This window comes from Eulemur rufifrons, chromosome 7, assembly GCF_041146395.1.
Source record: "Eulemur rufifrons isolate Redbay chromosome 7, OSU_ERuf_1, whole genome shotgun sequence".
Taxonomy (NCBI): domain Eukaryota; kingdom Metazoa; phylum Chordata; class Mammalia; order Primates; family Lemuridae; genus Eulemur; species Eulemur rufifrons.
In genome coordinates this window covers 117,228,523-117,300,611 of record NC_090989.1, presented here as the reverse complement: position 1 = coordinate 117,300,611, position 72,089 = coordinate 117,228,523, and the positions used below count along the sequence as shown (strand labels likewise).

General features: G+C 40.4%; 2 protein-coding genes across 5 annotated transcripts; one reads left to right on the top strand and one right to left on the bottom strand.

The window, feature by feature from the left end:
- The first annotated feature begins 21,552 nt into the window (after positions 1–21,552).
- MRPS22 (mitochondrial ribosomal protein S22) lies at positions 21,553–35,394 on the top strand. 3 transcript variants are annotated; one of them, XM_069475396.1, is made up of 8 exons: positions 21,553–21,755; positions 24,426–24,589; positions 25,680–25,844; positions 28,004–28,147; positions 28,562–28,645; positions 30,050–30,195; positions 33,612–33,720; positions 34,793–35,394. In XM_069475396.1, the coding sequence occupies exons 1-8, from the start codon at positions 21,584–21,586 to the stop codon at positions 34,886–34,888; spliced, it is 1,080 nt and encodes a 359-aa protein (XP_069331497.1). In that variant the 5' UTR covers positions 21,553–21,583; the 3' UTR covers positions 34,889–35,394. The 3 variants fall into 3 exon arrangements, with proteins under 3 accessions (XP_069331497.1, XP_069331496.1, XP_069331498.1); XM_069475395.1 differs by having other exon boundaries at positions 21,577–21,755; positions 24,423–24,589; XM_069475397.1 differs by lacking the exons at positions 33,612–33,720; positions 34,793–35,394 and adding an exon at positions 30,851–30,896 and having other exon boundaries at positions 21,584–21,755; positions 30,050–30,214.
- A 73-nt stretch (positions 35,395–35,467) lies between these two features.
- COPB2 (COPI coat complex subunit beta 2) lies at positions 35,468–65,409 on the bottom strand. Of its 2 annotated transcripts, none has more exons than XM_069475394.1 (22): positions 65,203–65,409; positions 60,066–60,203; positions 56,775–56,861; positions 56,445–56,571; positions 55,446–55,594; positions 52,623–52,769; positions 51,625–51,724; positions 50,813–50,955; positions 49,093–49,292; positions 47,740–47,850; positions 45,482–45,570; positions 45,290–45,396; positions 44,080–44,223; positions 43,346–43,476; positions 42,877–43,084; positions 39,546–39,656; positions 38,346–38,560; positions 36,829–36,921; positions 36,559–36,739; positions 36,299–36,367; positions 36,075–36,146; positions 35,468–35,831 (listed from the first exon to the last, which is right to left on the bottom strand). In XM_069475394.1, the coding sequence occupies exons 2-22, from the start codon at positions 60,117–60,119 to the stop codon at positions 35,736–35,738; spliced, it is 2,634 nt and encodes an 877-aa protein (XP_069331495.1). In that variant the 5' UTR covers positions 60,120–60,203; positions 65,203–65,409; the 3' UTR covers positions 35,468–35,735. The 2 variants fall into 2 exon arrangements, with proteins under 2 accessions (XP_069331495.1, XP_069331494.1); XM_069475393.1 differs by having other exon boundaries at positions 65,283–65,364.
- Between the last annotated feature and the right edge of the window lie 6,680 nt (positions 65,410–72,089).

Genomic DNA, 72,089 nt, shown 5'->3' with positions numbered 1-72,089 from the left:
GCTTGGGGTGCAGGGCTCCCCAGTGGGAGGCTGGCTCAGAGGAATTGCACATGTGGACATGGGCCTAGGAACCCCACTCAGCAGCTGCACACCCACAGGAAGGCTGAAAGGGGAGGAACGGAGCACACGGGGGAGTCCCCCACTGCTGCCCACCCGGGCCGGACCTGCCTGCGGAAGACTGGGAGGTTTGCAGGCGCAGGGAAAAGCAACCCACACTCCCCATCACAAGAGCTTCTCCCAACACCCTCGGAGACCGGGGTGTGGCCCCGTTCTCCAGGAATAGGTGACTCAAGGAGGGACTCAGGAGGAGGAATGGTGGCCTGCTCATGGTCACCACAGTAAAGAAACTAGTTTCAGAAGAAAACTGCACATAAATCCAGCCATGTTCCATCTGGGGTCTTGATGGAGTTGTCCTGGGAAGCCTTTGCCAGAGAAGAGGGTGCTGTGTGTGAAAGGAGGAGAGGGGCGTGGCTGTCCAGCTCCTTAGACTCTGCTTTTCGGGATCCCTGGTCAGAGCTCTTGGCTCAGGCTGGCAGGGGCGTCTCATGGGCTCAGAGCCCAGAGCCAGGACATCAGGTCACTCGGGCTGCCTTGCTGTCTTGTGTGGGCTGGAATGGGGGCCCAGCTCAGGAGCAGGTGCCCTGTCCCCCATGTACCCAGCTCAGCATCCCCACAGCCCTGGCTCTGTGTTTAGGACCCATGGTGGGCCCCTGGCACTCACCATGGGGCTGCCTGCCTAGCCCTCTGCCCCTGCCCAGTGCCCAACACAGCAGACTTGTCAGGCTCTGGCCTGGCCTCCAGGCTGGCACCTGCCATGTGCTTCCTCTTAACCCCCTGCTGGACGTTGGCCTCAGAGCTGTATGCTCCTGGATTCAAACCCTGTCGCTGACTAGCTGTGTTCTCTGGGCAGATGACTTTACCTGTGGTGCTGGTTATTAAGCCATTGTCTCTCGGCTCCAAACTAGCATCCCTCTGCGTTGCTCTGGGACTCCACACACCACGCTTATGTCTTGCCAGCAGCTGCCCGTTAGGCTCTGCCAAGAGGGGTACCAGAGGGAGCCTGCAAGGCTGGAGGAGGGAGAAGGGATCTGCCCCTTCATGTCTGCTTCCCGTTCCCGTCAGCGATGCCCAGCGATGGCCCTGTGATGGCCCTGCGCCCGAGCAGCCGATGCTAGTTCCGCTTGTCAATTTCCTCCCCACTGCCACAGCCAGCCCCATCGCATCCTCGCAGAGACCCCTCAGAAGTCTGGGTCTCAGCCCTGTAACCCCCTCCACCAAGTGTCCACGTCTCTGTTCCCCCAGCCCAAGGGTTATTACTGATGTTGAGCATGTTTTCATGTGCTTATCTGTCATTCCTATATTTTCCTTGAAGTATCCGCTCAAGTCACCTGCCCATTTCAAAAATTGGATGGGCTTTCTTTTCATTGAGTTGTGATTTCTGTATATAGTCTTGCTGTTACTACATCTGTGATGTCTCAGCATTCTCTTTTGCCTGGTTAATGGTGCATTATATGAAATTCACATTGTCAAAAAGACCTTTTTAGTACACCTGTCCATGCCTCAATTCCTCATTCGTCAAATGGGAACAGGTGGCCTTGAGGACTCAGCCAGGAGATGCCCATGAAGGCCATCGCGGCCCAAGGCTTGGCACAGAGGGAGGACTTGGTCTGGGTGGCTGAACACGCGGCAGCTTCAGTAGGGTCCCAGGCACGATTCCCCCAGAGCAGCCCCTTGTGTTTGCTTTCAGCCGAGGCAAGAAGCGAAGTGCTTTCCTCAGGCTCCTCTCAACTGAGACAGGGTGAGTTTTTCGGCCAGACTCTCCTTTGACAACTGATGGGATGAAGGACAACCTGGGCTGCCCTGGAGTGGGGCGGGGGTGCGGAGAAGTGGCCCTTCTTACACAGCCCAATAGTCACGTTGAAGAAGAGCCCTAATGAGAAATAAAAAATGTCTGATCTTCAAGATGCACTGTTAAGAAATGAAAAGGTGACCCATAAACTGGGAAAAAATAATAATAAGTGTACAAACAACTAAAACAAAGGCAAAAGATTTGAACAGATACTTCATAAAAAAAGATCCCTGAATATCCCCCAGGCACATGAAAAGATGCTGAATGTCATTAGTCACAGAGAAATTCAGATTAAACCTCAATGAGAGATTACCACCCCTCCCCCACTAGAATGGCTGAAGTTAAAAAGACTGAAGCTACCACATGTGATGAGGATGTGGGGCCACTGGAGCCCTCAGACCTTGATGGGGGGGTCACAGAAAATACGGCCACTTTAGAAAACTGTTTGGCAGTTTCTTACAAAGTAAGACATCCACTTACCATGTGACTCAGCGATCCCACTCACAGATACTTACCTGAGGGAAATGAAAACTTGTGTCTATGCAAAGTCTTGATGCAAATATTCACAGAAGCTTTATTCACAATAGCAAAAACCTAAAAACAACCCAAATATCCACTGACAGGTGAAGGAATATATAAATTGTGACATTTTAGTACAATGAAATACTAACTCAGCAATGAAATCAGTGAACCACTGGTATACACAGTAACATGGATGAATCTGGAAATCATGCAGAGTGACAGAAACCAGACATGAAAGAGTACGACTGTGTTATTTCATTTATGTGACTCTCTAGAGAAGAGAAATCGAATCTGTAATGATAGAAGTGGCTCCGTGGCTGCCTGGAGCCACAGGGGCAGCGGAGTTCTGACTGGGAAGGGGCCCAGGACACTTTAGAGTGACAGGAGTGTCCTACCCACTGACCGTGGAGAGCGTTCCACGGGTGTATACCTTTGCCAAGACTCACCAAGTGTACACTTAACATGCATGTGCTTTATTGTGTGTTGGTTACACCTCAATAAAGTTAATTCTAAAAATATCACTCAGACATGAGGCAGTCTTCACAAGACTGACATGTGAGGTGGGGACCCATCACCAGGAGAGCCCCCACGTAGAGCCCCCTTCAAACACTCCTGTGCCGGGTATTCTGTTGGCACCCCTCCTCCCTCCTTCCATCCTGTTCTGTGCCCAGGAATCTGCACAGAGTGGACTGCATGGACAGCCCCTTGCCCACTGTCTTCCTGTTGGATGGAACCACCATAGGTACCAGCAGGACACCAAGGGCGGGAAGGAAGTGAGTAGGAGTGTGCACTCCTCTAGCAGATTCTGCAGGGTTGCTGCAGGCTGCCCATATCCCGAGACTGAAAGTCACGGCTCGCTCCAGGCAGCCCTGTCCGGACCACTCTTCCCTTCTGGTTCCCGGTAGCCCTTCCATCTTCCTACCCTTCCAGAATCTGCACTGCCCCTGAGGTATTCCTACACCTTGCGCGTGCTGCTTGAATAGTGAATTGGCTAAACTTCCTTGAAATCATCCCATTTCAAGTGTGCTGTCTCTTATCTGCTGGGCCCCTGACTGATGTAGCACATGATGTTTTTGGTGAAACAAAACAGAGCTGAGACCCTGGCATGAAAATCGGGGTGCTTGCAGAGGTGCTGGAAGCAGAGCTGAGGGGCCCTGCATTTCCTGTTAATGTGCAAGCTCTCACTCCAAAGCCTGTAGCTCATGAAGAACCAGTTCTCTTTCAAAGCCTTAGCCGAGTCCTTCCCTTGGTTCCGTAAAGGGCCTAATAATTTAAAAATTTGTCAGTACCAAGGGCTATTAGAAGAGATACAGACTGAGAGGACACAAGAGGCCTGAACCCTTGCAGGCGACACAGCACGGTTAAGGGCCACAGTGGCTGCTGCCGGCTGTGCTTCCGGCTGCTGTGCTGCCTCCAACAGTGGCCACAGTCATGGCGACCATTTAGTAGCTGCTACTCTGCCTTAGATGCTATCTACGTTATTTCAGTTTTTCCTCATGCCAACACTATGACGTAGACATCAATTTTTACACACGATCAAGCTAAAGTTCAGCAAAATCAAGTAACTTGTGCAAGTCACACTGCTTATAAGTGGCAGGTCACGATTTGAACACCAGTCGGAGTTTGAATTCCAGTACACCTTGCTGGTGCCTTCCTTATTAATCTTGGGGTGAAAAAGCTCAGAGCTTGTCTGGGTGGTGCCCTCACAGGTAGAACCCAGGGCCTGAAAGTATGTACCTCCTGGAACCACCCAAAATGCCTCAATGAAGCCCGGGACCCCCAGGCCCTCCTGAGCAGGTTGGTGGTGGGAGGCAGCCAGCAAGCCATCTCTCCAGCTGGCCCCGTGTGGCCTCTGCCTTGCCCCACAGCGGAACAGAGCCCAGAGAACTCACTGGGCAGGTCACTCGTCCTTGGCATGGAGAGCCTTTCTGTGTTCTGGTTTCTTGGAAGGCTGTTGAGGTGTCAAGCTGTCCAGGTATCTGAAGCACCTTCTGAGAGGTGTCCCAGCAACAGCACTGGTCCTGGGCCCCCTTGCAGCTGGGTGCCAACACTGACCTCGTCTCATGGCCTCGTCTCATGGCCTCTCTGCTAAGCCTCCCAAACACCCAACTGCATTCTCTGTAATTCTTTTTGGAGCATATGAAATATTTATGTAGAATTTAAAGAACGTACATAAAATCACCACACTTGTACATTGCCAGGATCTTGGAAGCTGCATGAGAGCATCTCCCTTTCTCTCCTAGACCAGGGTGTCTAAAGATCAGCACTGTGACATTTGGCGAAGAATAATTCTTTGGTGTGTGTGGGGTGGGGGTTGGGGGAGGGCCGTTGCGTGCATTGTAGGGTGCTTGGCAGCAAGCCTGGCCGGCAGCAGCCAGTCCCTGCCATAGCACGCTTTCCCCACATCCCACTGCTCCCCCAGGCCGTCCCAGTCAAATGCATCTCCAGATATTGTCAAAAACTCTCTGGGGGACAAAAATAACTCTGCTTGAGAACTCCGTCCTAGAAGAAACCACTAGATAGGGGTAAACCACCATTCTGACTTGGCGATGGTCCTGGTTCTGATTTTTAGATTTGTAACCCTGACGTGTGCATCCCAAAACAGCATAGTTTTGTTTTGTATGTTCTAAAACTTCATACAAATGGAGTCCTACAGTATGTACTCTTTTGAGTCTGGCTTCATTTGCTCAACATGGTGTTTGTGAGATTCATCCTTATGATTGCATGCAGTTGCCTTGTGTTCATTTTCATTGCTGTGTAGTATTCTCTTGTGTTAACATGCCACTCTTTTTCATTCCCATTCTAGCACTGATGGCTCTTGGGGGGCTGTTTGCAGCTGGGGCTACTGTGAGTGAAACTGCCGGGAGGGTTCCAGTGTGTTCCAGTGCAGCTCTCCTGGTGCACATGTGGGTGTGTTTCTCCAGGGCACACACCTAGGAGTGGCATTTCTGGGTCACAGGGAACAGGCATCTCCAGTGATTTTTTTTTTTGAGTAGTTGTACTAAATGGGCCTGTTGCTGGCAGAATGTGACATTCTTGTTGTATCACACCTTTGCCAACATTTGAGATGGCCAACTTTTAAATTTTTGTCAATGATGCATGTGTACATTTTATATAACTCTTCACACCCGCTTTTGTCTGCTTACATTGGGAGCCTGCCCACCCGCCCCCCCCATGCTGTCCTGGGTGTCCCAAGCCTCCCTCTATCCCCACTCTTCCCACTGCATTGTGGCTGCCCTATCTCTGTCCTCCCTCTGTCCTGGAGGCCCCGCCGGAGCAAGGATGCAGCCTTCCCCTGCGTGCCATGAGCCCAGCAGAAGGCTGTGTGCTGGCCGGATGAATGAATGATTCTGGGAGGTGGCCCACCGGTGGGCTAGTCTCTCCTAGGAGGAGAGAGGACAAGAGGAGACATTGCACCCAGCAGGGCTAAGGGATGGGCCCAGGGCTCCTGGGGAGGCAGGGCAGAGGCTCCTGTTTCTTATCCTTTGTCCTTCCCCGTGGGACACCCAGCCCTGACTGTTCCTTGGCTGAGAGAACAAAAGCAAAAGACCCCAGAGTCCTCCCCTTTCTTGTTCTCCACCCATCTCCATCCCCAAATGCACTTCGTCCAAAAACCACTTGGGGCCTCAACAGGGAGGCAGCAGAGAGCCCACCTGGGGCCTTGGCCCTGCTCCCCTGAGGCAGCTGGATTTCCGGAAGGCCTCGGCTGAGGAGGGGAGGGAACTGGCTGGCGGTGTGAGCTCATCTCTTTCTCTGCTGCATTTTGGGAACAATGACAGTGACCGAATCCCCACCATCAGAGAGCATATCCAGCAAGGTTGGCCAGGAAGGCACATGGGCACCAAGGAGGCAGCAGCTGGCAAGGCCAGCAGCCGAGAGTGCCGAGAGCAGAGCAAACAGGTGAGGGGAGGCCACGGAGAGGGAGCCTTCCCCTCTGACAGAACACATGGTGACTGCCAGCAGGCCACCTGGCGTGGCCAAGGGCGGCAGGTGAGCCGGCGGCATTGGTAACCAGCAGGTGCTTACTCAGTGCTCACCACGTGCGGGCACATCATGTTGTTCTCCTCTCAAGAAAACCTTTTGAGTGAGGGCCAACACCATTCCATTGTGCAGATGAGGCCTCTGAGGCTCAGAGATGAGAAGCTGGCTTCCTGAGGTCCCCAGCTTCCGTGGCAGAGCGCCCCCTCCAGCCAGCGCTGGTGAGTGCACCCAGGAGCTTCCCGCTGCACCACACTGCCCTTGACGGCCACAGCAAAGCCCAGCTACACTGACAACTGTGTAGGGGAGGGCATGTGCCATGGACTCAATTGTGTGCCCTCCAAACTCATATGTTGAAGCCCCCCACCAGTGTAGCTGTTATTGGAGATGGAGTCTTTAGGAGGTAATTAAGGTTAAATGAAGTCATAGGGTGGGGCCCTAATCTGACAGGACTGTGGCCTTGTAAGGAGAGGAAGAGAGCAAGATCTCTGTGTCCCTGCCTGTGCACGGACGCTGGAAAGGCCCTGTGAGGGCACGGCGAGAAGGCGGCCGTCTGCGAGCGGGAAGAGAGCGCTCACCAGAACAGCCCACGCTGGCACCCTGATCTTGGGCTTCCAGCCTTCACCACTAGGAGAAAATAAATTACCATTGTTTAAACCACCCAGTCTAGGGCATGTTGTTGTGGCAGCCCCAGGTGACTAAGACCAGAGAGCAGGCAGAGCACAGTGCGACTTCAGCAGCCTCCAAGAACCCAAGAGGGTCTATCGAGGATGCTGGGGATGGCTGGGGGCGGGGGAACATGAGAGCCAGAGGGGATCAGGGGTTGGCGGAGCAGGGAGCCCTTTAGAAGTGAAGAGATTCCACTGAAGTGAGGGCAGAGATGGAATGGGAGGGGGCATTAGAGGGCTCAAAGTGAAAGACCAATGTGGTTGCTATAGTTACTGCCCACTACCTTTCCAGAATACCTCCCAACCAGTACTTTCAAAGCATTTACAGCCTTAAGCCCCATCACCCAGGTGACTCCTCGTAAAGTCTCCTGAAGAAGTAGGGTTGCCAGATGAAATATAGGATGCCCAGTTAAATACGAATTTCAGATAAACATGGAATAATATTTTTAGTATAAGTATGTTCCAAATATTGCATGCGATATACTTGCACCAAAAGATTATTTGTTGATTGTCAGAAATTCAAATTGATCTGGGCATCTTATATTTTTATTTGCTGAACTGGCCACCCTAAGGAGGAGGCGTGTGCGGCATCATCCTCATTTGACTGGGGAGATTGAGCGACTCCCCCAAGGGTGCTCAGCTAGTGTAGGGCACGGCTGGCACTGGGCCCCGGGCACCCCGGTTCCAGTCCTGGCCCTTTCCACTCCACACAGCTGCCACCTCTGAGAGCTAATTGCTAACCAGAGCGGTGACCTGACATCTGGGGCATGTGTCAAACCACAACAGAGCCTGTCTTCCCTTTCATCAGGCAGGGCCGGGGGAGCTGCCGGAGCCCCGAGAGGGAGGGAAAGCCCTCACTTCAAAGGCCTCCTCACGGAGAATTCCAGCCACGGCCCTCCAGGTTTGCTCTTGGCTTCATTTCTCAGACTCACTTGGCTTTGGGGACTGAGGTTTCACTTGAATGTAGTAAGAATATATTATTTCTTTTTTCCACTGTGGGGAAGGAAATACCACCTTAACTAAACGGTGCATTGCCCTTCCCCAAATTCTATACCATCTATTGGTTAATCCTCACACACCCCGGGAAATGCCTCCATGTTCCACTGTCCCCATATTGCAGATGGGAAAACTGAAGCACACAGTACTCCTGTGTCCGTGGGACAAACAAAGGGGCTGGCTTCTTAGCCTCTTTTCTGGCCCAAGGGTTTTGCCAGGCTACAATGGAGAGGGGATGAAATCGCTCATCCTGTGACGTTGCTCCTGGGTCCAGAACATAAACCTTACTGAGCCAGAGCCCAATAAACCAAGTTTCCCATTGCCCCAGACGCTGCCTTCTCCCTGCAGGGGATGGATCACAATGCAAGGCAATGAACTGAGGCTCCAGCTCTCCTCCAAAGAGGCAGTCCCCACAAATGTCTTTAGGCCAACTTCTCCCAATGTCTTACCCTTCTCCGTCCACAGATCTTCTGTTGCTCTGGTTCAGAGTTAACATTCAAGGGATGTTTCATCCAAAGCCACCAAAAAATGCATAGTGAATGCTGGCATTTCAGAAAGATTGTTAATCAGCCACAGGCAAAGAACGGAAAGCAATTTCACGTGCTTCCTTTACTCCCCGACAGAAGAGCCCACTGCCCAAGACCTCTGGCCAACAACCATAGTCTCTCAGCCACAGTCCCCAATATGGTGACAAGGCTGCCGTGCAGGGAGACCCCACAGCTGGTCCCACCACGCTGCACAGGAGGCCAGGCTGGCTGCAGCACACCCTGTCCTCCCAAGCATGTCTGGGTGTGTGCTGGAGGCAGGGGGCTACTGTGGGTCCCAGCTTCTCTCTTGAGACAGCTCAGACAGGTCTTGGGCTGGGAGGTGGGAGGTGAAGCCTTGGGGACACTTTGTGGTGCTGGTGCAGATGGGAACACGTGCGTGAACAGCACTGGACCATCCATCAAGTGCTGCCTCCTGCTGCAGGCAGCCTGGCCAGTCCTGTCCTCCAGAGACTAAAAGGACAAGCGAGCCTCAACCCTCCAGCCCATTTCAATGGTCAGGAAAAGTTAGGGGAGGAGAGGTGTTTCTGATTAAGCGCTTCACAGTTAAGAACAGGGTAAAATGCCCAATGATTACGAGAGCCTCCCAGCTGGCTTCCCGTCTCTCCCATTCTCTCTGCTGCTGGAGGCATCTTTCCAAGGGCTGCCCCTTCTTGGATTGAGGTGGGGGATCTATAGAAGTTCGCTGATGGCTGTGGAACTGGGTTCAGATTCAGTGTCTAGGCACTGAAGATGCCCTTGATCTGGCCCTGGCTTCACCTTCCAGCGATATGGGCCAGGCCCCATGCGGGCATGTTCCAGTGACCATGCTCCTGTGGATCTCACGCCTCCCCACTTAATCCTCACCAGCTGGCTCAAGGCCTGTGTCCCCCTCCACCCTCCTCTGATCTCCCTGGCACTTGCTGCCCACACCAGCCATTCTGTACGCGTCCCAAGGCTGTCCAAGTTTATTATCTTGTGATAACCACATCTCACAGGTGCCTAAAGCTTTCCAACAAACAAAGCACTTCCACCAGACATATCATTTATGCCCCATGGCAACCCTACAAAGTAGCCGTTACTCTCCCCAGTTTGCAGATGAGCCCCCAGAGAAGCAGCTACTGATTTTAAATCTCCGGTTTGTGGAGGCTGAGGCTGCCTTCCAGATCTGATGGGCTTTTGACGCCCACTCTCCTCCACCCCACGTTGCAAGATCTGCTGCAAAGGCCTGCGGGCACAGGTGGAGTTACCAAGTGCCAGATAGGAGGGAGATGTGGCCCTCCCGCCCTCCTAAATAGACGTTTGTAGAAAAAAGTTAAATCTCCCCAAAGACAGGGTTGCAGAGATTTAGCACCAAATTTCCAGAATTAAAAAGAAGAGTCTGCATGCCCGGATGTGGGCTTTTGGCCTTTAGGGGATAGTCACGGTCCTTGTAGCAAGGTCACTCTCCCAGAATGGGTGCTCCTGTCTGCTCCTGCCACCCCCTCCATCCTGGGAGACCCCAGGCCTCTGTGGCAGGAAGGAGGATGAGGAAGGGTGGAGGGTCTCTCTGTCCGCGGGGCCGCTGGAGAAGATAGTATGAGGCTGCGTGAAAAGGGAGAACGCGCGGTCTCTGCGTGAGTCCACAGATGAGCAGCACCGAGCTGCCCGGGCCAGGAAGGGCTCTCGGACGGCCGAGCCTCCCGGGAGGACGCGCCGCGCCAGCGTCGGCTCCGCACGGCGGTCCCACAGCGCCACCTAGCGCCCCCGGGAGAACGCGCGTCCCTCACTACGCGGAGGAGAACGCTGTCCAGGAGCCCAGAGCACTTCCCTAGGGTCCCCACCTGGGCCAGGCGCTTTCACGCCACCTTCTGTGCCACCTGGCCCGCGCCCGCCCTGTCCACGCTGCCCCTGCCCGTCACCTGCACCCTGCTCTTCCTCTCTGATCAAGTCATTTCGGGAGGCAAATGAAAAGGCCATAATGTAAAACAATAAAGTGCCTTACAAAGGCAATGTAAGTGCCACTCTCTGAGAACCTTCTCTGCACCCAACCCTGCTAATCACTTCGTGAGGATTATCACTAAGCCCCACAGCTATACTGAAAGGTGAGGATTATCAAACCTATTTTACAGAAGAAAAACTGACTTTCAGAGAAGTGGAGGAACGCATACAAGTTCATCCCGCTAGTACAAGACAGAGCTGTTATTCACTGTAATTTCAAAGCCTGGCGGGTCCCTGGCTCCCGCTGTGGAACCATTGCTATTATCATCGTTGTCTTCCTAGGGCTGCCTCCGCTGCGGGGAAGAACATAGGCCCTTCCGCCATACAGATGTCGGTTCAAACCACTGTGCTCGGCAGCAGCTGTTTGGGCCTGGACAGGCCGTGTGCCACCTCACAGCCTTACCTCACCCCCCTCCCTAGAAGTCCCCTCCCTTCCTTCCACAGTCCCAGTCCCTCTTGCTCCAGGGAGGCCTCCCCCGATGATGACCCAGCTCCCAGGGTGAGGAAACTTGCTGTCCTCTGATCTCCTACAGCCCTACTAGGGGCCCCAAACCGTCTGGCACCAGGCTGAGGTGGTATCATGTTGTGCCCACGCCTGTGTCAGCATCTGCTCCCCTCAGAAGGGCTGGAGCCTCCTCATGGTACACAGGCCTGGCACACCTGCGTTTTGGTGTGTAAACATACCTGCAAATTCTTTGACACTCCTCCCTTCAAAAAAATGGAGTCTAATTCACCTCTCTTTGACTACTGACCAGCCTTAGAGACTTCTACTAACGAATAAAGTGAGATGGAAGTGATGCTGTGCGATTTCCAAGACAGGTTAAGACAGGTGAAATGGCTTTGGCCTGGCTCTCTCTCCCAGGATGCTCACTTTTGGAATCCAGCCACCAGGATGTGAAGAAGTACAGGGCACGAAGAGAGGCCACATATAGGTACTCTGGCCGACAGCCCCTGCTGAGGTCCTGGCTGACAGCCAGCATCAACTGGCGGACATGTACCAAATGGGCCTGCCAGCGATCCCAGCCACAGCCTTTGAGCCACCCCAGCTGATGCAAGGGAGAGGGAAGACAAGCTATACCCACCAAGCCCTGTCCCAATTGCAGGTTCATGAGCAAAATAAATGTCACTAAGTTTTGAGGAGTTGGTTACATTACAATACATAACCAGAACATTCTGCTAACTTGCACAATTGTGAGCAGCCACTGAGTGTTGAGCACACACAAGGGGAAAGGACTATAGAGTTATCAGACTGTCTTACCAGAAAGCCAGGCAAAGGAAGAGAGAGAGAGAGAGAGAGAGAGAGAGAAGGGGGGGGGGAGAGAGAGAGAAAGAGAGAGAATAACACAAATGTGAGATAGAGCCATTGGAAATACAACAAAAAGTTGTATTGCTCTCACATGTCACTGATGTTCTAGATTTGTACCTGACATTTTAGGACTGTGTGCTCACTGACGTCCCCTGTCATCTCTCTGAGGGGCCAGTGTGCGTGCGTGTGTGTGTGGTGGGGGTGGGGTGTGGGACATCATCAGTTTATCCTTTCTCAACAGAGAATACTGCTGAGTAAGCAGCAGGCGACGATCCCAGCACCTGGTGGCCCCGGTACCTGGCGGTCCCCGGTACCTGGCCGCAGGGCTTCTTCTCCCACAGGATCGTTTCAGGTCACCTCTGTTTGCATAACCCCAAATCATGCAGTCAGCTCTCTCAAAATGGCCACTTCCCAAGTAAGTAAAGTAATGCTTACCATTTGCTGAATGCTATTATAAGCCACGCACTTTATTTGCATCATATCAATCCTCAGAGAGCCCTGCAAGGCAGGCAATATCACCTCCATTTTCTAGGCAGCGAAATTAAATTTGCAAATTAACACATGGCAAAGATTTGAACCTGCATTTGTGTAATATCCCAACCCCTGGTTTTGCCAGTAACTCCTCTCTGTCACCTTTCTGGGTACATGACAGACTCAGGTAAATTTCTGACGAACCCAACACAGGTACTTTACTTCGTTAACTGGTACATGCAGTTCTTACTGATAGAGACCTTATCAACAAAAAAATCTATTAAAAGTTCAATCCTTCTATAAATATTTGTTAAGACTTACTATATATATAAAAGACACTAACCTAATTTACTCATGTTTTTATAACAATGAAAAAAACAACGATAAAACATTGGTTTAAGTTTTCTGATCACATTCAGATTTTTTCTCTTCATTTAGCTTAAATAAGAATGGACATAATTACTGTCATCATCAGCATCATGTATTCCGCAAACACATGTTGAACTCACTCTCCTGTCACCTAGGGGCCCTGGGTGAACTGTGGGCTCTATCTGCCCCCAAGGTCACCTTCACTGCTGCTCTCCGGCTCTTAGCAGTGCTGGTTCTTCTCATCCTTGCCTGGAGGCCTGGGCCCTTCTCTCCTAATTCTGCTTATCATTATTCACTTATTTATTCATTTATTCAATGGATATTTATTGAGCTCCTACTATGTTTCAAACACTGTGGTGACTACAGAAGGCATAGTGCCAAAGGCCCTGCGCTTATGAAACCTGTAGCCAGGTTTATGGCAGTTTTATTCATAATTGTCAAATTATGACAATGATGACTAAGATGTCATTTAGTAGGTGAATGGATAAACAAACTGTGATACATCTAGACAATAGAATATAGATTCAGTGATGGAAAGAAATGAGCTATCAAGCCACAAAATACATGGAGGAATCTTAAATGCATATTTGCTAAGTGAAAGAGGCCAGTCTGAAAAGCCTGCACACTATATGCTTCCAACTACATGACATTCTGGAAAAGGCAAAACTTTAGAGACAGCAATAAGAGCAGTGGTTGTCAGGGATTCAAGGATGCAAAAAGGGATGAAATAGGTGAAGCACAGAGAATATTTAGGGCAGTGAGACTATTCTGAATGATACTCTAACGGTGGAAACATAACATAACATTATGTAGTTCTCAAAACCCATAGAACTGTGCAACACAAGGAGTGAACGCTAATGTAAACTATGGACATTAGTTTAAAATAATGTATTGATATTGGTTTACCAATTGTAACAAATGTACCACACTAATGCAAGATGTTAATAATAGGGGAAACTGTGTGTGTTGAGGGGAGAGGTGGTATATGGGAACTCTATTCTTTCTACTCAAGTTTTCTGTAAAACTAAGCCTTCTCTAAAAAATATATATTAAAAAATATGTTATATATAAATATGTGATATATTATTTTAAAATTTAAAAAGATAATTATTTAAACAAAATAGTAACAGTGCATTGCTGGCTTTATCATATATATAAAAGTAAAATGTATGATAAAATAACATAAGGGCTAAGAGAGGAAAGAGAAGTATACTATGGTAAGTTTCTTATATGTGAAGTGGTATAATATCACTTGGAGGTAGACTGTGCTATAGATGTGTCCTGTAAATTCTACAACAACCACTAAAATAAAAATATAATAAGCCAATGAAGGATACAAAATAGAATACAAAATAACTCAACTAATTCGGAAGATATCAGAAAAATAAAATAAGAACAGCTTGGACAAATAAAAACCAAATAGCGAGGTGATAGTTAAAAACCTTACACAAAGAAAACTTTAGACTAAGACAGCTTCACTGGTGAATTCCACCAAATATTTAAGAAAGAAACAATACCAGTTCTGCACAAACTCTTCCCCAAAATTAAAAGAACATGAAAGACTTCCCAATTCATTCTGAGGCCAGCATTACCCTGATACCAAAACCATACAAATATATTACAAGAAAAGATAACTACAGATTAATATCGTTTATAAACATAGAACAAAAAGTCTTAAAATATTTCATCAAGTCAATCCAACAATAAATAAAAAGTATGATACATTCTTACCAAGCAGGGTTCATGCCAGGAAGGTAGCATTTTTAACATACAAAACCCAATCAATTAAATTCACCATATTAGCAAATGATAAAAGTAAAACCCTGTGTTCACCTCAATAGATGCTGAAAAAGCATTTGATAAAAATCCAGCATTCTTTCTGATTAAAAAAAGAAATTCTCAGAAAAGTAGGTATAAAAGGGAATTTCTGCAACCTGACAGAGGATCTATGAAAAATCTATAGATAACATACTTAATGGGAAAGACTAGAATACTTTTCCTCTAAGATCAGGAACAAGACAAGGATACTGCTATTCCCACTGCTGTTTAACATTGTACTGGATGTTCTAGCCAGTGTAACCAGGTCCCTCACTCATCTCTCCCAAAAAAAGAAAAAGGAAAAACAAAAAAGGCTCCAGATTGAAAGGAAGAATTAAACTTCATTTATAGACGTCAAGATTCTCTACATAAAACGTCTGATGGAATCCACTCACAATGAACAATAGATCTAAACATAAAATGTAAAACTATGAACCTTATAGAAGAAAACATAAGAAAAAATCTTTGTGATGTTGGGTTAAATAAAGCACGACCCATAAATTGGATTCCATTAAAATTAAAAACTTCTCTTTAAAAGATGTTAAGAGAATACAAAAGTGAGCCACAAAATAGAATAAAATATTTGAAAACATATTTCAATATAGGACTTGTATCCAGAATATATAAGAATTCTGAAAATTTAATAATAAGAAAACAAATAAATCAATTTCTAAAGTAGGTAAAAGATTTGAATAGACACATCACTGAAAAACATAAATGAATGCCAAACTAGCATATGAAAAGATGCTCAACATCATTAGTCATTAGGCCAATGAAAATTAAAAGCCATAATGAGATACCACAACACACCTGTTAGAATGACTACAATTAAAAAGAATGATTTTATCGAGTATTGATAAAGATGCTGAGGAAGTAAAACTCTCATACACTGTTGATGGAGATATAAAATGGTACAATTACTTTGTAAAACTGTGGAAGTTTCTTTAAAAGTTAAATATACACCTACCATATGATTCAACCATCCATTCCTAGATATCTACCCAAGAGAAATGAAAACATATGTCCAAAGACTTGTACACAAGTGTTCATAGGAACTTTATTTGTAATAGCCAAATCCTGGAAACAACCCCAAAGTCCCTCAACAGATGAATAGATAAATTGTGGTAGATCAATGCAATAGAATATTACTCAGCAACAAAAAGGAGCAAACCATTGATGCATATGACACCATAGGTGGATCTTAAAATAATCATGCTAGGTGAAAGAAGCCAGGTAAAAAAGAATAAAAACTTGTGATTTTTTTATATGAAACTCTAGAAAATGCAAACTATAATGAAAGAAAGCAGTGACTGCCAGGGGATAGAGTTATGTGGGAAGAGCAAGAGGACGGGATTACCAAGAGGCATGAGAAAATTTCTGGGGTGATGGATATGTTCATTATTTTGACTGTGGCTATGGTTATATTGCATGTTCATATGTCAAGATATATAAAATTTTATGCTATTTGTGTGTGCAGTTTATCGTATGCCCATTACACTTGAATAAACCTGTTTGTTTACTTACGTGTTTATTTATTTAAAAAAACACTGGGAAATTGTTGAAGTCAGGAATATGTGTATTCTCTTCTCATATTTTCCACAGAGCCTATCTCAAGCCTGAGTATGCAGAAGATGGCCAAAAAAGGTTAGATTACTTTCATCCCTACAAGACATACCAGCATAGGAAGAAACTCATTGGGCAAGGATGTTTACTGGTGCCATTTAGCTGATGGGGAAATTGTGATTTTTCTGAAGTAGCCAAAGTCACAGAGAGTGAGGGGACTTGGTCTGGTCACTCATTTCTCTGGACTGCTAGGTCAAGACAATCCATTTCATTCTGAAATGTTTGCATCCCTGGACAGTTTCTAGAGGAGGTGGAATGAATGCCACCCAGCCAGGGAACAAAATGACATACGAATGATGATGATGGTAGTAATAGCAATACTATTTACCGCTCGATGGCCACTGACCGAGTGCCAGAGCCCTACATGCTTCTTGTCTGTTACCCTCTTCCCAGTCCTGTGTGGAAGCTCTTACCATCACGTCTGAATATCAACAGGCGGGAGTAACATGGCTTTGTATAGCTAATAAGTTGCAGAGCTAGAATTTGAACCCATTGTCTGTCTGATTCCAAAGCCTGTGCTCCTACCATTAAACTGCCTCCATTCCCAGGCCAAAATACCTGTGTGAATACATGTATGTCCACCTGAACACAAATATAAGACCACACAGACACACACACACACATGCTCAACCATACATACATAGATGCATGCACACACATGTCCCTTGAACATACGCATATGTGCATACACATTCACATGGCAGATACAGCTGAGCACATACATGTATACATGCACACAGGTGCACACTTAGGGCACCCTAAGAACATACCTTCTGCCCTTCCAGTTTTAGCTTCCCACAAGTAGCATCTTACTGCCAGCCTCTTTCAGCCCAGGCCCCAGAAATCTTCAGAACACTGAAGTCCTAAGTCTAAGGTGAAATTATGCTCAGGCCTCTGATGTGGTGACTTGCATGTGAGTCCGGGCAATCAGATACATCACATTTTCCCATGAAAGAAATTTCTGACGGGCTTATTAACCTTTGAAAATACAAGCTATCAGTCCGAAGGACTTCCTGAGTCCAGATCAAATTGAAAAATAACCTTGTGACAGACCACCCGGCTCTGAGCTGATGGGAATTACTTTCAACCCAGGCCAGCATGTCCCTCAGACAAAATGTTCCACATACCAAACCTGACAGCAGCCAGCTCTCGGGAGCAGGGGAGCCAAGTGTCATCTATTACAGAGCATATCCACGATGGCTGTGACATGGAGTGTTGCTCTGGGCCCAAGTCACTGTGGGGGCAGCTGGGGTGGCAGGAAGGAGCCCACCGCAGTGCCTTTGACATTTACGTCCCTGAGCTATAGGACAGGGGGTCTGCCTGTCATCACAGACAGATGTAGTTTGGCCTCTGGCAATCATTTTCTGTTTCGAGTGTTCAGTTTGGTGTAGAATTGTAGTTCAGTGGATGCTACCAGAAGAAAAGACAGTGTCATGTGGAAAATTGGAGATGAACTGATAACTCCAGGCTAAGAGGAACTGATTAATCCACCCCCACCATCTCCCCATCTCTTTTGGGACACATGCTGGCTCAGAAGACAGTCCATGTAATTTCTGGAAGTCTCAATGTGTTTTTCACCCCATGGAACACATGTGCAACAGAGTTTTTCCACTACAATAGCTGCCAGAGACCTCAGAGTTTAGCTTTGTCTCTGCATTGAATAAACTGGGTGGTCTTAGGCAAGACCCTTAACTCCAAAGCCTCAGCTTATGTATATAGAAGATGGGGATATTGGTGCCTGCACTGTCTGTCTCACCAATTTGCCATGAAGATCAAAAAGACTGATAAGAAGACAGTGCACTCTGAGTGAGAGGAAAGGGGGTCGTGCCATCACCATCCCCACTATATATGTTCAAGGTTTTCCTGCTCAGACGCAGCCTTGCACAGGCTTCCAGGCATGCTTTCAAATGTTTTCCCTCTTCCCCTGGAGTTATTAGAAATAGTTTCCTGGCTTGCCTTCTGCCCTGCTACTGACTGTCCCACCTCTCAGTGGGCAGCACCCCACCCATGTGCCCAGCCCCAGCAGACACTTCAAACTTCTCACTCCTGAAGCTCTCAACACAACCCTACCTCTTCTTGGCCAGTGACTTTGCTTTCCAATGCTCAGAAAAAGAGGAGCAGAGAGGAAGGAAGACACTCTGATTCCCTCCCCCAAATTTAGCCACATGCCCTCTTTAACTCCTTACCTTCTGGTACTAAGGCTCCTTCCCATCTACTGGCAATGTCTCTACTTAGGATTGTCATCCCCTGAAGCTTCCTCCATCTCAAATCATCGCTTGTCTCTTCTCATTGCTGGCTCTTTGCTTTTTCCCTTAAAACCAGTCTCTCCTCAGCACATAAATGGGAATTTTGGCCATGGAATTTGTGTTTCTGTAGGAACATGCGAAAGATTTGGACCCTGAACAGAGGGAAGGGGAAAAAAAAAATCTCTGAGTGAAGACAAAAATGAGGCAGATGTGGGTCTTTGGGGAGGCTTCTAGGATACAGTATTAGAGACCATGTAGAAGTTGCAAAGGTATTGCTGGAGACTGCAGGGGTTCTGGATTGTCTAGACTGTCACCTTTCTCTCTCCATACCTCTCCCTGACTTCTATCCCCAAACCTTATCTTGAATTCTAAAAGCTCAGGTAAAAACCCTAGTCTCTTTAGGAAAACAAAAGTTTAAACCCTGCTAAATCACTGACAGTTGAGTAATTGAGATATCACTATACTTTTGTTTTACAAATAGTAGGAAGCCATTCTTGCTCCGCAGAACTGGTAAAGGTATGACTTGATGAATCCTACCAGTAGCTGCAGCCAGATAGTCTTGGGCTGTCAGTCAGAGGGTCAGCTTTCCACATTCTCCATGGGGAAATAGGACCCCACCCAGGTCAATCAGCCTTTCTTACCAGGAACTTGGATTTGATAGAAAGCATGTATGGGAACCAAGTTATTATGACAGCATCCTCCTGGAGAGATTTCATGAGTTCTTGCCTCTGAAGCCCCTGGATCTGCCATCCTTAAAGTCCTTCCTAAGCTTTGACTGTTCAACTTTTCCTTTAACTCTGAGATATTTAACACCCTTCCAATCACTTCCATCTCTGTCTTACTCAGGAAAAATTTGTCTATTGCAACCAGAGAACCTCTGAATACCTTCCTCAGAAAGTAACTGAGCTTACATTCTGAGAAATACATCTAAAAAAAGAAAACATAACCAATTTATTGCCACACAACCTTCATACCCTTTATGAAACACCAGGAATCAGATCCTGAAAGTATTTTATTCTTAAAGTCTGCAAGATAAGTATTATCATTATACACATTTTGCAGGTGAGGTACTGAGGCTCTGAAAGATGTGGGCATCTGCCCAAGGTTATAGCTAGAACCAGGAATCTTTGTTACTCCAGGTCAGTAAAACTCACTGTAGACCAAGTAAAGGAGATTAGTGAAAGGAAAGCAGAAAGCTCTCTGGCCAAGACAGCACCTTTCTTCCTCTCTCTCTGCACAATATCCTATCCCTGTTTCTGAAGATCTGCTCCATTTTCCTGACTTTCTCTGCAGACTGGCTTTCTCTGCTCACTTATCAGTAAGCATTCTGATGCTACTTCCGCCCAAACTCTGAATAGTTATTTACTTCAAACTTTCACCATCAATTACAGTTTGTATAATATGTATCTAAGTTTGAATTATTGAGAGAAAATCTACTTGGTGCCTGTTCAGATGGGTGGGCTGAAAAAATGTCCCCCCACCTCTCCCCAACCCCGAAAGATAATTATATCCTAATCTCTGGAACCTGTGAATGTTACCTTATATGGAAACATAGTCTTTGCATATGTGATTAAATTAAAGATTTTAAGATAAGGAGATTACTTTGGATTATCAGAGTGGGCCCTAAATGCAATCACGTACATCCTTATAAGAGGGAGATAAACAGAGGGAGACTTGGCACAAACAAGAGAGAAGCTGATGTGAAGATGGAGGCAGAAACTGGAGTGATGTAGCCACAAGCCAAGGAATGCTTGTAGTTCCCAGAAGCTGGAAGAGTCAAGACACAGATTCTCCCCTAGAGCTAGAGCCTCTGAAGGGAGCAGGGCTCTGTTGATCCTTTGGTTTCAGCCCAGTAATACTGATTTCAGATTTTTGGCATGCAGAAATTGGGAGAGAATACATTTCTGTTATTTTAAGCCACCAAACTTGTGGTAGTTTGTTAGAGGAGCCACAAGAAACTACTACATCAACCAATGGATTCATTCCTCCTGAAATAAGTGTTCACCCATTGTCCAATCAGCTGTGTCTGGGGGGATGTTTTTAAAATACACAGCTGCTGAGGCCTGCTCTCTCAGCAGAGGCTGTGGGAAAGTAGTAGATGGTCAATTCTCAGGGAAAAGTCATGGCTAGGAGAAATCTGCCTGCATTCTGCTACCACTCCCTGACACTTGCTATCACATAGGTGTGAGAGGAAGTGTTGGGAAGAGCAGGGCAGCAGTCATACCCAAATAGGTGCCAGACCTAGGGCCCTCCCCTTCCCCTGTCAAAATCAGGAATGAGTTCATAAACAGCATTCTTAATGAGGAGTGGAGAAAAAAAGAGGTGAGGTTAGAAGGTGAGTCTATTGGTTCAGCTAATTAAAACAAGTGTTTACTGAACAACCTTCTTTTGCCAGGCCTTGCGATATGCTTAGCATAGGCACCAACCTGTATCTAGGGAAGGATAAGACCTGCACATCCTGGACAGCTGGGAAAGAACAAAAAGAATCATTTAGTCAATCATTTATTCATTTATTCAACAAATGTTTGCTGTGCACATAGATGTATGAGGCTAGGTGATATTGCAATAAAATCTGTAGAATCATTGTCTTCATGGGGTGAGAAAAATAAGTAAGCAGATGAATGAGCAAAATAATCACAAATTGTGAAAAGGGCTATAAAGGAAAGGAGCAAGTTATGAGACAGAATAAGATGGATGAATTGGTGGTGGGGGGGTGGTAGTGGTAATCAGGGCTTGAAATCAGGATTTAGATTTGGGGTGTGTGTGAGAAGTTTGGAAAGTTGAATAGGTAGGATTTAAACCTGGGGATGGGAGAAAAGTTTTGGGCATGAAGTAGAAATGTATTATTTAGAACCATACAAAAGAATAAAAGGCCCAGGTAAAATTGCATAGAGGTGTAAGTTTTAGCTTAGCATAGGGAGGGGAGACGAACATCTTCTACTTGTGAATAAGCGGTTGATCAGTGAAACCAGTTTGATGGTGAGTACATGTGGTGCTTATTTTTCCATTCTTGGGGTACTTCACTTAGTAGAATGGGTTCCAGCTCTATACAGGAAAATACAAGAGGTGCTACATCACCGTTGTTTCTTGTACATTCTTTATTATGTAAAGGCCCAGAAAGTTTCCGCCCTTCCCGCCCTCAATTAGACTACATTTCCCAGAATGCTGCACGAACTAGGCGTGAACAGGAAGTCGCTCCCAGCCGCTGCCGGCGCAAGTGGTCTCGGAAAAACATGGCGACCCTCAGAACGTCTGTGTTGTTGGGGAGCCTCCTGAGAGGCTCTCGGGGTTCGGAGCGGCTCTGTTTTCGGGTCCGAACCCAGCCCCGGCCCGATGCCCTGCTCCAGCCGCTCCCCCTGCTTTTCGAAGTGGGGCTGCCACGCTGCCAGTTCGGCTCCGAGGCGGGTAAGTGATCTGCGGGACGTTCGCTGGGGCGTTCTCCCGGGAGACTTAGAACCTGATTCTGGCTGATGAAAACCACGCGGCGGCCCCCGCGGCACTTCTCGCAGCGCGTTCTCAGACTTAGTCGGCTTCCTTCTGTACCTGTAGAGTTTGTCATCGCCTACATTTGTTCATTCATTCACTCACTAAGCCAGTAATGCCTGAGTCCCGCTCCTTGCAGAACACAGTGCAAAAGTTAGGGGGTATGGCAAACTGATACTGACACGGACCTTTTCCTCAGGGAACTCATGGCTCACTGGGGAATTGGCAGTGCAGTGTGACTCGGCTGAGATAGGAGACGCACGTAGCAGAGGCACTCAAACTGGGTTCCTGGAAAATATGACCAAAGCCAAGACCTGGTTAACCATGCTAAGGAGAAAGCAAGAAGCATTCCAAGCAGAGGGGACAGCATAAGCAATTGTCCAGAAATGAGACTGAACGCAGGTCTTTGGGGGTAGGATTTTGGTGGTAGGATTGATGAGGCCCGGCTCTGGTTTTGGATTTAGGTTTAAAAGGAAAAAATCAAGATTTTTTTAAGTTCCTGGCTTCAGTAGTTAAGTGGAGGGTCGTCCCATTTATACCAAGATGGAGGAGAATAATTATAGGAACTAGGTTTCAAAAAAACGGGGGTCGAGGGTGGCCTGCGGGAGGGTAGGAGTAGATGAGGTCTGGAGATGGGAAGGCAGGGAGAATTAAACCTATTTTGGACACATTAAATTTGACCTGCCTGAACAACAACATAGCGAGACTCTGTCTTTTAAAAAAAATTTTTTTTGAGGTTCCTTTGAGATCCAGGTATTCAGTATTCAGTTAGGTATAAATTGAAGAACATCGGAGTACAAATGCTAACTAAAGCTGGACGAATGGGTGAGATTGAAGAGAGAGTAGTGCTGAACACGTACTGTGTGCTGGACACTTTGAGGGACCCTGGGTGCCCGAGATAAGACAGGGTTCTGGTTTTCGAGAGCCCATCATCTAGTGGGGGACATAGTGATGTAAACAGGCCACCTTAACTTCTTTTCTAAATGATGTTGGAAGCCATTTGTGAATTTCAGGCTTGGGCGTGATCTTAATTACATTTTTAAAAGATTATGCTGCTTGCTTTGTGGAGAATGATCTGTAGTGGAGCCAAAATGGAGGCAGGGAGGCTAAGTCAAGAGATGAGGATGGTACTGACAGTGGGAAATGGAGGATTAAAGAGAGATTTATGAGGGCTATCGATCAGTATGTTCTATGTCACTCTTTTTGTTTTGTTTGGGGGCTTTTTTTTTGGTAAAATCGGATAATGGTTATTATTTACCTCATGGGGTTGTTGTAAGGATTAAATGTGAAGTATGTAAAATATTTAGCTCAATAAGTACTGGCACATGGTAAATATCTAATAAATATCAGCTGTTATCATTACTGTTGTTATTACTGCTGCTATTGGCTACATCTGGATAGTAAGAGAGAAGTTAGGAATGACTGTAAGTAAGGTTTTTGGCCTTAATGACCTACTTGGGTGGTGCTGAGATAGGGAACAGTAAGATAAGCAGGCTTGAGACAAGAGAAAGTTGGTTGGTTTTGATTTGGCAATGTTTAAGTGCATGTGAGATGTCTGTTAGGTAATTGGATGGAAGATGATCTTGGCCAGAGATTCAGATTTTAGAGTTTCCAGAATATAAATATGATTAAAGCCCTGGGAGGCTAGGAGAGATCATCCAGTGAGAATGTTTGAAAGGGAAAAGGACATCGTTCAGAATCCTGAGGGACACCGACAGTTAGTTACAGGACTGGCAGAGGAAAAGGTGACTGGGAACAGATAGCTGCTGCTTTTTCTTTCCTAATGGAAATGGAAATAGAAGTTAGTCAAAGGAATAGGCAAACTGTGTGAGGCAGACCTGAGATTTGAGTCTCTTCGTTATCTGTCTAAGCCTGTCTAAGCTTCTTCGTTATCATGTCCAGTAATCCAAGCCCTTCCTAGCTGCAATCCCTTAGCCTAGAATTTCCTTCTCTTTTTTCTCTGCCCTATGAGGCCCTTGGGAAGCTTTCTTGACCCTGTCATGCCCTTCTCTATTCCCAGGCTATGTTTAGTTCCTTCCTCTGCAATCACACAAGCCCCCATGCCTGCCTTGTATATAGCACTTTGAGGAGCCCCATGGTAGATTGGGAATGATCTAGACTCTAGAGCCAGATAAACCTTGGCTTAAATCGTAGCTCTATCACTTAATAGCTAGTTGTCTTTGAGTAGGCTTCAGCATCCTCATTTATAAAATTGGGATATCAACAGCTATTTTGTGGGTGGTTGTAAGCATTCCTGAAAATGTATGTTATGCTTGGCATATGGGAGACAACTCTGTAAACGTTAGCAACCATTATAATTATCATTATTATTACATTAATTACTTTTTCCTGTTGCTTCCTTCATTAGCCTGTCATGGCAGAGGCTGAGTCTTTATCCTCAGTGTAGTGAATGCTCAGTAAATTTTAAATGAAGGAATGAATGAATGGATCTCATAGGTGTTATTAATAGCATTATGCAGTGCTGAGGTAGACATTGTGCTAATGGTTCTTATTAAGTTACTTTTCTATTTAGGAGTCTTGTTGGCTTATCATTTTTGCCAGCTTCTTATTTACTAAAGTCTATTTTAGCAGAATCTAGTTACTCAGAAATCAAGAAACCTACATTTATGGATGAGGAAGTTCAAAGCATACTCATGAAGATGACAGGCTTAAACTTGCAGAAGACTTTTAAACCAGCTATACAAGAGCTGAAGCCACCAACCTATAAACTAATGACCCAGGCACAGCTGGAAGAGGTATGTGAATGCAGGCACATTGTTAGAATACCTTTCTTTAAGGGGTTAAATAAGATTTCCAGAGGGCCCTCCAGGTGCTTATAGCTGTTATTCCACAGTTACTAGTGAGGGAGAGTACCAGGCACAGAACTGAGAACAACGTTATAATAGGCAGGTATGGAGTGTGGCCAGAATTGAGCAGACTAGGGCAATATGATCAGATCTGGGTGTCCAGAGAGTCTTGTCTTTGCTCTCAAACCAGCCTGAGCATCCTTCCTTTTCCCTGCCTGCTCCAGCTTCCTTCCTGGAGAAACCTCTGCTGTGAGCTGCCTTGGGGCTGAAGCTTTGGTGAGATTATGTGATCCTGCTGAACAGCATCCTACTCCAGGCATCAGTGTCTTCCTGGAGCCATGGGTACTCAGTCCTTTGTGGAAAACACTTTGGTGTATGAATATAGGAAGCATTAATACTCTTCCTTCTGATTCAAAAGTAATTTTTAGTGATAGCCAAAAATTCAAATATCTAATAGTAGATCACATGAAGTGTGAAAGTCCCCTTTCCGCCTCTTAGAAGTAACCACGTTAACAATATGGCATGAAGCAGTATAGTTAGTAGTTAAGAGCATGAGCTCTAAAGTTGGGTTGCCTGGGTTCAAATCCCAGTGTTGCAACTTCTGAGCAATTTACTTAACATCTGGGTGCCTCTATTTTTGCTTCCATAAAATGGAGATGATAACAATAGCACCTAGCTCATAAGATGGTTTTGGGCATTAAATGAGCCAAATACATTCAGAGTATTTGAATCATAACTGGCACAGAGTAAGCACCCAATAAATGCAATCCTTTATCTCAGGCAGCTTTTGAAGCCTGGCTCTATCAGAACATTCCTTTGCAGTTTTGATAACAGTTGAGCCTGTAGCTCTCAGCCACACCACAGAGGCAAAGACTACGGCTTACAAGTCCAAGTTTGGCTTTTCACTCACTGATATGTGACTATAGCTTATTTTCTTTGCAGTTTTTAGCATTTTTTGATTAGTATCTGCTTTTGTCAGATGATCCTTTTGGTATGTAATCTTGTGGCTTTCCTCTAGGAATGTTTTTTATTTCATTAGGCTACAAGACAGGCAGTTGAAGCAGCTAAAGTACGATTAAAGATGCCACCTGTTTTGGAAGAACGAGCACCAATAAATGATGTGTTAGCTGAAGATAAGATTTTGGAAGGAACAGAAACAGCCAAGTATGTGTTTACTGATATATCATACAGCATACCACACCGGGTAAGTATATGTTTAATTGTAAAATGATCTTTGTTTGAAATACCATGTGGGGATGGGCTTGAGGGACTATGTGACCTGGCTGTCTCTGATGCTTCCAAACCAGAATTCGTCTGACTGGGTGAGATTCTTCTGGAAGATGTAGTATAAGAAGGATGAGAAATACAGACCACTCCCATATCATTATGGTACTGTTTCCCTACAGATTATAGACACAGTGTATTGCACATTGACTGCAAAGAGACAGAACAAGGGGTATAGAGACAGGCAGAAATCTACCCCCAAACCACAAATTGACAAAAATCTACAAGGCAGTGGGAAAAAGAGATTCTTTTTGCCTACGTTAGACCGATTTCCTTAGCTGAAGCCTTTTGAGATGATGGAGTGTTTCTGTCTGTAAATTCCTTGATGATGCCAAGAAACTCAGCCTTCCAAAGGATTTTCTTTCCACAATTTTCAGTAAGAATGACAGATGATTCCCAGATAATTTTTGGACATCACCACTTCATCTGTTGTAGTTGTTATTCTCTGGCTTTTCTTTCCTTGATTGCCAATAACACTCTGGTACTTAAAAAATATATCAGTTTGGTATTTGAGCCTTTGTAAGCAAAGAATAAAGAGAGAGTAATTTATAATTCAGCCCACAAAATACATTAGAATACTATAGAATGCTGAGTTTGGGAGAAGGGCCACCCCATATTACTCAGTCTTTTACACGTATATGGTTATGGTTGGAAGACAGGATTTGAGCTATGTCCATGTCTGTGTACCCGTCATCTGCATGCCTGACATAATGAATAAGGATCACAGCATTTTCATTAATTAGAATTTTTTTGTGTGCAGTGCTTTAATATAAGTTTGCAATGCTATGAAGGCTGGTTATGGGAGCATTTTATAACTTGAAAGGGAGAAAGGAACTTGGAATTCAGGTTTCTCCAATTACCAAAATCCTTCTGAGGAAAAATTGTGTTATTTTGGCTTGTTATTTTGGATCTGCTGGGGTTTTTTTTTTCTATTTGCAGTGCTTGATGAAAGTTTTAATTATACTATGCTCAGAACACATTTAGAGACTCATATACCTCTGAGAAGTTGAGAGTCAGTACCATCTTGTTAATTGATACATTATTAATTATCAGCAATGTGCAAAGCTTCATGTATGTCACTGCGAGTGTTGCAAAGAATTACAATGCAAGTTTTTTGCCCTTTTCCAATTATATGACAATATGTGAGAAGTGTCAAGAATTGTGCATGTGTTAAATTGCTAGTTGAATGGTATTAACAGTGGATGGAATTCAGAGATTTCCATGGCCTGGAATTTGGCAGTTGGAAGAGTGGAGAGACCAGAGGCAGGTGGACCAGTCTTGGTGTGGAATTAAGACTCTGCATTCTTGGGTTTGTTCCTTTTATCCCAAGTACTGTTTCTTTTTTTTTTTTTTTTTCCTGACACAGAGTCTTGTTCTGTCACCCTGTCTAGAGTGCAGTGACATCATCATAGCTCACTGCAACCTCACTCCTGGGCTCAAGAGATCTTTCTGCCTCAACCTCCTGAGTAGCTGGGACTAGACCTGTGCCACCATGCCTGGCTAATTTTTTCTATTTTTAGTACAGACAGGGTCCCTCTTGCTCAGGCTGATCTTGACCTCCTGACCTCAAGCAATCCTCCCGCCTCGGTCTCCCAGAGTGCTAGGATTTACAGGCCTGAGCCATCATGCCTGGCCTATCCTAAGGACTTTAAACATAGATTATAAAGTTGTAAAATCTGTTTAGGTGAGACTTTAGGATGAGGAAATGAAATAATTTGAAAAGGCCTTATAGTACTTCTTTCTTCTAAGATGGATTTAGATGAATCTCAGATCAGCTTTTTTTTTAGCTGAACCATTTAATAATGTCTTGAACTCACATTACCACCATAGTTGGTGCTTACTAAATACTTTTATTTTAGATTTCTGATTGTCAGATTCACAGCAGTGATTAGTGAAGGAAGTGTCAAACCTTGCCAAGTCTTTGAGGTTTAAAATTATCATTGAACTCACACGCATGATTGCATTTTATGTTTCCTAGTTGCAATTTATATTGTTGATTGCAAATTATTCTTATAATGGGACACAGGAACTAAAAATAATTCCTCACAAACTCATCCTTGATTATGTCTCCTATTTCAGGAGCGTTTTATTGTCGTCAGAGAACCAAGTGGCACATTACGCAAAGCATCTTGGGAAGAACGGGACCGAATGATACAAGTTTATTTCCCAAAAGAAGGTCGTAGAATTTTGCCACCAATAATTTTCAAGGAAGAAAATCTTAAGGTAAGGTGACTTGGGTTTTATATTTTAGAGTTAGTGGTGATTTCTTTGTTTTTTTTTTTTTCAGATCTTAACATTTTGGCCTATTTGTTTCAGATTTTTTTTTTTTTTTTATTTCATCTTATTGTTATGGGGTCTTTGTTGAACTAGTTGGTTCTGGTGCTACCCAGCATATGGCCTTGTTAAACACAGATAAACATTTCTAATGGTAACTTGACTAGGGTTTCTCTCTCTTATAATTGGCTTAGCTAGGATTTGAATCTGGGTATAACAATTACAAAGCCCATGTTATTTGTTTATGCTTCTTGATAGGCGCAGACGCGGCCTATATTTGGATGGGCAGGCCTATCATAGCATCAGGATGAGTGCTGAACTTTTGTATTCTAATCTGATTCCAACTTTGCTGTGTGGTTTTAGACTATGTATAGCCAGGACCGGCATGTTGATGTCCTCAATCTCTGTGTTGCCCAATTTGAGCCAGATTCCTCTGAGTATATCAAGGTACGTATATTTTATAGTTTCTAAAATATAGGCTTAAATATGATTATGAGTAAGATTTTTAATCTAACCTAACACAATGAGTTTGGTTGTAAGGTTTAATACACAGGAAACGGAAAGTCTGAAAATCTGTTGAGTATAGATGTGTGTCAGACATACATATTTTATCCTTGTATCAATCTTTGATTAAGGATGAGGAAATTTAAACTTGAAGTAGCTTGCTGAAAGTTGCATAACTAGTAAGTGGTAAGGTTAGAACCCAAACTTGTGACAAAGTTTATTCTCTTTTCAATTTACCATATAAAAACAAAGTTATTTACTAAAATTTGCCAAAATGCAATGTGTATATCATAATTTAGTAAGTATTCATTAGTACCTTCTATGTTTAAAGTATTACTGTGGATAGTATAGGTGATACCATGAACTAGGATAGGGTGTGTCAAAGCCAGCAGTCCAGATATGATTGTGGGGAAGGGTGCTTGGTAAATACACAGATAATTATCTCCTTAGGCTTAAAATGCTAGCCACTAAGAGAAGGTTGCAAAGTACTCTCAGGAAAGGCTTCATAGGGGTCTTAAAGAGAATTCTAGAAGGGCAGGGAACATTGTGGCAGGTGGAGTTGGATGAGGTGTTTCAGGTATAGAGAACAGTACGAGCAACAGGTAGGAAATAATAAAGTATGGTTGAGGAATGGCCAATCATCTGGTTTGCTTGTACATGCAGTGTGTATGTAGGGGAGTGGCTTGACATCAAGCTGGAAAGTGGATGGGGCCGTATCACCATGATCTCTGGTGCTAGGCTGAGGAATCTGGACTTTGGTCAGCAGGCCTGTGAAAGCCGTTTAGACAGAGGAATGCCCTTATCAGTCCTCATTTAGGAAGATCAATATGAAAGGAGAACTGAAGGAACATTACTTAATAAGATGGAATGAGTTAGCTGAGGGAATAGGGTAGTTGATGGGATCAGGGAAAGGGGAGTAGTGAAAATATATTCTTGATTTCTTTTCTCCCCTAGTGACCAAGAAATGGGTGATACACTATTTCCAGTGGTCTATTCATATGTAAGAGGTGCTTAATAAATAGTGCTTGGCTGCTGAAAAGTAATTGATATGGCCATAAACGTTTGGTAGAACTTGTTCTAGGCTGCTCCACTTCTACAGTGGAGAAGGTACAGATTTGCTGTCGTTTAGGGAAACTCTTCTTACTAGAACTCTCCATCCCACCTAAGGTGGGTTGTACAAGGAATGGTTTAAATCATACCTATTGGTTAATGATAAGGAGGCAGCTATATGTAGACTTGGTTTTACTTTCTTGGGCAGCACTCATGCTCTAGTCAGTGTGTATCGAGTACTGCTGCTCCCTTCTTTTTATTTTTACATTTCTGAAGACTTGTATTTTATGTGGATAGGTTCATCACCAGACCTACGAAGATATAGATAAACATGGGAAGTATGACCTTTTGCGTTCAACAAGACACTTTGGTGGGATGGCTTGGTATTTTGTGAATAAGAAAAAGATTGATGGTTTGCTGATTGATCAAATTCAGAGAGATTTGTAAGTATGATCTTATTAAGTAAAAGAACAATTCTTTTTTTTTTTTTTTTTTTTTTTTTTTTTTTTTTTTTAAAAACAATAGTTTCATATTTTTTTCCCCCACCCCCCCTTTCCCGAGTCAGCACCTTCAAGTGTTACCACTCCCCAAACGGTGCGCAATGCACTCATTGTGTAGGCATACCCCCATCCCCTCCCCCACCCCCCACCTCAGTCTGATGTCCAATTGGTGTCGTTCCCAGGTTTGTATTTAGGTGATGATCAAGGAAACCAATTTTCTGGTGAGTACATGTGATGCTTGTTTTTCCATTCTTGGGATACTTCACTTAATATAATGGGTTCCAACTCTCTCCAGGAGAACCATAGAGATGTTGTATCTTCATCATTCCTTATAGCTGAGTAGTATTCCATGGTATACATATACCACAGTTTACTAATCCAATCATGTATTGATGGGCATTTGGGTTGTTTCCACATCTTTGCTATTGTGAATTGTGCTGCTATAAACATTTGGGTACACGTGCCTTTGTTACAGAATGACCTTTTTTCCTTTGGGTATATGCCCAGTAATGGGATTGCTGGGTCAAATGGCAGGTCTACTTGAATCTGTTTAAGATACCTCCATAATGCTTTCCACAGAGGTTGCACTAGTTTGCAGTTAAAAGAACAATTCTTATTGCCCTTATGTTTCATCTGTATTTAAGCTATGATATTTTTCCAGTGTTGCCCAGTGAGAAACTGAAGCTTTCACTTACCTCAGTTTATGTTCTTCTAGCATAACCCAGTTTTCCCAATCTTTGCTTTTGTGTTGCATATACAAACGTAGATTCTTTGAAAGAGTAAGTGGCTTTGGATCTGTACCGTATACCCTGAATATTGACTTACCCAGGGCTTACCAGTGCTCCTGGGTGTCAGTGAACTTTCCAGATACACAAAGGGAAATTAAATAGGAAATGTAAAGAAGTAGACATAAGCTCTGGCGGGTGTTTATTTTCTGGCAGAACTATTTCTAGGGCTTTTCAGTAAAAGTCACTTACCTTATGAAAATACTTTTGCTTTTGATATCTCGTGCTTTTGTAAGATTTTTAAGGCATCAAAAAGTTTTTCAAAGTAGTGTGAAACAAAGAATGTTTGTTTTATTTTAGCATCAAGCTGGTGTACTCCCAGGCTTCTAGCTGAAAATAATTGTACTTTACAACTCCTGATAAAATGGAAGACCAGTTATTTTTGAGCATCTTTCTATCAGTTGGCTCAGGAAGGCCAAAATGACAAGGAATGGCTGTAGTAAAAAAATCAACTTTCCACAAAAGCTCTTGCAGAACTCTAAAGTCTGAACTACAGGAAGAGGGTTTAGTGATTATTGCCACTTTCAGACTGTTAGTTTTGACTCAGAGTATATCCTACATACATACATGTAACCTGAATCATACACACAAAGGTAAGGCATTGGGTACTGGAAGGGTCTACATGCATTGTCTTAAGAACTGCAGCCCACATTTGGAAACAGTATATCATTTCTCTTAGAAACAGCATTCCTAACGATAATTTCCAGGCCAGCCCGTTTCACCAGCATGTGTAGTGTAATCCAAATCAGAAGGCAGAAATAGACCTTCAAACCCCATATGAAGGGGGCCGGTGGTGATAGGAATGTCCAAATGACTTGCCTTTATGTGTATTATCTCCTATGAATGAATTTTCTACTTAAAAGAGTTTCTCAAATGCAATCATTCTGAAATTATTAAAACAACATGTTTTTGTAAAATATTAGAACAACACAGAAATGCTTAAGTTTGAAAATTAAAGTTCTTTATTGAGTTGTACTAATATAGGATATTATAGTATAACTTTATCTGCTGTGCCTGTGCAAAACCTCCCCTATGGTAATTCTGAACAGGACAGTGAGCTTCCTGCAAATCACAGGCTGGACAGTAGAGGGTGCATAACCTCACTGAATAGAGCGCAGGCCGGAATTCAGATTCTGCACGTTTATTTCTAACTTAAGTCCCACTGTTGGTTTTGTTTTGAAACCCTTTGAAAATCTTTTTGAAAATATAAATTTATTTGCTCTTAATTTCAAATATGGGCTGTGTATTAAGCTAAATTTAAATGGCTCTGTAGGACATTACACTTCAGCCTGAACCCAGTGAAGCCCTAAACATGATTCTAATAGATAGAAACCTAGTTAAGCTCTTTATAGGGCCACATGCCTAAGCTTGAAAGGGAATTATTTTTTATCTTTTATCTTTTATTGGGGAGGTACTTTGTTGCCACGTTTATTGGACTTTGTTAGATTAATAACAAGCACAATAGATTTGTAATGAACAGTTTTTATTTTCCCCCCCGAAAAGCTTTATCAGACAAGCAGCTCTGGTTTCTCAGCTTTCCCAAGATGGCCTTTAGGGTAGATGGCCCTTAGGATAGGACTAGAGCATTTCTCTCCGGTCACCATGGCTTGTGGAATTCTGTACATCCTCCCACTGCCACCCTGCTCGTCATTCCCGAGCTCAGGTAGTGGAAAAGCAGGGAAGGTTAAAGAGTGATAGCTGGGGGCAGGCACTGAAGTAGGGTATCCTCATCCCCCCCCACCCCAACTAGAAGCCAGCAGCTTACTAAGTAAGTATATATGGCAGAGCCTCACAATATGAGCAAATTTTGGAAGGGTTATTTTCATATTACTCTCCCCACCCCACCTTTGAGGTGGCAAATGCTAGTAGGAAGGTATCATTTGAGAAGAGAGTGATTGTTTGGTTTGGGGAAGGCAAGGAAGTTTTAATGTTGATAAAAATTGCCTGATGTGCATAATTTCAGATTTGTTTTACTAAGATGCTAATTTTTAACTGAGTGTTCTGTGAATAGTCAGATGGCCTGTAGTCTTTCCTTGGACTCCTAGGGGGCCTCTTGTAGAGACATTTATCTACTAATTTAGTCTTGATGAAAATTTGTTAGCAGATGTTAGTAAAGACAAGTAACTTTGAGATCCCTATGACCACCAACCTCCTGCTTATGGGGATGAAGTTGTATTTCTGTCCTCTGAGTTGGATTCGATTATTACATGCTGGTGAAGTGGGCTGGCCTGGAACTCATCTACCATTAGGAATGTTTCTATGAGAAATGGTGCTCCATTTCGGAAAAGAATACAGCCACATTGGGAATATAGTCACTTTCAGAAATTGGGCACTTTCTATAGTGACTCCTGCCCTACCTGCCTCAAAGAATCTGTGTGAGGCCTAAATTAGTCAATTTTCCTGAAAATGCTTTTGAAACTGTAAAACTGAAGGCTCCCCAACCACCCAACACCTGCACCTCCCAGCCTGAGGAAAGTCTGAAATGCAATTTAGTTTGAAGTTGGTGCACACTTTATAGGACTGTGATGTAAATGAAGAAAACCCCTGGATAACTTCAAGCCCTCTCATTCTCAGAATTGATGATGCCACCAGCTTGGTCCAGCTGTATCACCTACTCCATCCAGATGGCCAGTCAGCTCTAGAGGCCAAAGATCAGGCTGCTGAGGGAATAACTTTAATTAAGGTAAGGGTCTTTTTCCATATAGGCTGTTTTGTGGTGGTAAATGAGTTGGGAAAAATTCATAAGTGGGTCATATTTAATAACTAAATAGATTTGCGAATATGGAGCATTTGTGGTCTCAAAAACATCAGTGTGACTACTGACTACAGTCCCCATATTTCTTCAGCCTAGACGGCAGAAACAGATGGGACGGAGGTGGGAGAACAGTGCAGTAAAGTAGGGCAGGTGGTGAGCATGGTGGCAGCTGGAGTCCAGAGAAGTTTGGATAGTTAGGGCAGCAGCCATGTTCTTTGGAGCACTCTAAAGGCCAAGCTGTATCTGAGGTAATCAAGCCCCCAGCAGGACAGGGTGGAGGACTAAACAGCACATATCCTCAAGAGCAGCTTGGCACATTACATCAGGGGAAACAGGTGCCAGGAGAGGAGAGGATGGTGCTTGGATACTACAAAACTTAGTTGTATTCTCACTTTGGAATTGTACATCTCTTAAAACCATGGACTTAAGTGGATTGAACTGTAGCTGCTGAGAGTTGAGATGATTTTTTTCAGGAAGGGAAAGGGAGATGAGTTTATAATTTCACCTCCTCTAATGCTCAGAATAGACGTGGTTTTATGGAACCGGTTTCTATCCCAGTAATATTTTTTGCATGCTCCAAAACAAGGCTTACTGAAGATAAAAATGACCTGTGAATGATACACTGGGAAGAGGAAACTACAGTACTAATCCGTACTAATCCTAATCTTCTTTGATAAGCCAGATAAAGCAAAATGCCTTTGAAGAAAACATTCTTTAAAGTTAGTTTTCTAACACTTATCCTCTAGATTTCTGTCTAACCTAATGATTTTCATTTTGGTCTAGGCTAAAAGATGGCAGCCATATTATAATACTTTTGGTGTTTAGAATTAGTACTGCTTGAACTGTTAGGTACTGTTTTTCTATGTTTCGTTTTATAACCAGAAAAACAATTGTGGATTTAACTGGGACTCTTCTGTGCTACTGATGTCTTAAAATTGACAACTTTGTAAGTAGTGTATGTCCTATTGCTTTAAAACTTTTTTTTTTTTAATTTAAACAGGTCTTTGCAAAAACAGAAGCACAGAAGGGCGCATATATAGAATTAACACTGCAGACTTACCAAGAAGCATTCATTAGCCATTCTGCAGCTTCCTGAAATCATTTTAAAATACCTTTTACTGACTACGTTTCCCTTTGTTAATATTGAACTAAATGCTTAAAAATGTGAAGATCAAAAGGTACTGATTTGTAGTTATTTATACAAACAAAAACCTGTAACCCTATTCACTTTCCTAGGCTATAAGGGGATAAGTGAGAAATATATTTGAGTGCCTGGATATGAATTGTTTTAAAAAAGTCCTGTGCATTTCTGTTTCTCTCTGACCAAATAGGTTAACAGGTAATTTAGACAGAACTCCACTATTAATAAGGTTAGAGGAACAGAGTTCAGAAATGGGTAGCTTTTAGATAATGAACTCATGTTACCCAAGCTACGGACTGAGGGGGATGATGCAATGAGACCAAAAAAAAAAAAGTGGGAAGGGAGTTTAGAGAATCACAGCATGGATATTCAGTTATAAGAAAAATGTGATTGATATTTGAAAATGTAGATTTAGTTACGCAAAGAAAAGAGAATATGGGGCCAATCCCTAGATGAGGTGTAGTTTTGGCTCAGCTTTCTCAAACTAGAAGCCTGTTTTCATTATTCAGAAAGGAAACTGAAGTATCTTCATTGATTCAAAAGGTTTTATGCAATATAGTCTAATGACAATAGGAAAAAAGCCAAAGCCAAAACCCACATCCACATGTTTAACTACTTAACGAGGACATAGTGATTTAAATGCTGCATATAAACTCTTAAGGAGGGCAGTATGCTCCCAGTGGTCCACAGCATTTACATATAAAAATCTACAGAGTTTCTGCTAGTCCAAAGTACTGTGGTCAGGGTGGTAATCAATACCTATACATAATAATGATCTATTGAGTAAATGAAGACATTACGTTCAATCATCCAAAATATCTTCATCCAGATTGATATCTGTTGTGTCAATATCTTCTAATTCCAAATTATCCAAATCTACTTCTAGTTCAAGTAAACTCTGTAAACAAAAGGAAGAGGGTGATGAAGTCATATAGTATTGTGTGAAAGAAAAGTTATCTGTGGTTCATGATCCAAAGTGAGAACTAAAATTTTCTTACTAGTCAAAAGGGGACCGTTCTACTTCAATGCCCCTACTCTGAAACTGACTTACATGGCTTAAGCCACAGGCCTATATATCCTATAGATATTCACCGGGAAGAGGGTGGGGCAGGGGGAGGTTTGGGTATGATATCTGACCTACCTTTTCTTCTTTGTTGGCTGTGTGGGAGGCTACAATAACTGGAGTAGGAGAAGGTGGTTTCTCATCAAGTTCCTGAAAGCCAAAGTGGTGATACATATGAAAATAAAGGAATTTGCTCAGGAATTTAAACTTTTCCCCCCAGAGGATGATCAGGGTTATTCAAAGTAGGAGGTAGTACTTAAAGTCAATCTCAGCCAAATTATCACATGATGTACTCTACTGACCTGTTGAGCTGCAGATCTGTAGGGCTGAAAGCCTTTTGCCTCTTCCATAACATTTCTCTCTTCATTTGGCTATTAGAGAATAAAACAATGATAAAATGAGATACTTTGAAATCATAATTCACCTATGAACCTGGCCTAAAACCCAGATATTAGCTCTTACAACAATAAAGTATTTAATGCAGCTCAAAACCTAAAGGCATGAATGAATGTATTCCACCCTGTAGTCACACTAAATGAAGCTTGGCACCCCAGTCACTCACCGTGACAAGTGGATATTGTTTGGCTGGCCACAGATCAGCATGTGTTTCCTTCACCCATTCTTCAACAACAAAGGCTTCTTTTAATCCAGGGAAAAGATTTTCATACTCTGTCGGGTCAGCAAGGGATTCTGCTGCTTTCTGATTGACTTTTGACAGATTCTCTCTCCAGAGTTTCACTACCCTATTATAGATATCATGGAACCAATGAGAGACTAAGTAAGTGTGCTCTGATTTTATTTGAAACATTTCTTCCTAAAATTAAGTCTGTACCTTGAAACCTGACTGGGTAAGTAAGTTCGGGCCAGGAAGGCAGCTTCTGGCAGCCGTCCAGTTCTAATCAAGAGCTCCAAGCAAGCATCAAGCCTAAAGATTAAAAAGGAGAGTACAGTTACCAAGAATAAACACCATAATACTGGCACTTAACAACATAAACAAATGTGGATTTAGTGTTGCAAAGCCAAAATTTTCCCAACCCCTGACACATACATCTCACATCTGTCACTGAGCCGTTACTTACTTAATGGTTGTTAACAAAACCAACAGACTCCAAGGGCATGAGGATAAGAGCTTTCTGACCACTTTCAATCTACTTAGTTTTAAGAACTTGTAAGAAGAACCTAAAGGGGCTTTTCAAGGGCAGCTAAGGCAGGTTAGATTATGAAATTTTAAGGGCTTCAGCACATATCCAAACGGAAATTCAATTTCACAAGTGGGACTATGTAGGGCAGCGTCTCCAGCATAGGCTGGGCAGACAATCCAGTGGTGCTCAGCAGGAGAATACCAAAGTATCCATTTTTCTTCTTCAATTTTTAATTTGTTGTTTTCTGTGCAAGTTTTATATAGCAGATAATGTGTGTTTCAGAATTCAGATATTTTTCGATTTTACAAAGGTGATATAGCACAGATACTGTATGTTACCTAATATTCTCAGCATTAAACAAAAACCACAAATATTAATATTTCTGCAATAATACATGAATATTAAATGCGATTAAAAAAACCATGTTGCATACAAGCAACTAAAAATAGTATGTCAGAGTTCAGGTTTTGCCATCAAATTTGTTACAGAAAACTGGTTTCTGAATTATGGATAAGGAATAGTGGACCTATTACAGGTAGCTAAATTTATAAATATATTCACATGTATTGGGGTACACATTCAAAATTTTATGATGAAGTATGGGGTTTTTAAAAATAACTATGTAGGACAAGGTTAATAAATACTTTTGTATTTTATTTCATAAAACAGCCAACTAACATCCAAATGCTTTGGATTGTACTGTGAGACTTAAAAATGTGACATTTTTATGCTTTTTGGTGGGCTCAAATCTAAAAGTAGCTGGCATCCTTATCTTCCTTTCTATTTTTGCCATAAATAGATCAAAATTATCCAATTTGGGTAAAATCACTGCCTTTCAGGTACCAACTGGAGCAGCTCAATAGCCTCGTGCAGTCATAAAAGAAAATGCCTTGACCGTTAACTGGCGGGACTGTTGAAAAAGGGGTTTAACATTTCTCCCACTTGAGCTCCCTGAATAGCTCATTTACCTCAAATATTTACACCAAATATGCTAAGACAGACTTGCTGAAGGTGCCACCAAAGTAGCACTGTCCTTCTCTGATGGCCCCCACTATTCCACACCTTCAGCCATCCTTCAGTTCTCCCTCCAGGGTTCAGGAGGGTTGATTTTTCACATTCCTCTCCAAAAACCATCCTCAAAGTCAATGTAGAAATAACTGCTTTTAATCACTATACTCATCAAGGTCTTTTTGACTTTAATACTTACTTGCCCTGTAAAAAGTAGCTCATGAATGCCACATTATTTTTGCCATCTCTCTCCGCACCCTCTGCTAGCTTGTTCACCATACTAGCATTTCCAGAGGCAGTGGCCAAAAGCAGCAGACCCCCATAATCCTGTGCATGGTGCAGGCACTCCTGGGCTAGGCCAAACTGACATTTACTAATGGCAAGCTCAGCAAGTTGTTTCCACTTCTGTTCTGACTATAAAAAAGAATTTCTAAGTTAAGTCAAAATATATTTGGAAATAAACATTTAAATTTCCAACATCGTTATTCTGTTAACGTGAACATTATTGTGTTGACAACAGAAGATCTATGTATAGGGAGAGCCAGGCTTGTTAAGTTGGCTCTATCAATCAAAATAAGAATGACATTACAAAATGTATAATGAGGAAATGGAAATTATTCACATATACAAAATGAATTCAAACACAAATCAATTTTAATACATGAATAATTATCAACCCATTTTAGTTTTATTTTGTTAATTACATAGTGAAACTCAAAACCATCTAACTAGAGCTTCAAGGTAATTATAATTATTTTTAACAAGTGATTTAATACCAGTTCTTTGAAAGAATACAAAATTGTTTTTTATGTCCTTAAATATTTAACAATATTATCTCACTTGTAGCTTCTCAGAATAAAATAAAATGCTATATATTTTGATGATCTTAACATCACTAAAATTTATTTTGCACATCTGAAATTAGCTTACCAGTAAATGCTAGACTTAAACCACAATTGAGAGGCCTCAATATACAAAGATCTATAGAACTATCATTAAACTGTCTTTCAAAAATGTCAGAACCCCTCTTTAAAGCCAACAGCTTTCTTGCTAGTTTGGGATATTGGCAAATTACTGCTATATCTGAACTCTTAGAGTTCCCAGACTAGTTTACCAACTATTTTACATCTTTCCTTCTCTTGTAAAACTGATCTCACTTAAGATAGGAAAATGATTTTTCTTAAACAAATTAGAGTGCTCAGACTATCTCCAATATAATCCATGTAATTTATGCAAAGATTAACACAATGCACCTTTAAAAAAGACCAGAGACCATAACCTCACCAAAATGAGTCACTAATTTGCATTTGAGAAAGCTTTAATAACAACACATACTAAACACATAGAACTACCTACTGACCTTTCCATCAGTTGTGAAAAATCATGAATTAGTACATACCTCTGCTTCTACTGCTAATTGGTATGCAATCTTTAACTCTCCAAGTTGAAGAGCAAGCTCAAAACGATGCTCAGGATCTGTGGATACTGTAAGAGCTTGCTGCTTGAAGCCCTAAACAGATTAAGAGGAAAAAAAAAATATATATATATACACGTGTGTGTGTATGCATACAAAAATGTGTATATGTATTAATAGTATGTCTATACAGTGCACACACATCCACAGAGCAAATCCTCCACTTCCCTCTAAAACTAAAAATACTTTGCTGACATAGAAACCCTACTACTTAAACGAAAGTGACAGTTAACAAAATACTCTTTAATGAGAAAACAGAAAAAATTAAAGTCATTAAATTAAATGGTAAGAGCAAATCTGGCAGAAAAAATATTCAGTCACATAATGCTTATTGTTTTTTAGGGTAATGGAAACTGGCCAGTGCTAGATAAACTCAAGTAAAACAACTAGTAAAATTAGAAATGTAAACAGAAATGTCAAAAAGAAAGGGATTTTAGAAAGTTGATTGAATAAGAATCATTTCAAAAGAAGAAAATCAGGCAGAGGTGTAAACTTAACTGTTGGTAATCTACTCATCTGGGCTTTAGAGATCACCTCACTTTACAGATGAGGTTACTGGCAGTAAGTAAATGGGCATAAAAGGGGAAGTCAAATATAAAATTTTGCAATTTTCTATTAGCTGTAGGTCATTTGGCAAACATTTTGTATTCAGGTCCAGACACTGGTCAGTTGTCATTACCTATGCCTTTATTTTTGGTCTCATGACCAGTTTATTCATCAGCAAGTATTCTAACCTAAAGGACAAGATGTCTAAAATTTCCTTACCATGCTCCATTAAGCTAACAGGAATAAGCCTTTAAACCAACTATTATAATAACTAAAATTAGCTTCTCTCATAAGACAAACTACTGATGGAGTCTGCCCTATGGGCAAGTTTTTCAGCTGTAGGATTGTGGTGTGTTGGGTAAAAATCTCAGGGATAGTTTACCTCTCATCAGACTAAGGAAGAATGCTCAGTAATGATCAGGATGGAATAGCTGGATAGCTTTCAAGAGTTCTGTTTGGCTAGCTCTTCAAGATGGTTTTATCATTGTATGTGTGTGTGTTTTTTAAGCTAGTCAAGCATGGTTGTGGGGGGAGATAATGTTAAATCAGCTTAACAATAACCCACAACCTCCGACCAACTTATCACCGTGTGTGAAATGTATTAATGTACCAGATTCTAAATCTGAGTTACTCCTTTTTTTCCCCCACTGGCACTGGTGCAGACAACATAAAACCCAAGAGTGGAAGATGGAAGGTTTTTAGAACTAGACAAGTATAGGCAAGGGGCAAGCAGAGATGAAATGAGATGGGCTAAATATACACATGTTGGATTTCCCCTAGGTCCCCACTAAAATCACACTAAAGGGATTTTTTTTAAAGCCATGAACTCCCAAAAGACATACAGAAAGGGAGAAGAAACATTACTAACAAAATTTTGGAAGCTGGAAGGCAGGTAGAGGAGTATAAACACTCTGTTAAAACACTAGAGAAAAAATCCTAAATCCGGAGTGAGGACAACAAAGAAACAACCTGATCCATACCTCAGAACCCCAAAAGGTATCTAACAAAGGGTAGTACTAAAACAAACAAAAAAACTGCCCCACAAGCAATTAAATAACCCAGATCCACTCCTCTTTCTCCCACCCCATGACACACAAAGACAGGTTTATTTCTTGGAGAGGTAAACTAGAGTGTATCCAGTCTAGGAGATACTCAGCACACCTGGAGGGAAGAATATTGAGTATCAAAAGGAAAATAAGAGTTATGAAAATGGATATATAGACTAAATGAAATACTAAATAATCCAAGCTGTCTTCTACTCAGCCTCCAGAATGATGGTGATTGGGGAGCTTCTCTGTAAAATCTAAACAACCCAAAGGGAAAGACCTAAAGATACTTAAATGACAACTCCATCAGAGCTATATGTCAGCTAAAACAGTGCCTGGCACATTAAGTGATCATTAAATACATTTAATGAATGAAAAGTCATTAAATGCATTAGATGAAAATATTGATGTTGAGGATCCCTAATCAAAAGGCCCAACCACATCGTATTTTGTGACATCTGTGCCCCGCCCCCCCCAATTCAGATCTTTTAATTTGCTTCTTGGACCTCCACTCTTAAATAAGGGCCCAAGGATCATCAGATACAAATCTCTAATAGGAAAGACAGAGATCAAAACAAATCAATAAAAGCAACTTGAAGAACACATACCATATAAAAGAAAACTTTAAAAACTAAAAACAAAAACCAAAAAAAGAAACATATTATCAGATAAGAGAAACTTTCATCTATAAACAAGATGATCTAAAAAGTCAGAGAATAACAAAATAAGAAAACCAGTGCAGGAAGTTCAACATTTGAATAATGGTTCCAGAAAAAGAGAACATAGAATTCGAAGGAAGGAAATCACCACAGAATGATTCATGAGAATCTCTCAGAAAAGAAGGACATGAGTTTCCCATTTAAAAAGCTCAACTAATAATATCCACAGAATGAATGAAAATTGACCCCTATGCCAAAGCCCACCATCATTATAACATTTCAGAACAATAGGGACAAGATCCAAGAAGTTTCCACAGAGAAAAAACAGAATACCAAGAATTGGGAATAAAAATGGCAGTGGGGTAAAAGAAAGCTAAATCTTTCTTCAATAGAGTAGGAAGTCAGAAGAAATGCCTAAAGCTGAGAAACGAAGAAATGGCTATACTGCTTGCTATATATTGCACGTTATTACTTAGAGATGTGGAAATAAATACCAAAAGAGTTAGGTTAGATAAAATAATTAAAAGTATTTACCTCTAGGGAGTAGGAAGCAAGAAGGGAGGGCTGCTTTCTCCCTAAGCCTTACAGAACTCACTTTATGCTTTGTGCATACAAAACTTAGATTAAAAAACACTAAGAAAAAGGCATGTTGCTAATAATAAATTTTATCTGTTATTTTACCACAATTAAAAAAAAGGCAGATGAGATAGAGAGAAAAATGTAGTATAGGGGATGAAAATATTAAGACACTGGAAAAGAGGTGTATAGAAGAGGAAGACTGGTAAATCACCTCCAACATTTAAAGGGGTACTAAGAACATTGAGAAAGGAGAAGGAAGTGTATAAGGAGAGTGCACCATACGCTGTAACAAGTGCCTTAGTTACGGAGAAATTCCATTGCCATAGGAAATCAGTGGTGATTATGAAATTAAGTTTTTCAAATCCATATTAACATTCTTTCATATTGCTAGTTTTAAAAACAAAAAGAAAAGAAAAAACCTCTTACCTGCTTTTCCAAAAAGTGTGCAACTCTGGTCCTCTGTTCTTTTGGAATGGTAGGAAGGACCTTATCAGCCATGCTAAAGTCCCTTCTCATGACAGCTGTCTGGTATTCTAGGACTGAAACCAGCAAGGAGTAGCTAACAATGTTCAATTCTTTATCCCCAAGATAAAGCCTGTTGTCTTTAGGAATATAGCCCAGGAGATACATTGTCCTATAATAGAAACATAAACTAAATTAGAAGTAAGCTCAAATCTGAAGTTAAACACACACAGAGATACCACACCCCAACCTGCCTCTTGCTCTAAATCTTCCCATTTGATTGATGCAATTTTGGTTAACAATAGGCAACCTACTAAAACTATAACACTAAAAAAATCACCCAATTGTTGCTATTAATACAAGCCAGCAACAGATTCTGTTTAAAAAACACACTTTAAAAATTTAGGTCAAAAGCAAAATCATACTCAGCTACCTGTCCAAGTGGGCAATGGTGACTATTTCTCCTCCAACATAATAATTTAATCTGTTCACAGAACTTGTGTAAATGAAGCAATCGCCTACCCACAGCCCTGTTTTCACAATTTCCTGAATCTCACCAAGAACCTGCAGAAAGAAAATAAAGATTATTACCTTATCCAACATTAGAGATCTGTCAGTAACAAAAAAGGTGATAAGGTCGAGTAAGGAATGCAAAGTAAAATCCCATTTCAAGAAAGAAAAATCTTTCCTTAGAATTTCTCTCTTCTTTCTTCATTTAAGAACAGATTCCCAGGTTAGTATTTATAATGTGAAATCTCATTGTTGGGTCAAAAACCTCCTAATTCACATGAAACTGGAATATTAAGTATTTCATAAAATCTTCTAGGACATTTCCACAATGGATGATTTGTCTTTGCCATTTGGGAGCTCATTTAAATCTCCATGGCTTAATAGTTTTTGGACCAAAACAACTACAAATTTCCTTACTGAAAGATACCAAAGTAAGTCTAAAGATTCCCTAAAATCAAAGCACAAATTTCTTTTAAATATATTTACTTTCAGATTCTGATCTCTGAGCCAAGATTTTAATTTTCACATTTCACCAGAACCCCTTGAATGCTTAGCCTCCCCAAACCTAATTTATAATGAAATGTTAAAATCGGTAAAGTCTGTTACAAGAATATAAATCATTTCAAAACAAAGCTAAAGTTGTGCTGATGCAATTACCTCAAAGGCATCTTCAATGCCATCTTCAGTTACTCCCTCATGTGTTTCCTGTGCAGCCAAGACTTTTTCCGACAGATACTTAAGGATAAAAAATGATTCCTCGGTGGCAATACAAACTAGCTCTCCAGAGTCTGACCAGAAAATCTGCAACATGACAAAAACGCAGACAACTGATTTGGATTTCTGAGTGGACAGGACAAACTACATACACTTTGTTTCTTAAAAGATTTATCTTCATATATCAACATAATAAGTATGCACTTAACAATTTTATGTAGTATACTTATTTTTTTTATATATATATATATATATATATATATATATATATTTGGGAGGGCAGACAGGGCAGGGCTGTTCTATTTAGCCTAGTAACAGAAAGACCAAAGGGAGACAGGAAGGCGGTCTGTCAGGAAACATTGGATGTGCTATAATTTAGAGAAGCAGCAGCCTATTCCCCATTGCTCTAGAACATGTATCTCACCCTTTATTTTCATTATTACTCACCCTCCCCAGGAGCCTCTTTAGACGTGTTTTTCCTAATCACCTCTCCCAAAGAAATTTTAATACCACATATATACTGGATATCTGTTTATACATATGTGATACACATACATGTACATCTCTATGCTTCATACATAAACAGAGTAAGTTTTTTTCAACCCCCCTCAAGAACCAATTTTTGCTCCCTTGGGGACACTATTGCCCCCATTGAGAACGCATGCTCTAGAACCAGACCCCAGGGAGACTGGTTTGTTTTCAAAGACAATTTCTTGACAGTGAAAGCTGTCAAAGTAGCAGGCAGTTCTAAAGGTAGGATACGTCGTCACTGGAGACGGTCACCTGAAGTTTAGTCAGCCAGCATCAGGTAAAATAAGAAAAGGTTTTCTAAACTGTGTGGGAACTTCTCTAGCCTTTCCAAGTCAAGAATTCCCTGATTTCTTGTCTTCAGAGTATGCTTTTAAAAAATGTATTTAAAATATAAATAGCACTTGGACTTTGTACAACTTTTTATACTTCCAAAAATATCCCATGTCTATTGCCTCATTCAAATACCACAATCCTGATTGTCTGAGCAATCCTGAGGTAAATGGCACTGTGTCCAATACAGTGGAACAGGACGGCAGGGTAAAAGAACACTTCTTGGCCTTAGGGAGCCAGAACTCACCACAAAGATAAACATTCCAAAAACAACAATGGATGGAAAACTCACATGTTTGGGTTGAATTTCAATTCTGCGTATGAGTTCTGTGTTGTCCCAGTCATAGAAGGCTAGGCCATTTACAGATCTGACTCCCAATAAGAAGCCTCCGTAGATACCTGAAAAGAACACAGAATTTTTGCTTAGATGTTTTTGAGCCATTACAAAGCTTCTAAAAATGTATCCTATATAAATAACACTTACTTTCAGCTCCAAAATCTGGTTTAAATGATTTTTTTTCCTTAAAATTCTTAAATATCTTTACAACACTGTTGCTCTCTCTTATTGCATATCTGGGAGAAAAAAAGGAAGGCAAAAATAGCATATTATATACTAAACTATAATTCCACCATGTGTTAGAAATATCTTCAAATATTTTTGATTATGCAAAAATATAAAATGAATATTTGAAGAGTCACTGACGTATTTTTTCCCCTAAGGGATCAGTGAATTCCTTACAGTTGAACAGATAATATATGGGTTTCATAGTGTATATTACACAAATTACTAGGGCTTACTAACATTTTTGAAACTGACAATGACCCAAATGTCCGTCAACAGGTGGATGATTAAACAAATTGTGGTATATTCATACAATGGAATACTACTCAAAAGAACCAGTTACTGATCTAGACAACGTGGATAAACCTTGAAAACATGCTGAGCAAAAGCAGCTAGATACAAGAGTACATACCATATGATTTCATTTATATAAAACTCTAAAGACAACAGATCTAATCTATATAGTGACAAAAAGTAGATGAGCGCTTGCCTGGGACTGAGGAGTAGATGGGTATGGAGTGTGGACTGACTGTTAAGGGAAATAAGGGACTATTTTGGGGGATAGAAATGTTTCATAATTCAATTGTGTTCATGGTTATGGATTATATACATTGATTTGTCCAAATCCATCGAAATGTACATTATCCCCCCATCCCCATATCTGTGGGGGATATGTTCCAAGGCTCCCAGTGGATGCCTGAAACTTGGGATAGTACCAAACCCTATTTACACTATGTTTTTTCCTATTCAGTGAGAGGTGGGTAGCATACACAGCATGGATATACTAAACAAACGGATGATTCACATCCCAAGCAGGATGGCAGATTTCATCATGCTACTCAGAATGGCATGTAATGTAAAACTTATTATTTCTGGAAGTTTTCCATTTAATATTTTTGAATTGAGGTTGACCCCGGATAACTGAAACAGCAGAAAATGAAACAGCAGATAAAGGGGGACTACCGTACACTTCAAATGGTACATTCTGTTCTGCATAAATTATACCTCAATAAAAGTGATTTTAAAAAATGAAACCCGTGACAAGTGTTTTACTAGTCAGCCACGTTCAGCAACACCTTATAAAACTGCTTACATTCAGGCCTCTGCCCTGGAAAAAGGGCTGTCACTGGATATTTGAGATTGTGTGAGGAGGTGATGTGGTAAGTGCTTTGCTCAGGACAGGAGAGATGCTGAGCAGAGTCTTGGGTGGATAGAGCTGAGGAGGAGGAACTATAGAAACAGAGAGGTATGTTGAGAGAAGTGAGCCAGTCACAAACTATGGATGTTTAAGATGATAACAAAGTACTTTTTAGTATATAGAACTATGCATATATGAGTGTATTTAGGAAATTTATAAAAAGATCAAAATAATTCCTTATCTCAGTAAATTTTAATTATAAAATTTTTAAAAATGCATCTTATGCAGTGCTGAGGCTCAAGTTACCCCACTGTTGGGGGCAGGAGGCAACAAATGTGGGGAAAATAAAACAAAGAAAACTATGAAGATGTAATAGAGTTGTGTGGTCTGAAAACACCAAAGTCATAATGTTTATTACATGCACCAAACAGGAATATAAAAAGGAACCAGAGTCAATGACTATCTGGTAAAACAATTCAGAGTTAATTCGTTTTTCTTGATCTTAATGTGAACATTCTGAATTCAAACAGAAATTCATTTTGTTAGAAATGGGAGGTGGCTAACATCACAGAAAATGAGTTTTAAAAAAGATTCAGTAAACTTCTCATCAAAATGACATCAAACCACAACATCTCCCCTAATTAGCTCATAAAGAGGCAGCAGCACCTTAGGATACCATGTCACAGGGAAGGTCTGCCAAGGCCTGCCAAAGTACACTTGAGGGCCTACTTTGCCTTAAGCCCATAAGCACCAGATCCTGCCAAGCGCTCCATCAAGGAAATGGGTGCTGGGTCCCCACTTAAATGGGATTGTTACATCAGTTTGAGTGAGCCAGCTCAATACTTAACATAGAAAGGGCAAAGACAGCTCATGCTACACAGTTGCCTCTAACTCCAATCTTCCAACGGGCAGCTCTGGTGAGAACTGTTTTTTTAACACAGAAACATAGCTCACACCAACCCTTGAGAATCTCTTTTATAGAACAGTATAGAACACCCATCTGCAGTCAGGACAAGCTGGGTATCTTACAGACAAAACTTACTCTGAAGAATCGTGGGCCCACGCAAACTCTTGGGCAGACCCAAAGCTCTTGTTCCTTAATGCCATTGCTGTGTAGATGATATACTCCCCATCACCACACACCACCACAAACCTAGAAATTACAAAAGCCAAGGAGGGAAGTACAGAGGACCAAAGTTATTCATCTGTATGGTAAAATAATTCTAATAACAAGTGTTATTTTTAGTCAATTATTAATACAATTTTATATCTTTTAAAGTTATACATTTCTTTGAACACAGAGCTACACAAAAATATTCTAGCCAACAAATCCAAAAGCAAATTATAAATATGGCTTTATTGTTGAAAATGTTATGGCAATGGCCTTTTCTTATAAACAAAAGAGATTGGGGACAGGAAGGTGAGAATGGCTGGAGATACACAGGAGGAAGTTTCCAACTATTCAATTAGTATTTGTTGAGCACCAAGATGCCTAGCACTTTGCTCATGACATTTATACCATACGAAGGCATTATCTTATTATAAGACTATCTTCATTTTAAAACTGATTATTAAAATGAATAAAAATATCTCAATCTAGTTTTTTTTTTTTTTTTTGTTGAGACAGAGTCTCACTTTGTTGCCCAGGCTAGAGTGAGTGCCGTGGCGTCAGCTTAGCTCACAGCAACCTCAGACTCCTCGGCTTAAGCGATCCTACTGCCTCAGCCTCCCGAGTAGCTGGGACTACAGGCATGCGCCACTATGCCCGGCTAATTTTTTCTATATAGATTTTTAGTTGTCCATATAATGTCGTTCTATTTTTAGTAGAGACGGGGTCTCGCTCAGGCTGGTCTCGAACTCCTGACCTTGAGCAATCCACCCGCCTCGGCCTCCCAGAGTGCTAGGATTACAGGCGTGAGCCACCGCGCCTGGCCTCAATCTAGTTTTTAATGACTGTTAAATTTATCAAAATAAACAGGATATTTTAACATTCAAACAATGAGTAAAGATAGAATGTTGCATAGTCAAATAAAATTTTCCCAATAGACCTAACTCTCTTTAAGGTTATCATTTGTAACACCTGCTCCTTGCTCTCAAAGGAGCACACAAGAACACAAACCCAATGCATATGAAATAAAAGTAAACACAATACTATTTAACTGTTCAAAACTGTGTGGTAGACAACAGGGCCAGGAGGGCAAATGTGCTCCACCTTACATGCCAATTTGATCAACTGGCATGGCTGCCTGCCTGCAGCTGTGTTGAGGATTGTGAGGCTGAGGCAAGAGCTCAATGGGAATGATCAGAAACATCTACCATAGGGCAGGAATGGAATACACCATGGATATACAAACCCTGCTCACAGAAGGTCAGAGAGATTTTGGTGATGGCTTACCGCCCATTAGGATTGTGCTGAATAGTCTGAGGGTATATTTCACAACTGCCCATATCCTTTACTGCCAGTGGCAATCTTTCCCCATCTTTAATTTCAGCATCTCCCATTGCTTTTAGGTTGGCCTGCTGGACTTCTGAATGCTTGGCCCAAATTATCTTTCCATTGGCATCCATGGACATGGCAGGCTCCTCCCGACCAAGCTGAAACAATGACAAATGGCACTTAGCAATGAAAAGGAAACAAAACCACAACAAAATAGATATTCTTTTTTTACTTAACAGAGAGCTCTGTTCCCTTTTTTCTATTAGGTCATTAAATATGAAATGTCTATTTTGAATCAAAAGTTTAGTTTATCTCAAACAAGAAGCGGTACAATTAATCAAAGAATGTACCAAAAGTATCAACACAGTTTTGTCATCTTAACAGTAGCTTGTTTATGTCACAGCAAAGAAGCCTGGAGAACGAGTGACAATGAAATCGCTAAAGACATTTTCACAGCTTGTTGAGAATTGAATATTGTTTCTTGCAAGAAGTGGTCCAAAGCCTGGAAGAAGTGGCAGTCAGTTGGTGCAAGGTCTGGTGAACACAGTGGATGACAGAGAGTTTCCAAGTCCAACCTCTGTAGTTTGAGTAGCTTGTTTGTGGGCCACATGGTCGAGCATTGTCTTGCAAGAGGATTGGCCTGTCTCTATTGACCAATCTCAGCTGCTTAATAGCAAGCCTCCTCATCATTTTGTCCAACTGGTTATAGTACACATCTGCTGTAATTGATTGACCAGGTTTCATGAAGCTATAGTGGATGATAACAGTGCTGGACCACCAAACAGACGGCATTAGCTTTTTTGGATGAATATTCAGTTTTGGACTGTGTTTCAGCTCTTCATCTTTATCCAACCAAGTGTTTATCCAACAAAATGCAAGCAATTGTCAAAAAGAATCCATTTTTCATCACACATAACAACATGGTGTAGAAATAGTTCGCCTTTATGTCATGAGAGCAAAGAAAGGCAAGCTTCGAGACGATTTCTCTTCTGACACTCATTTAATTCATGTGGTATGCATCTACCCACCTTTTTTACCTTGCCCATTTGTTTCAAATGGTCCAATATTGTTGGGAATAATAACATCAAACCTTGCTGCTAATTCATGTATAGGTTGAGACGGATTCGCTTCCACTATAGTTTTCAGCTCATCATTATCCACCTTGGTCTCAGGTCACCCACGTGGTTCATTTTCAAGATTAAAATCCCCAGAACGGAACTTCTTAAACCACCGATGTATTGTGCATTCATTAGCCACATCCTTCCCAAACACTTCATTGATATTTTGAGCTGTCTGAACTGCATTGGTTCCACAACGCAACTCATATTTGAAAATAACTCGAATTTTTGACTTATCCATGGCTTCACAAAATTTGCTCTAAACAAAAAATTTGAAAGATAATCACAAGCCAAACCATGTGTTTGAAAGAATAAGGATGTACCTACACAAGAAATGTCAAAGTGAAATGCCAGAGATATCAACTGCCAAACTTAGTACTTAAGGAAATCGGACATTTCATACTTAATAACCTAATATTAGCTCTCCATTGTTTAATCTCTAGTGTTTAATGAAAGAAGTGCCAGTTTAATGAAACTGGTGACTTGGAAGATGACAGTGTTAAAATACAAGGTAAACTGCTTTGCCTATGTCCATCTACTTAGAGAGATAGTATAATTACCTTAACAATGATGCTCCCTTCGTCGTAGCCCAAAGCGACATTGTTGGACCCTCTTAGACTGGCCACACACCATACCCTTTCCATTCCATAATTTAATGTGCTCTCAAGCCGGTAGGTGCTTGAATGCCAAATACGCACTGTTCCTAAAAAGAACAATGTGAATATTCCCTTTTGATACAAACATCCAACAATAAACTGTGTCAGGTAAACGAACCACATGGAAGTCTTTCTATTGAAACAAAAAACACTTCCCGGCAGCTTAGCAACTGTTTTTGGTCTACAGTCTCTAAAAGCTTTTATAAAGCAATATAAACATAATAATAGAAAATGTATAAGAAACTAAAACTAAGATTGTGATTTTAAGTGTGAAATAACAACAGGATTTCCTGGGTACAGGGCTTCCCATGTGCCAGATGCTTTGTACCCATGATTTCTTTTCACCTTCTCACTGTAATGCTATAAAGTGAATATATATATTTCTATTTCATAATTTTCCCAAACCACACATTCATGAAGTGACAGAACCTGAATTTGAACCCAGGTTTGTTTGACTCTGAAACACATGCTTTTTCAGTTTTTCTCTAGTACATCTGGGTGTCCTCTTATTTAAGGATAGCATCAAAACACATTAGGATGTGATGATAATATTAATAATAACAATGCCCATTTACTCTTTTATAGCTTCAGCCTAGTACTCTAATAAAAATATCAAAATCTTTGGAAATCTTCAATTACAATGCAGAGACACTGCCTGGTTTAAATATCTCCTGAGTAATTACTAGCATAGGAATAAACACACACTTCTAACTTACCATCTTCTGAACCTGTGATGATAATTGGCAACTCAGGATGAAAACTGGCACAAGACACATTTTGGGCATGTCCCTCCAGGGTCTGCACACATGTTTTATTCTATAATTAAGACACAGAAAACATTATTTATTAGTGAAAAACCAGTAACCAACCCACCTTTAATTTTTTCAGTGCATAGATACATTATAAATGATAGTAGTTAAGACAACTTAAATAGTATCCAATAGAGAAATTTTTTGAAATAGAATAATCTTGTTATATATGTGAGTTTTCTCTAATTATTTCACAAAATAAACGTAAATGTAACCACCATATTAAAGAAAAAAAAAAAAAAAAACAAGTTTTCGTCTATTATTCCCCCAAATTCTTAGGATAATAAATTTTCCCCTTTATACTCATACCTATCATCTGTGGACTAAGTAGATAGTGCTGTTTTAGCTTTTAATATTTTTATTCTGTATTTAAGTAAAAATTTGAAAAAGTTTGAGGGTAAAACTGGTTTTCTAGGCTTCATTTTATTAACTGCTTAAAGAAACTTTTTATGTGAGAAACACAAACAAAGAAATTTAAGAAAATCTTGGCGATAAGAAGCATGGTAACAAGAGTTCATAACTAGGTTTGCAAGAGTTTTATGTGGCAAAATGGTTGTACCATAGCTATATCATGATATTGTTTACTGATCTGCTAGTTTTCAAATATAAATAGAAGTATGCCAATGAGGATACTGGATGATGTATAATTTAACATTAAAATGTTAATATTTCTAATTTCTATTATTAAATGAAAAATAAACATGCTGGCATTTTATTTTTAAAATCTTGATATGCATGTGTTCATTTTTATGGATAATTCTAGGAGCACAGTTTAACTACAAATCCTTAAGACTTTAATTGTTATGCTATGAACAGAGTTCAACAACCCAAGTTTTAACTGTCCTGTAAGAAAAAGAAAGAAACCTGTCTAACATATGGCGGGTAAGGTTATGAAAAAACTGTACCTGATAATCCCATATTTTAACAAGACGGTCATCTGCACCTGAAATGAGGTATGGTTTGTCGCCACCACTGTAGTAATCAATGCAATTCACCCCTTTTTCGTGTCCTTCCAGAGTGAAGTTTGGTGAAGAAGAGCCCAACTGCCACACCTTCAGAGAATAGCAACTGCTAGTCAATACAGGGCCTTGCTTTTTAGAAGGAAGATCCACCACACTTCTGACATATTACATAAAATGCCAAAGCCCAGGAAAGAAAAGCTAAGAAATATTCATTTTTTTCACCTGTTTTTGTTCTTTCTTACTTTACTTGAATTTCCAGGGGGCAGAATCACTCTATTGTTCTCTGAAAATGCCAATTTCTAGGCTTCATCCCTAGAGATTGTGATTCAGTTGATCTACAGTGAAGTTCAGGAATCTTAGATGTCTAAGACTTTGAAAAATCCTACTTTGAGGGTAAGAAATGATTTTATGAGAGATTTAATATAGAACTAATGAAAGTGGATTTAGTAAGATATATTAAAAGAAAGTTACTACTTAATTAAAAAATTTAGGCCGGGCGCGGTGGCTCACGCCTGTAATCCTAGCACTCTGGGAGGCCGAGGCGGGTGGATCGCTCGAGGTCAGGAGTTCAAGACCAGCCTGAGCAAGAGTGAGACCTTGTCTCTACTAAAAAAAGAAAGAAATTATATGGACAACTAAAATATATATATATATACAAAAAATTAGCCGGGCATGGTGGCGCATGCCTGTAGTCCCAGCTACTTGGGAGGCTGAGGCAGTAGGATCGCTTAAGCCCAGGAGTTTGAGGTTGCTGTGAGCTAGGCTGACGCCACGGCACTCTAGCCCGTGCAACAAAGCAAGACTCTGTCTCAAAAAAAAAAAAAAAAAAAAAAAAAAAAATTTAAAGTACAGAGGCCGAGGCGGGAGGATCGCTTGAGGTCAGGAGTTTGAGACCAGCCTGAGCAAGAGCGAGACCCCATCTCTACTAAAAAATAGAAAGAAATTAACTGGACAACTAAAAAAAAAAAAAAAAATATATATATATATATATATATATATATATATAAAAAAAATAAAATTAGCCAGGCATGGTGGTGCACGCCTGTAGTCTCAGCTACTCGGGAGGCTGAGGCACTAGGATTGCTTGAGCCCAGGAGTTTGAGGTGGCTGTGAGCTAGGCTGATGCCACGGCACTCTAGCCCAGGGAACAGAGTGAGACTCTGTCTCAAAAAAAAATAATAAATTAATTAATTAAATTAAATTAAAGTACAGAAAAGCAGTCAAAAGTTCCCACAGCAGAATTGAGCTTTATCTTTTTTACTGAGTGTCTACCACATAGGAGGCCCTGTGGGGAGTATATATAAACAAATGTTTACCACTTACTATATACAAAAAACTTTACTGGAACCAAAGATAAAGTAATTCTGATTCTCAAAATAAGCCTGATTTAGTGAAGAAAGTTAAAACTAAGTTTGAAATTTCCAACCTATGTCTAAAGTAAGGACAATCTGACAAAAAGGAAAAAAGTAAGGTCAAAATCCTAAGGTATTCAGACATATACTATGTAAGTAAAAAGAAAACTAATAAAAATGTTATACAGATGTAATCAAACATGTGTAAGCAAAAGTTAATTTGATTTTAAATCCATGCATATAGAGATATTTCAATCAATCAATTAATTATTTTTAATAGACACAGGGTCTCACTCTTGCTCAGGCTGGTCTTGAACTCCTGAGCTCAAGTGATCCTCCTGTCTTGGCCTCCTAGAGTGCTAGGATTACAGGCGTGAGCCTCCACACCCAGCCAAGATATTTTAAACATTGTGATGGAAAGGAATATGACTGCACTCAAGGCAACATGTATTAAGCATCTAGTATGGGCAAGACACTGTGCTGTTTGCTACTGAATGTCTGTTTGGGGGAAGACAGTGACATATAGTTCCTGCCCTAAATATCCAACATTTCAGAGGAAAAGATTTCCAAAAACACATTAAGATTCAATGTGAGAAAGGCTGTTATAGAGGCAAAAAGCAATGGAAGGAATGGGATTAGTATAACTGGCTCTGTCTAAGAGGTGAATTAGATGTCTGATAAGAGCTTCTCAGAGCAAATATTTGTGCTAAGCCTTGAAAGCTGGGTAGTTCTCTGGAGAAAACTAAATCAAAATGGGAAAATAAAGAGAATGCAGAAGAAACAGTTAAATAAGGTAAGGCTGTGTGAACATTCATGGCATCTCTAGAGGATGGTGAGTAGACCAAGGTTTTAGGAGATGTCTCATAATATTAGTCCAAGCTAGTCTTGGAAATCCTTGTCTTTCATACTAAGGCATTTGGACTTTATCCTTAAATTGGGCACTGACAAGATGGAATCCATGTTTTAGAAAGATAATGACAGCAATTAGAATAAGAAAGAGAGAATGGAGACAGATGGAATTTAAACATATAAAATGGATCAATAACGAGTGGGGTCAATGCATACACTAAAAGGAGAGGAAAGTAGTAACCTAAAAAAGATACTGGTGTTTTTCTTATTCTGGGTTTCTGAAGGCTGAACAAATTTTACAACTTGTTGCTTCCACACAGAAAAATGCTCCTGCATTAAGAGCACTGGGTTGCCACAATATTTTTCTACATAAAACATATCCTTCTGGGTTGAAATGAGAAGTCTTATTTTCACTTCAAAATAAGCTTTTAAGAAAACCTCTCAAAATAAATTTTGAGAAAAACTTTTAAGACAGGAGTAATTGTCTGGTCAGCCAGCAATAAAATGCCTAAAGCAATTATATTTTACTAACAATGATAACTGACACAAAGAGCAGACAACCTACCTTGATGGTTCTGTCCAAAGATGCACTGGCGAACTGATTATTATCTTTGGGGTTGATCACAATCTGCATTACATAATGGGTGTGGCCTTCAAACACTTGTGAACAAGACCATTTTTTATCCCAGTCCCAGAGCTTAATAAGCATATCATCTGGCCAAAGGAAAATCTCAAGTTAGGTGCAATTTCTATTTTTTCTTCATTTCAGAACTAAGACACAGAGTCTTAGTGCTTTTTAAGGCAGCAAACCTAACACAAATCATACATTCCATGATTTGCTGAAATAGAATAAAAACTAAATAGATTTTTTAAAATCCTTATCTATCCTATGAATAAACTTATCTCTCTATTAAAGTGGAGATAAATAAAATAGATTACTAATAGCAAATATAAAAATTTTGTGAAAAAATTTAAGAACAATTCAGTGAGCTTTAAATGACAGAAGAGTAATATAAGTTTGATTAGAATCTAAGTATGACTGAATAATGATGGCAATGACTAGAGAATAAGCACTTGCTCTTATAAAACTGGTTTAAAAAAGTTTTGAATTACATTTCAATTTTTAATTTAAAAATGTTTCAAAGAGCTATTACCAATTCAGTGCTACTTGTTTTAATTGCCCTCCAAAAGGTCCACTGTTCTATACATAATACTAAGGAGCAAACTAAATTGAATATAAAGATAAAACTGACTAGGGTCTATGGCAATCTGCCGAAAACTCATTCGTCAGGATGCAAATCAGCTTTCTGTTTAGCAGATGTTTAAACATCTAGACCTTCAGATCTTTCCTGACAATACAGCAACTGCTATACAAATCCTAAGTATAGCTGATATTTTACTGATAAGCAAGCAGCATCAATAGCACAGTAACGGATCTAAATAGTTTAAAGGCTGCCTGGAATTAGAACTCTACTTATAACAGAAGTTAGAGAATATCATGTCTCACTGAATGAAAATGAATTACCAAAAGAGATGCACATGACCAAAAGAAGTCATCTCTTACCACTGCTAGTTAGAATGAAAGGCTGGGTTGGATGAACGGCAATACAGCGAATGTAGTCTGAGTGTGCTTCAAACATATGGACTCTCTCCAGAGTATTGTAATTGAATACTCTAATCTGCATGTCATCCTAGAATGGAAATTTTAAAACCATCATCACTGTTATGAAGTAAATTATATGAAAAACTACATTATAGGCTCAAGGAACGAAGTCCATATTTCAAAATACTGCACTAATTAATAAAACAAATCAGGAATCAAAATTCTGCAACTAATTTACATAATCACTGGGCAATTCAGAAAATGGGATTAGAGATTCATATAATTACTCACCGCTCCTGTCACAACCCAATTCTTCCTTGCAACAAACTTTGCAGCTCGAACAGGAAGATCACACACTTCAAATGTCTTCACCAATGTCTTTAAATTTTAAGAATAATATACACATTGAGTTATGAGAGAATGTCTGAAAAATCTATTCTGCTATATTTAATACATCCAATTATTTTGATCACTTATAATCTTATATTCTCAGGCTAAAATACGAAAGCTCAACATTAAAATGAGAAAAAAATACAATAATCATCTTTTCTTTAATAGATTCAAAATTAAAACACTTTTAGAAGACAAGAGAAAGCAAATGTCCACAAGATGTTATTCCAGATCCTCTGTGCTCTGGCCCTTCTCTCCCTCTCTGGCCTCTCACCTTTGGCTACCCCCAGCCTTACCTCTGCTCCTATTCCCTCTGCCTGGAAAATCCACCCATGGAAATTTGTACTCCCCTTTTGCAATGTAGCACCTCATAATTATGTGTTTAATGTCAATCTTTCCTGCTATGCTAATGGCAAGAATCTTGTTCACCACTGTATGTATACCCAGAGCCTAGAACAGTAGCTGGCACACAAGTAGTACATGATAAGTATTAATATTTGTTGAGTGAATTGGCTCTTAGTTTCTTCTTTTTAAAAGTAAAACTCATAGAAATGGCTTATAAACAAGGTACAATTCTTTTGCATGCTTTAACAGTATGATTCCATACAAATGCTATTTATTTCTTTTTAGTAAAATATAAAAACACAGTGATTTATATGTTCCTTCAAGATGCTCAGAGTGGAATTATATACATAGGATAAAGGCAGAAAACTAGGACACCCTCCTAGAAAGAGCAGAGATAAATGCACCTATTTTTCCTCCCTTTTTGATGCCTGCTCTTTAAAATTCTGAAACTCAAACTATCATTTTTCAATCCCTCTTTTTGTACTAGAAAGCAATAATGAAATAACTAAAGAACACAATACAATCTTATTGATTAACCATGTACACTAAAAAAAGAATAGGGACTGGGTCAAAACTGTTGAGCCTACTCTGACTTTCCAAGCCAGATTTCGAATAGTCTTCAGACAAAGACTGAATGAAGGGGACATCAGCTCCAACCTGTATAACCGCTACCACCTGACCATGACACAGACGAGGATATCAGACAGAACATGCAATCCATAAGACAGCAGAAAAATCCACGAAAGCTTATGAGGAACCAACAAATCCAGGGTTCTGCTGAGCAGTAACAATAAAGCAGCTGCAGAACAGTCCTGGTTCCACACCACATATGTTCCATGGCTGAGATGAATGACATGAAAAATGATCTCCCTGTTCTAGAAGCCAAACAATCTAAAGGGTAGGGATAGCTACACATTCAGTACATAAAAATAACCAATGTAGGTTAGGAAAGTAATGACTAATACTTGTATGGTACTTTACAGGTCTCATACACAATTTTATCTAATTTTATTTGACCCTTTTGACAATCCTGTGATGCAAGGAGGACAAAAATTTCATCTTCATCTTAGATAAATATATGGAGGATCAGCTTGCCCACATAATTTTATCAGCAAGTTGGCTTCAAATGATAAAATATTGGCTTTTGTAAAATCCCTTTGCATCCATCACCTCAAAGAGTATATATCTCCTTATCTGAAATTCAAGCACATGTGAATTTAAGTCCAAAACCTCTCTGGCTCTCTCAAGAATTTTGCTCCCAATATACATGAGTGGTAAATAACTCCTGTTGGTGATAAATACAGGGAAAAAAGCAGGGAGAACCAAAAATAGATCAATCATTCAACAAAGACTTACTATTTACCATGAGCCTGACATTGTGTCAGGTGGTACTCCATGCACTGGAGCAAGAGTGGGAAATGAGACTAGGGTAATCCTTGTTTTTATAGAACCTCCATTCTTGGAGGAAAGAAGGAAATTAAACACGAAATTACCAATGAGATGAATTATGAAAGGGGAATCAGGGGAATCAGATGGTCTTGTAAGAGGGCATGGAAAGGTATAAAAGAGAAAAAGGAGGCAAAGTGGATGACACAAACAAAGCAGAGCTATATTATGGTAAAGCCTAGGGAAAGATAAGGGAAATACACCTGGGCCTGAGAGCATAGGATAGTCAAGTGATAGAGCTGAGAGATGGGCAAATGGAGCTAACAGAGGGAATCCCTAAAAAGAATTAAGGGGAGAGGATACCAACATGTCTGTAAAACATAATATCAGAAAGGTTTTAAACATCTGGATGGAGGACTAGACCAAAAAAAGCCAGTTGGTACGTATATTATCTGCATCAAAGCGAAAGGAAATCACACGATTTAAAATTGCAGAAAGAAATTCTGAATTAGTGATAAATGGAATGTATATTATTCATTAGTTCAACAAATAATTATTGAGTACTTATTATATGCCAGATTATGTTATAGATACTGGGATACAGCAGAAAGCAAAAGATAAAATGTCACCAATGGGATCTTGGTTTTGTGCACAGCCATTACTGTTTCATTATAGGGAGTATGAGAGGGTAAAGGAGGTTTTAGGTTTACTCCTGACCTTAGTTTCCTAACTCTATTTTTGCCATCTTAAATTCCTCAAATGTGAATTTTATCTGGATTTCAAGAACTTAACTTTGGATTTGGAGGATAATTGCTATATAAGCAGACACAAAACTGTATGGTATAGTGCTAGCTTTATGTTTTATACTCTGAAAGAAAAAGATTAAAGATGACCTAGAAAGGCTGTGGAGAATATGAGATAATTTGAAGGATATGTTATTTACTCAGGTGAAACAGAACATGACAAGCATTTAAGGCAGACAATCTGTAAGATGCAAACTATCATGTGGAATCAAAACTTGACTATAAATATTTCCCTAATATAATCTATAATCTGTATGGCTGGTTGAAAGTTATCTGCATATCATTACATTGAGTATTTGGGGTAAAATAAAAAAATCTCACATTTAAGATAGAATATTCACTGAATGGAAATTTAACTAATAAATACTTTAGAGCAAGTGATCTTTTTATTAGGATCAGTTTCCTCAATTTTAAGAGAACAAATACTACCTAAATCAGAGTTGTTTTAATTAAATATTTAATAACATACCTAGAACAAATTCTCCCACAAACTATCCCCCCATAAATGTTAGTTCTTCCATATTTAAAATACTTTGTACCAATTTATTAGAGAAAGCAGTTTGCAAATAACTACGGGATTCTGTGATATTTCTTCTCTTTCATTATGAACACAGTCTAACAGTATTTTATTTCCAATGAAGTCCTTAAAAATTCCTACCTGTGTTTCATGATTCCAAACACATACACTGCCATTGTAAAGACTTGCCAACATCCATGGCTCTGTAGGATGCAAATCCACACTCTTAACTCGGTCGGATCTAGCAGTTAGCTTTCTTTTAATATCAAGTCTCAGAGGCTAAGGAAAAACAACATTAAAAAAATTAAACTGCTAAGCCAAAGAAAACATGCTTAAGATCTTAACTAAAAACAGTGCATTAATAGGCCTACAAAACAATTCAGTTTTTTACTTTGCGAAATTACAGACACAGTTTCAAATCTAACACATCTACTTCTTCACTCATGCATACAAAAAATGAGAATACTTAAAATTTTAAAAATTATAGCAGTTCTAAAACTTTTTGGTCCAAGGACTCCTTTACACTCTTTAAAATTTTTGAAGATCCCCAAAGAGCTATTGCTAATGTGGGTTTTATCTGTTGACATTTTAGCATGTTAAAAATTAAAACTGAAACAACTTTAAAATATTTATGCATTATTTTCAAGTAACAAAAATAAACCCACTACATGTTAACTAAAATAACATATTTTTATGAAAAATGTTTTCAAAAGAAATTTAGTAAGAAGAGTGGAAACGTTTTACATTTATGTAAAACTCTTTAAAATCTGACTTAATAGAAGACAGTTGGTTTCTCATATCTGCATCTGCCTTCAATATGCTGTGATATGATGTTTTGGTTGATATATAACAAAAAATACCTGGCCTCACAGATACGTAGTTGGAAAGAGAAGAATATTTTAATAGTTTTTTCAAATCATAGGATATTCTTCTTTGAAGCTTGAGAAGTGGTAGTTTCTTAAAGGTTACCTGCAATGTGAAATCTGAAACCATATCAATAAACTGCTTACACTTTTATAGATTAAAATCCATTGGTCTATTCTGTACTTTGAATAGGTCTTTCATTCATGCATGATTTTGTGACATCAAGCATTGGTCATTTGGAAAATGTTGATTCACTGAGTTATGCAGATCTTCCAAATGTTGATACATCATTATAACTATATTTTATAAAAAATATTACATTCATTAATATCACCACCTATCTCAACTGATATACTATTAGGCACTGGAAATCTGCAAAGTTCAGTGATAGTTTTCTAAAATTCTAATTTTTACTTGAAATCTCTAATTTTATCATTGGTAACAAATACTGTCAGGGACCAACTAACTTCTTTCAGTTTTTAAAAAATGTCTACCAAATAATCAAATGTAACCACAGTTTCTCAGTGTCTCAAGTAAAGCTCACAACTTAACTACAGACACGTTTTTCCTTGAGAAAACCACCACAGAACTGCTTTATGAATACTCTCCATTTCATTACGCAGAATAGTTAAAAGATAGATATTCAAGTGTAGAGATGTAATAAAATTAACAACCTTTACTCTTTCGTCAACAACATTCTTAAATGAAACAGTTATTTTTTGTTTTGTTTTTCTTTTTAGAGACAAGGTCTCCCTGTTGCCCAGGCTGGTCTGGAACTCCTGGCATTAAGCAATTCTCCTACCTTGGCCTCCCAAAGTGCTGGGATTACTGGCATGAGCCACTGCATCTAGCTTTTAAAAAAACCGTGGCAATGAAGAACATATTGTCAGAACAATTTGGTGCCACTGCACCAGCAGTTTTACCTTCCATTACTTTTACATCACCAGTGCAAATATAGCATAGTGAAAAGGGCCAATAGCATCTTACTATTAGGAAAACAGTTTTAATTTGTGGAGCCCTGGAAGGAGTATCAGAGACTCATAAGAGAATATAAACCACACTTTGAAAACCTGTGGTTTATAAAATATCTAGTAAATAAATTTAAAATATCTATTAAATCACAATTTTGTGTTCATGTCATTCAGGAAATATTCTGAAGAACTGTTATTCATGAAGTCCTAGTAACTCTAAATCATAATATTAAATTGATTTCTTCAGAGAAAAGTAGATTTTGGCAAAAATATTAGTAAATGCTCAGTAATGTAATGTGTGATCATAATAATAATGTGTGAAGGCCTCTGGAGGCAAATGGGAATGTCTGAAATATTTTAATGGATTTACATTACAGAAACCTAATGAAATTGGAACAATTTTTTTAATGCTTTTAAAATTTTATTTCAAAATTGAAACAATGTAAAAAAAAATGCACCAGAAATCTTATGATCCAGAGAAAAACACTAGTAATGAAATTGGAACAATTTAAAACAAAACAAAAATATTCTCTCAAGTCAGAATATACCAATAGTTTAAAATAGCCTTTTTAAGCCAGATTCTTCATCTGAAGCACAGAACCGAAAATAACTGGACTAACTATCTTCTCCATTCTCCCAAGGTTGCCACTCTAGGAGAAAAGTTAATTCATTATATAAAATGATGCCTTAAGGCAGTAGGCTTAATTCTCTCTTGGAGGCAGGTTGAGAAAAACTAACTTAAAATATATTTCCCCTTCAACAGGTCTTAAATACAACCTAAAAGCTTTTTTGGCAAGTTAAATTACTGTCAAATCTTTACTGTCGTGATCTTCTATGATGATCATGAATGGGACAGAAATTTAAGGTTACTTTTGAACATAAAATGAAGATCTAGCAAAGATAATTTCCTAAGACAAAGCAAACACCTCACAAGGCTTTTACTCATGTCTTTTTGGATCTCTATCAAATTTGGGTCTTTGACTACTTCAAACCTTGTTCTTACTTCTATCCACACCTCCTTCACTCTTAGCAACAATCTTTACCTCTCTCTTACTTTACTTTTATAAAAGATCAGAGTTCTCTGTCTCTTCTCATCAATTTCCTCAAAAATGTTTCCACTGTCATCTCTTCCTATCTCAAATATTCTACTTTCAAACCATCATCTTTGCATTCCTTGCTAGTTCAGGGAAGTGAGACCTTTTACTTCTTTACTTCATCAATTTCTGAACTTTGCCCCATTAATTAATTACTAATCACAAATTTTAACTCCTTTTTCTCTTCAGAGCGGACAGATACAACATGTCTATTATGTGCCAGGAACTATTGTGGAGTTTTCATATAAGCCAGCTCATCTCACACTCTTGGACACTTATAAATTGTGTACATTTTAACCTTAATACGTATTTTAAATTTTTGATTATTGAGTAAAAGTGATGCTCCAGAAGGTGGGCCAGGGAACTCTGAGCAATGCCAGTACGACTACGAACTTTCAAAGCCTAAGTCTCAGTTTATAAAGCATAGATAAGAGCTCTTGTGATAATACTTCTCCCAACTTTTAAGTGACTACTTTGAATGTACTAGGCACTTTGGGACAACAATAATTAAGATGCTCACACTGTAGCCTCAACTCTAAATGTCTCCTTACATCTTCCAAAAGGTGGGTGCATTAGGACTCAGCTTAAATGCCACTGCCACCAATAAGACCTTTCTGATTATCCCAGCCTGAAGTATTCTTTCCTAGCGGATCCTGTAAGATTTCATTTTAACCATTGATGATACATTTATGTGCATATGTCTTCTTGCTTTCTAGAGTAGATGCTCCTTAAAGGCATGGTCATTACTTATACATGTCTTTATCTCCACAGCACCTTTTATATTTGGCTATGGGGGTTTAAGGACAGACACTATAACACAGGACTAGAGCATCAATGATAGATTCAAATTTCAGTTCTACCACTCATTTCAAATGTGCAAAAGTGGGCAAGTTTACTTCACCTCTTTCAGGTTGGACTTGTGTGAGACAGGCATAATACTATTATTATTGACCTATTAGTGTTGTAAGAATTAAATTCAGAACTATGCAGTTAGAGCAGTGCCTGGCCTATAGTAACCACACCATAAGCATTATTGAAACTATCCCCCAGCTGTTGAGAGAATCAGGTGGCAATTGTTTAGCAAAATGCATGGCACATAGTAAATAGTCTATGGTAAATGAGCAAATGAGCAAATTCACATTTTGTGTTTCACATAAAAGATTTAAAATATATTAAAGAAAATGAGGGCAATATTTCATTATTAAAATACTTTTTTAAATGTAAAGACTGTAAAAGAAAACTAAATTAGGCAGATCCAAGGGCCTTTTTCAAAAATGTCCATTACTGCAAGCACAGCAGATCCAAATTAGAGCAGGTCGTTAGTAACATGAAGTGGCATAATTAAGAGACTTGACGTCTTGTTCAGGTGCTGTTAACCTGGGGTCCCAAGAAAGTCCATAGATGAGGAAGGGGTGGGGAGAGGTGTCTGTGAGTGAACACAATAAATTTTATTCGAAAAGGTGTGTTTCTGTGTGGCATTTTTCTAGGGGTATTCATAACTTTCATCAGTTTCCCCAAAGGATCAACCTCTTTCTAGTTCCAACTTTGCTGCAATTAGCCTTATACAAACTTAAAGCTTTTTTTTTTTTTAAACTGCCAACGAAGGACTGGATTTATTAACCCCTGTGGTCTTCACGTTCCAAAATCTTTGATTCTGTGTTTTATAACAAGTAAAACTTAAAAAAGCAATAAAATGCTTAAATATAAAATACTGAAAAGATATTCTCACATTATCGTATTTTTTTATTATTATAGCACTCTTGTGTAAAGCATTTTAGGGCATTTTTGAGAGTGAGGGTGATAATAAAAACGTGCTGTCATGACTTCTATTCCAGCCATTGTATTTGCAAACGCAGAAAACCACACCAGCCAGTATTATAAACAGCACCCCCCCCACACACACACTCTCCTTTTCTCCCTAGAAAAGCTGAGATTCCAAAACATTTGAAATTCCACTTTTGATTTCATATACATTTTTTTCCTGGGCATCTCTGCTTAAGTTCGTAGTTTGTGGTCAGCGCACACTATTCCAAAAACAAACCCAACAGGAGTACACGATTAGCTCTGTTTTAAGAGCAAAATAAAGTAGTTTTGCCAAAGCCTCCTACCGAGTTCAACGTTTTCTGCCTCTTGTATTTCCCCACACCACCGACTCCGTTGCAGACCGCAGGAGCTCCGGTAAGTGCCGTAAGCGCCAGGGGTGTCAGGGACCCCTCAGTCGCAGACATTGCATTCCCAAACCATCCCGGCCTCCTGGGCCCCATAGCTTCCTCCCTTCCACGACTCAAACTGGACCAGGACTCAAGGCCAGAGGCGGCGGCCATAGCAAGAGCCCAGACCGCTGCTTACCGCAGCCCTCAGTCCAGTAGCCCCAGGAATCACCCATAGCCGTTGGGTCCCCCGCTCCCTCCTGCAGGGTCTGGACTTACCATGGCTGCGTCGGTCCCAGCCCGTACGGTCCCACTTGCTACCGGAGGCACAGACCCTGAGAGACCTACCGACCCGCCGACCCGCTGACTGACGTGGAACTTCCGGGAGATTATTCTCGCGATAGTCGGAGGCCAAGGGCGTGAGCGCCTGCGCAAATCCCGCACAGAGCTGGCGTTTCCAAGCCCCGCCCCAGTTTCCCAGGCAACGTGGCTACCCAACACGCCCGTAGCCTACCTGGCGCTGCCTGGGAGGTAGCGTACGGCCCAGATCTCGGAGAGCAGTGGCTTGCGGCTGCTGAGCGTGGACCAGGACTAGAAAACGGAGAGATTAAAAAAGACGAGGAAAACGAAATTCCTATTCCCCTGTGGGATGCTAGCAGCAGGGGAAGCCTATGGCGGAGGCGCTGTCGGGCCTCCTCTACTCTGGCTCTGGGGGGAGGGAAGAGGGAGAGAGAAGGAGAAACTAGACGAACGTGCTCTGGTCGCAGAGTACAAGGCCCACAGCGTTCTCTGCGGGCGCTGGACCAGGAACTGATTGAGGCTGAAAAGATAGGGGCTGAACTCTGGGCTGAGCTTCAGGCATTTGAGGTCGGAGGGAGGCCTAAGAGCCCTCAGTTCTGGAGCTCTCCGGGAGATGAGACTACGATTGCCTTTTATTAGCCATCGGCTGTATTATTCATTCAACAAATATTTATCGATCTTCGGCTGTGTGCCGAATTATCTCCATTTTATTGATGAGGAAACTAAGGCTCAAAGAAGTTAAATATCCCGGCCAAGATTGCATAGTAATTGGTAGAATCAGAATTTGAACCCAGACTGATTTGTCCTCACAGTCCTGTGCTATTTCTACTACAGCAAAATATCTCTTCATTAAGGTAGTTGAACTCAACAATAAATGCCTATGCTGTAGGGGTTGCAAAATAAAGTGCAAGAGCATTTGCCAATCACTCCTCTTTCACATCCCCTCCATTCCTTTTTTTTTTTTAGTAAAACATTGTGGGCCAAATAAAACTTGCCACTCTCTGGCTACATATAAACGTGTATCTCTGACTTGATAGAAGCCTTGGAGTCTTTTTAGACCTCCAGATTTTAAGAAAGGAGAAAATACATGTGTGTGTGTGTGTGTGTTCGTGTGTCTGTGTAGTGATATTCAGAGAGAAACATGGATTCTGCATCAAGTTATTTGGCCTTTAGTAGGATCCTTGCACTAACGTGACCTCTTGTGGGCTTTAGTTTTCTTCATCTTAAAAAAAAAATCAGGCTGGATGGTTTCTAAAGGCCCTTCCATTTCTCCTATCCTGTGTTTCTGTGACATTTAGTAGTAGAAAGGAGAGTGGGTCTAGAACTGGATTTTATTGCCAGCAGTGTGATCTTATGATACATAAATTTGGGCTAATAATTACATACTTTGCTTACTCAATGGAGTGATTGAGGATCACAAGAGTTAGTTGAAAGTTTTACAAATATGAACTGTACTCAATTTGCTTGAATAATGGAGCTTCCGCTATTTCTGATTCCCAGATACTCTTGCAGGAGGGAGTATTTTGGATTTGGCACAGGACCAAATAATACAAAATAAAAGGATATATCATCTCTGTTCTCAAGGGGCTCAACAGGGGATACTTAATCTTTGTATACCACTAGGCACCCAAGGTTTTACCTGGGTGGTATTGATGTGGGGCTGAGCCCCCAAGAGTATGCTTAGTTTGACTGTATCTTTTCTCATTTTTCCACTGCAATTAACCAAAATTAAGTCCTGTAATTCTGAACTATAAATTCATTCTTCTTTCAACCATTACATACTGAATTTGTGCTATATACAAAGTACTACACTTAGGTGCTGCCTTAATACCCGCAAAATTTAGTCTTGGATTTTGATTGAAAGAAATTTTAAAGAAATAAAATTTTCAAATATGAACCCAGACTGACATGTCCTCCAAGTTCTATGCTCTTTCTACTGCATCTACTGCATAAACTAACATTAAGTATTCATGTGTATATCCCAGTGTGTTCAACTGGCTTTAAAATAAAATCTTTTGTTTACTCATTGGTTTAGGGGAGACTGGAAGATTAGGAAAAATAGCTCTGGGGAAGAAAAATATGGACAAGTTTAGCAAATTAGTAAAAGGTTTCCCAAGAGGTTAATAGCAATTGATCAACAGATCTTAAAGGCTTACCTGGTCAATTTCTAGGATGGCTGTTTCAACCCTGCCTTTTTGCTGCTACTGGGAGAATTCCAAATGGAAACTCAGCCAGCAGTGCCTCCCTCTATCAATACCCTTTATATACTCTTCCCTTCCCATTCCCTATCCCCACCCCTTCATGAGAAGTTGAGGAAATGAAAATAATTCCTTGCGGAAGAGTCTAGGTTTTTTGTTTGTTTTTGTCTTTTAATATACAGGCGTCATCACTTAGCACAGAGGTAAGTAGCAACATGAATAAAAACCTAGTTTCTCCCTTCAAAGGGGTTATAACATATAGCAGGAAGAGTCAGTTATGCACAAATAATCGAATACCAAGCAGGTTATGACTACCCTAAGATAGTACCAATAAAATACTCTGAAGGTAAAATATCCAGCTGGAGAGAGAAGTTCCATAAAGGAGGCAGAATCTGAGGTGGGCTTTTTAGATAAAGAGTGTATAGTATGTTTGAGGACCAGAAAAAGTCCAGTTTTCTTGGAGAATGGTAATAATTTAGAAGAGCAGTGAGGGAGAATGTTGAAGGGGGAGGTTGAGGCTAGAACCTGAAAAATTTTAAATAGGGAGGAATTGGGCTTTGATTTGGTAAGCAGTTGGGAATCATTGGGCTAGAAATGAAACCTGTTCATATCTGCCCTCTAGAAAATTTACATTTTGTTGTTGTGTATGACATGTTGGAAGTAATGAATTGGGACAGAAAGACTACACAAGTTTAGGGGAAGTGGGTGTAGAAATAAAATAAAATATAAATTATAATGAAATATAAATCAAATAATAATGAAATATAAATAAAATAATGAAAAACTTTTGAGTGTCCACTATGTATCCACCATTACAATATGTGCTTTGCATACTATAATTCATAAAATAATACTAAAAGATAGGCATTATTTTCTCCAATTTATAAATGAGAAACTGAGGCCTGAATTGGTTAAGTAATATGCTCTATGCCACATTGCTCAAGAATGAGTGACAAACCTAAGATGTGAACCTAAGTAATATCTAATGATACTAATGCCCTTTTGCTGGACTGTAATTTCTTCTTTTTTCTGGAGAAGCTAGAATCAACTGGATACACATATGACTTGAGTTTGTTGAGTTGAGGGAGTGGGAGGGATCCTATTGCTGATGTTTTAAATCTAATGAACCCAGAGGAATATCTTTAATTAGAGAAAGATATGGCACCAATGAATGACAGTGGAGCCAGTGAAGGAACTATCAGAGAAAGAGAACCAAGAAAAAATAAAAAGAGAAAGAAATGAAGGTAGTGAAGAACAATCAGAGTAAGAGAACCAGAAAAACCTGTATGTCAGAGAAGGAAAAGGAAGGGGAAATGTAACAGAGTGACTAGCAGTCTTAGTGGTTTTAGAGAATTAAAGGAGGCTTAGTGTTTGTGAAAACTATTGCTAATGAATTAAACAAATATGAGGACACTAGTAGCCTTCAAAGAAGCATTTTCAGTTGAGTAATGCTAGGGGAAGCAAGTTTTCAAAGGATTAAGAAATCATTAACCTGGTATGGTGATGCATGCCTATAGTCCCAGCTACTTGGCAGGCTGAGGCAGGAGGACCACCTGAGCCCAGGAGTTTGAGGTTGCAGTGACCTATGATGATGCCAGTGCACTCTAGCCCGGGCAATAGAATGAGAACCTGTCTCAAATTTACATATACATATATATTAAATAAATGGATGAAGTAGAGGTTGTGGGTATAAACTATTTTACCCAGAGATTAGTGATAAAAAGGCAAATGTTGATGTGAGACACGTCTCACTGAAAGGGGGTTGACTGCTCCTGCGTTAATTTATGATAACACTCCAAATGGATATAGGCAACCAAATGGACCTTTGCAGTGTGAGTGGTAACTAGCCAGACAAATGTCAAGAGAGTATATGCAGAGCATTCAATTTTTTCACAGAACTAAGAATAGTTCAGCATGCCTAGGCTGAAAGTAAGATGGGGGAGGATTGAGAAATGGTACTAGACAGATAGATGAGGCTCAGATCTGTAAGCTTCATGATTGCCAGTTAAAGGATTCTGGACTTCATCTTGAAGGCTCTGGGGAACCATTGAAGAATGTTAAGTGGGGTAATCTTCATACTCCATTACTGATTCATCATTACAGGTCACTTACTTTCCCTATTAAAGGAAATGTTAAGATTATCAGCTGATGTCTGCATGAAGTGAATGAAAGTGAAAGTTTTGACCACATAGTCACGTAGCAACCATCAGCAGACTAAATTGAGTTGGAGAACCACTGAGTGGTCTTCCGAGGAAAATGGAGCTTGTGGTTGCCCAACACTTAGAGGCAAAGGTTTGAATGATTGCAAAAGCATTGATCAACCACAATGTGCTGTACACTTCATATGATTACCTTCTAAGAATTTTAAATTTGTTAAAATAAATTTACTCCATGAGAGTTTGATGTGGGATTCAGCATAGAGAGGATGTTCACTTTTGTTTAACTAAAATTGTAAAAGTCCAGACTGTTAGTCTTGTTTTTGGCTGGTATATAATTTTACCCTTAAAAATTACATTAATTTCATGTTTTTTAAGTAAAAAGTTTTAGAAGAGTCAGGGTTTAAAGTGAGCTTTAGAATGAAGAAGGTGATTTCACAGATGGAAATTGCTACACGTTGTAAATATGGCAGTAGAGTTTGGGGAGTTTGTCATTTAGTGATCTCCATAGTGTCCTACCTGCTTAGGCATTCTGTATCCTGCTCTTCACACATGGGTTACTGACCCCGTGGTAAGTCATGACCAGCAGGCTCTGGGTACTTCTGTCCCAGGGTTGTCTTTTGAAGTGACCTCTTTGGGTCTTAGTTTCATTACCTACAAAACAAGGTTGGATAGCTTGAGCTCCAAAGTCCCTTCCTATTCCAAATTTTTGAGACTTTTGAGTTTGTGATTCTATGTTCTTGTCAAACGAAGTAGATGGGGGAGGGGAGTGGCTATATGAAGTATTTATTACTGGGCGTTAATTTTTACTTAATTTGTGTGCCACCACAGTAGCTTTTCCCACATATATCACAGCATGCATTGCTCTTTTTCTCTGGAAGCCACCTTCTGTCAGCAAATTTTTGGTGAGACTTCATTATGTTTGGAACAAGGCTCTGCAAACCTTAGGGTCCTGGGGCTCAACCAACATTTAACTTTCTTTCCAGGGAAGAGCTTTCACAAAGTTTTACATAAGCAAGTTGATAGGTTTAGAGTAATTATGTTTCCTTAAGAATTATGTCCTTGCAAATGACAGTGCTGCATATAAATAAATGAATAATAATGACAAATGGCCCGAATATCTGGCATATAGCAGTTAACTTTAAATTAATTGAAAAAAATTTAATGTGAAAGTGAAATATCTGGAGTGACAAGGCACTACACAGTACAATTTCCATCAAATTGCTTTATTCCACTTTCTTCTAAAGAATTTGTCAGCTCAAGTTGATCTAAGTGCATTACTGAATTTGAATTCAAATGTAGTTCAAGCCCCAAGGTTTAGAAATGAAGTTCTTGGGCTCTGAACTCATGGTATGTGCTTTTATATCTAAAGATGATAATCCAAATCGTATTGAGCTATGCTGCTAGAGGACTTTTCATTTGATGTCAAAGCAACTTCACATTGATAGTGCTTGACACATTCACTAAACTCCAAATAAAGCTATTGTCTCTAGGAAGAAGAAATTGTTTCTTTGCCATACTTTGGTACATCTGACATTAACAATGAACATAGCTATGACTTTATCCTGAAAAGGTCTATATATAAAGTGAATGTTACATACATATAGACAGACATAGTAAAGTCAATGTCTGAGGGAGGTAGAAGGGGATTATAGGTGATTTTGTTTATTTATGTCTTCTGATTTTTCTATTATAAATATATACTGTGTAAGAAAGAAAAGAAGTTATTTTAAGCAAATATAAAATATACCAAAGGAACTTGCCATTTTGAAGTAAGCCTATTTTGAATCTGACTATAGAAAAGAAATACCTCTTTATTTTCTGGATAAATCCGGGTTTTCATTTTACAAAGCCCACTTAAGGTACAACAAAATGATACAGTCATATCCAGGAATGAATAGTCTGCCAAAAGAGAATATGAAATCCCTGTCTCAGTGTTTCAAGGCAACTCAGAATAAGATTTTGAGAGAGAAATGGACTTTATGTTAAGGGGTATTCCTGGTGGAACTAGACAAGGAAGCAGCTTTGTTGGAAGGTTTACAGTTGAAAGGGGAAAGGTGAGGCAAATGATCATGGAGCAGAAGGATGAGAGATGATAAGGGGCCTGGTGAAAGGGCTGTAGGCAGGGCTCACATTCAGCTGGTATGTATAGTATTGCCAATGCATGTATTAAAATAGGGAAATCCTTACCTGTTGTTAAACAGCCTCTGCTTTCCTCCACCTTAGCTGATCAGTTTCCTCCCCTGGGTTTCTCCACAATCCAGCCACTAAAGGGGTTAACAAAAAACAAAAAATACACAAAAGGTTGTAGGAGTTGTGGAGAATATAGTACAAGGTTCTAACATTGTCATGTCAGGAAGAAATGAATGAAGGAATAGAGTAGGGGGCGCCAGAATCCTGCTTCTGTGCAACAGGCCACTATCTGGATTGAT

Excerpts from the sequence above, each read along its gene's own strand:
- COPB2 (XM_069475393.1), bottom strand. Across the intron at positions 52,770-55,445 it reads CTTTGGACAGAACCATCAAG|GTGTGGCAGTTGGGCTCTTC; the intron begins GTAGGTTGTCTG and ends TATTCTCTGAAG. Across the intron at positions 36,922-38,345 it reads AGCTACTTTTTACAGGGCAA|GCTTGATGCTTGCTTGGAGC; the intron begins GTAAGTATTAAA and ends TTTAATCTTTAG.
- MRPS22 (XM_069475395.1), top strand. The coding sequence starts at position 21,584 with ATGGCGACCCTCAGAACGTCTGTGTTGTTGGGGAGCCTCCTGAGAGGC. Across the intron at positions 24,590-25,679 it reads CCCAGGCACAGCTGGAAGAG|GCTACAAGACAGGCAGTTGA; the intron begins GTATGTGAATGC and ends TTATTTCATTAG. Across the intron at positions 25,845-28,003 it reads CATACAGCATACCACACCGG|GAGCGTTTTATTGTCGTCAG; the intron begins GTAAGTATATGT and ends CTCCTATTTCAG.